General features: G+C 37.1%; 2 protein-coding genes across 2 annotated transcripts in view; both read right to left on the bottom strand.

Annotated features, from left to right (window-relative positions):
- Positions 1-5,219: 5,219 nt before the first annotated feature.
- LOC145271063 (uncharacterized) lies at positions 5,220-27,290 on the bottom strand. Its single transcript, XM_080126610.1, has 2 exons — positions 26,932-27,290; positions 5,220-8,817 (listed from the first exon to the last, which is right to left on the bottom strand). Exon 2 carries the CDS (start codon positions 8,128-8,130, stop codon positions 6,451-6,453), a length of 1,680 nt encoding a protein of 559 aa, XP_079982736.1. The 5' UTR covers positions 8,131-8,817; positions 26,932-27,290; the 3' UTR covers positions 5,220-6,450.
- Positions 27,291-60,703: 33,413 nt separating this feature from the next.
- LOC145271064 (uncharacterized) overlaps positions 60,704-72,089 on the bottom strand; it is a 19,617-nt gene continuing 8,231 nt past the window's right edge. The window contains exon 2 of the mRNA XM_080126611.1: positions 60,704-63,938. Within this exon, the coding sequence (XP_079982737.1) occupies positions 62,421-63,704 (1,284 nt within the window). The 5' untranslated portion in view covers positions 63,705-63,938 and the 3' untranslated portion in view covers positions 60,704-62,420. The remainder of the gene's footprint in view (positions 63,939-72,089) is intronic.

Consider the following 72,089-nt stretch of genomic DNA (forward strand, 5'->3'; position numbering starts at 1 on the left):
GGCTTCCGGGCCTTGATAAGTGGTGACTTCCATGTACATTATGGCACACACTAGAAACAGGTACTACACTTCCATTGTTAGTCGTTGATTGCATGTGAAACATCAGGTTTAAGTCTGGAATTGTAAGTTAAGGTCATCGTAAAGTTAACGGAATCGAATCTGATAAATCTTTTACACGAGGAACAAAATAATGATTACACCGTTTTACGATGACCATAAGTTCTTTGTTCTGAAGCAGTTGATTTTTTATACAGATAGAGAATTGCATAAGATATCTTCCGGAGCGGTAGATATTAAATAAATAAATAGGGTGCAAGCAAATTACACGGCGGTATATATGTTCTGAGATTACAGTTAGAATATCTGCTGTTGAACGGTCTTCCTTAGATATATGTTCATTTATGCCTATGATGATAGAGCATGATGTCATCAGCATATATACCCATCTCAGAGGTAATTTTGTCGGGGAGGTCATTAATAAATATTAGGAACAATAGAGATCCAAGGATAGACCCCTGAGGCACTCCTGCATTTACATCACACTGTTTAGACGTACGACCGTCGAGGACAACCTGGATTTTTCTCTTATCTAAGAAGGATTTAATTATGTTAAGTATTCTACCAGTGATACCGTATGATCTAATTTTCCTGAGGAGACCCTCATGCCATACCCTGTCAAAAGCCTTAGATATATCTAGAGCTACCGCTCTACCCCCTCCCGCTTTGTCCAGTGACTGGTATATATGTTCTGAGATTACAGTTAGAATATCTGCTGTTGAACGGTCTTCCTTAGATATATGTTCATTTATGCCTATGATGATGATGATGATGATGATAGAGCATGATGTCATCAGCATATATACCCATCTCAGAGACAATTTCATCATTTATGAATCTTAGGAAGGTCCAAGGATAGACCCCTGAAGTACTCCTGCATTTATATCATATTGTTTAGATGTAATATTAAAATGATCCAAAAATTGAAAAGGAGTTAAGCCGTTCTCATTTAAATCTAATTTAGTTGTCCATTTGACGAAGAAAGACTCACTGTAGTCAGTGAAGATCACAAATGGATTAAAAAATGGCTGGCCTATAAGCAAATGGTCAGTTCGTTACACAGAAATATTTTCATCAAACCCACACTTAACCTTGTGTAACCTCTTAGAAAGGAAGTAAATAAAAATAAGGAGTTACTTTCCAATCAGCAAGATATGAAATTGTTTAAAACCAAGCTTCTCTCTTTACATCATCAACATTCTAATCCACATTTGTCATCAATTGAAATGAATGGCTCTCGTCTTCAGGAGGCCTCAAGTTTTGACAAGCTTTCCAATCAGCAAGATATAAAATTGTTTTTAAATAGGATATGGCTGAACTATGATGATGATGATGATAGAGCATCATGTCATCAGCATATATACCCATCTCAGAGACAATTTCATCAGTGAGATAATTTATGAATATTAGGAAGGTCCTGTGCGCCAAACTTTCACAAGAAACACTCGTCTAGCTGTAAACACTATCAATAATTTCCCCCACTCTTTATCTGTGCCTAAACCTAAACGTAGATTCCATGAACAAAGCTTCTTTCTTAGAACTGCACGCCTGTGGAATTGTCTTCCGTTTTCCTGCTTTCCGGCTGACTACAATATGGTTGTTTTCAAGTCCAACATAAACAAGTTCTTGATGAGCCATTCCATATAAGTTATCAAATTTACCAAATTTTCATTACTAATGATTACTATATGGACCAATTTCTACTGTACACTCTTTAACCCTTATCCTTGAGTGGCCTCTGGGCCTTGATAATGTGGTGATACCTTTGTAAAAAAAAAAAAAAAAAAAAAAATTAAATAGTGTGGACTATGGATAGAGCAAGATAGTTCTTGATGGGGAAAAAATTTTGTTGAAAAGTGATCACCGACTGTATCTATCTATATAAAAGCCAAGTACGTCCAAGGATGGAATACTGCTGCCATATCTGGGCAGGAACTGCTAAAATAGCCTATCTTGCCTTGACAGAGTACAAAATAGACTTCGTGGCTTAGTGGGGGATGCCCTTTTCTCTACCCTGCAACCTCTCTCCCACAGAAGAGACGTTGCGAGCCTATCCTTGTTTTATTTTCTCAATAAAATCGGCATCCCAGTATCATTTATAAACTTACGACAGCATTAGTTTAGGATTTAATTCGTTTTATCTCTACATAAATAAAATGAACTCATTTTTTCTCGTCTGATTTTGACCTTAATAGGATTAAAAATCAAGATATTTCATGCAAATATAATATGCACAAACGGCAGAACAATATCTGAGGTGTGTTATAGGCTTATTATTTCTCAAATTCCTCGATAATCTTAGATTTCTATACTTTTTCTGCTGAGAAGTCACGGCCAAAATCGGTTAAGATCAATGGAAGTGGTAAAATATTTTCTCTCTTATAAATTCCTCCTCCCCCTGCCACCACTTAACACCGTTTGGGGATCGTTCACAAGGAACAGTTGAGAAGAGAACACCGGTTTGGCTTCGTAGTTCTTTCATGTGAAGTTATTTAAAATCACTAAACTAAGCTGCAGTGCTCTGTGGCGTAGTGGTTAGCGTGCTGGACAATTCACATTATATTTTCACGTTCGCGCCGAGCTACCGTAGTCGTTTTTTTTTTTCTAAACAATTGGAATGGACTTTTCTTGGTGGCCGAACTGTTAACGTTGCAGATGTTTTTTTTTTCACACTTTATTTTCCTACTTTTACTCATGACTCCGGGTTTGATCCTTCCTACTTACCTACCATAACCTTTTTTAAAACTCCCCCCCCCCCCCCGTCCCGGAAACAAACACTCGGGCAACACCGGATACCCCCGCTAGTTTATGAATAATTCAATTTTATTTGACGAAATGTTTAGATTCAAACAAGGGAGGTAATTCGGTGGTTATGCTGGCCGAGAGGTTTCCCCTATATTGACCAATAACTGATTACTACAAGAACAATGGTCGGGTTTGTATTACTGTACACATAGATTCGAAAAAGTTGTCAAAAAACAAATATATAACAAATAAATGTTATCAAAGGCAAGATAAATTACTTTTCTACCTAACTGGATATATTTTTTGTGTTTTTATTCAATGTAACATGTTTATTCAGCTCGAAAAACATACAGTGTTTACCGATGGATTGGAAAATTCAAAATGGCGCCCGACACTCTCTGTAACACAGTAAGTTCAGGAAAAGATGTTATAAATAATAAACTAGACAAAATACTGTTATAAATTCGCTCAATATATGTTACCGTGACATAACTTGACATATATTCGGTGGTTTTTTAATAGTATTTTGTCTAGTTTTTTATTTATAACACCTTTTGCCAAACTTACCGTGTTAAAGAGAGAATCAGACGCCATCTTGAATTTTCCAATACATCGGTAAACACGGTATGGCTTTCGACATTGACCAATAACTGATTACTACAAGAACAATGGTCTTTGATTCTGCCGGAACAGATACTACACTTTTAAACTTTGCTTGTGGCCAAAAGGCCAAGCTTATGTTGGCCGAGAGTTTCCAACAGAGACGAGATGGACCCATCAACCTCACCATCAACCCCCCCCCCCTCGTTTCTTTGAGCTGGCCGAGAGGTTTCTTTTTTTTTTTTTTTACATAGGCATAACCACTTATCAAGGCCCAGAGACTACTCAAGGATGAAGGTTAAAGGTGTATAGAAGTCAATTGTCAGTTGGACAATATAGAAATCGTTAGTAATGGAAATTCAGTGAGGCTGTATTGATTTGCTTCCCCACTGAGCAAATTAGGCACAAGGCCGTTTTTTAATATGGAGAGATTAAGGGAATAGGGACCAGCTCCCCAGGGGTAGGGGAGCTGGATAGTGACAATTGGTATGAAGGGTTTCCCCTATATTGATTAATAACTGATTACAAGAACAATGGTCTTATACGTGGTCTTTGATTCTGCCGGAACAGATACTACACTTTTGAACTTTGATCTTATATGCATAACGAGTCTACAACAATTAATTATCCCTACGATGATTAATACAGAGGTTTTTTTGTTTTTTTTACATAGACATAGCCACTTATCAAGGCCCAGAGACCACTCGAGGATAAGGGTTACGATTGTACAGTAGTCGATTAACGCCATTAGTTTAGGACTTAATTCGTTTTATTTATAAATAATTCAATTTTATTTAACATGAACGAAACAGATACTACACTTTGATGTATTTATTTGCTCCCCCGAGCAAATTAGGCACAAGGCCGAATTTTAATGTGAGGAGTGAAGGGGAAATGGGGACCAACTCCCCGGGGAGTAGGGGAGCTGGATAGTGACAATTGGTATGAAGGGTTGCCCCTGCATATGGTCTTTGCTGAATTCTGATGAACAATTTTTTTTTTTTTTTTACAAGGTGATCACCTCTTATCAAGGCCCGGAAGCCACTCAGGGATAAGGGTTATTGTATGTACAGTACGTTAGTGTGGGGGTTTAATAAAAATGTCTACTTAAGGGGGCGGATCATCAGGAATTTGTTTACGTTGGACTTGAAGACATCCAGGTTGTAGTCAGGTGGAAAGCAGGCAGACGGAACAGAGTTCCACAGGCGTGCGGTTCTAAGAAAGAAGCTTTGTTCATGGAATCTACGTTTTGGTTTAGGCACAGATAAAGAGTGGGGGAAATTTTTGACAGTGGTTTCAGCTAGTCGGGTGTTTTTCGTAAAGGGTTTGCGAGGGGGGACGAGAGATTGGAGCTCAGACGAGCATCTGCCATGGAAATAGCGATAAAACAAAGACAGGCTCGCAACGTCTCTTCTGTGGGAGAGAGGTTGCAGGGAAGAGAAAAGGGCCTCCCCCACTAAACCACGAAGTCTATTTTGTACTCTATCAAGGCAGGATAGGCTGTTTTTAGCAGCTCCTGCCCAGATATGCAATTTATTTAATGTCGAAGTTTTTCAGCTTGAATCCTACAATGGGTATCTATGTATATAAAAACAGTTCTGAAAATGCTATTTACATCTTATCAAGATGGTATACTCTGATTTAAGGAGAGATAATTAGCTACGGTTTTCTCTCATCATTTTCATTTCACAAGATTAAGGTTTCACTCTTTGTTTCATTTTCCTTCAGTTTATTATTTTTTTATGTCAAGGGGACACAAGTGGTAAGAGTTCATCAGTTGTTTGAAATACTTTGCTATTTTGCTAATCGAAAGCCTGTTTTTATATATGAAGAGGACACAAGTGGTAAGAGTTCATCAGTTGTTTGAAATACTTTGCTATTTTGCTAATCGAAAGCCTCTGTTTTTATATATCAAGAGGACACAAGTGGTAAGAGTTCATCAGTTGTTTGAAATACTTTGCTATTTTGCTAATCGAAAGCCTCTGTTTTTATATATCAAGAGGACACAAGTGGTAAGAGTTCATCAGTTGTTTGAAATACTTTGCTATTTTGCTGATCGGAAGCTTCTGTTTTTATATATCCAGGGGGCACAAGTGGTAAGAGTTCATCAGTTGTTTGAAATACTTTGCTTTTTTGCTAATCGGAAGCTTTTGTTTTTATATATCAAGGGGACACAAGTGGTAAGAGTTCATCAGTTGTTTGAAATACTTTGCTATTTTGCTAATCGAAAGCCTCTGTTTTTATATATCAAGGGGACACAAGTGATAAGAGTTCATCAGTTTTTTTATTTCTTTTTTTTATTATTCAATTTTCACTCCAAACAAGGCACAGTGCCACTTTGAAGCAGGGGGCTACTATCAGGGACGTAATTAGCGGGGTCATTATGAAGGGAGATGAGTAGAAAGATGTTTGTTAACATTACACTTGAACTTCTGCATATCATTGCAGTTGGGAAAGCAGAATCCCGGAAGGGAGTTCCAAAGACCCGCAGTTCTGGGAAAGAAACTATTGGAGTACAAGGCTTTCTTGCACCTAGGGATCTCTACTGTAAAGGGATGAGACTTAGTAGCTTGTCGGGGGTAGTTACATCGGGGAGGTACAAGTGTTTGCAGTTCGTCAGAGCCCTCACCATTAAAGTATTTGTAGAACAGGCAGAGGGATGCAACATCTCGTCGATGGGACAGAGGCTGAAGCCTAGATGACAGTTCAGGACCTATCAGGTTGGTGACTCTCTTTTGAACCCTGTCCAGGAGCGAGAGACAAGCAGCAGATGCACTAGCCAAGATGTGACAACAGTACTCCATACATGGGTGAATGGTTGCCTTATAGAGGTATAGGATACTGTCAGGCGTAAGTAGTTTTCTAGCATGGTAGAGGGAGCCAACCTTCCTTACAGCAGCCTTGGCAGTGCTCTCAATGTATCTATTCCACTTCATGAATTGTTTGAAATACTTTGTTATTTTACTAATCGGAAGCCTCTGTTTTTATATATCCAGGGGGCACAAGTGGTAAGAGTTCATCAGTTGTTTAAAATACTTTGCTATTTTGCTAATCAGAGGCCTCTGTTTTTACATCAACCCCATCACTTTCTCCTTCCTCCTGCTTTATAATGCCCTCATCCCTTTCATCTTCCACCTGCTTTTCGGAGGCTCCAACTGAGCACTTTTTTAAGGATTTCTGTTGTTTCTTTTTTCTTCCTCTCTTCGGCTTCATCTTCTTATCATTTTGTTCTGCGTGCAATGCGACGTGCTTGCATAAACCCGACGACGTCGAAAAAGACGAACCACACACGTCACAAGAGTATGGTTTCTCACCTGTGTGTGTTCTCATATGCGTTTTCAAATCGTATTTCCTCGAACACAAACGGCCACAGATCTGACATGAATAAGCGCTCTCTCCGCTTTCGGCATGCGTCCGCAGGTGTGCTTTTAAACAACTTTTTGTCGTAAAAGACTTTTGACAGATTCCGCAAGAAAACGGCCTTTCGCCAGTGTGCGTCCTCACATGGACTTTTAAATCGTATCGGATTTTGAATGACGTATTGCAAACGGCACAAGAATACGGTCTTTCTTCGCTATGCGAGCGCATATGTTGGTTTAGAGAGTATGTGTACGCGAACGACTTGTTGCAGATTTCGCAAGAATATGGCGTCTCCCCTGTGTGGATCCGTCTGTGTCGTATTAAATCGTATTCTCTTGTAAATGATTTATCGCAGTCTTGACATGAATAAAGAGTCTCTCCGGTGTGAACGAGTACATGCGTTTGTAAGTCGAATTTGTGTTTGTATGAACATCCACAAACTTCGCAAATATGAGGCCGTGTCGTAGTATGGGATCTCTTATGAGCATTCAAACCCGATGAAGTTGAAAAAGATGAGCCACACACTTCACAAAAATATGGTTTTTCTCCGCTGTGAGTTCGCATATGGGTGACCAGATACGAGTTCTCTGCGAAAGATCTGCCACAAACCTCACAAGCATGTGGCTTCCTACCCGTGTGAATTCGGACGTGTTTCTCGAACGTTGGTTTCCGCTTAAACGACCGCCCGCAGGTTCCGCACGTAAACGGTCTCGCCTCAGAGTGCGTCAACATATGCACTTGCAGATTATATTTATGCGGGAACGGTTTGTGACAGAGTTCGCAAGAATATGGCTTCACCGCGGCGTGGCACATCACGTGGCGTTTCAAACTCGGTTCTGTTCGGAAATTTTTGCGACAAGTTTCGCAAGAATACGGTTTCAATTTAGAGTGCGTCTGCTCGTGCAGATGTAAGCGGGTTTTAGTTTTGAATGATTTTTGACAGATTTCGCACGAATACGGATTATCACCGATGTGGATTCGCATATGTTGGTTGAAATTACGTTTTGTTGGGAAAAATTTCACACAAATTTTACAAGAATAAGCATCCCCAGTATAGGCCTCCTCCTCATTATGGGGATTCTCCTCAGTATGGGGATTCTGCCTACTATGGGTATCTTCTTCAGTATGGGCCTCCTCCCCATTATGGGGATTCTCCCTATTATGGGTATCTTCTTTGGTATGGGCCTCCTCCCCAGTATTGGCCGAGATGTATTTTATGATGTCATATTGGTTATTCTCTTCAGTATCGGTATCCTCCCCATTATGGGTGACCTCTTCAGTATGGGCCTGCTCCCCAGTATAGGTCAACATGTTTTTTAAGACATCATTTTCACTTGGTATCATTTTGTCCTCATTGTCGGTCTGCATGACAAGTTTGTAAAAGTGTTTCTTTATAGCGAAGGGGTTCACTCACTTAAATATCACTGGAATATTGTTTTATTTAATATAAGTTCCACTACATTAAATAAAAAAATTTGTTTCAGAATTCAAGAGGCTCACTAACACTTGTATTGAATTTTTTAAGAATAAAAAGTTTGTTTTTTTCAATTTGGTATTGTTTCGTCATACAGATAACGTTTCTCTTTGCTGTCGGTCTGCGTGACTAGTTTGTAAAAGTGTCTTTTTTTTTATTGCAAAGTGGTTAAAAAAAAAGATCTGCAATGCTGAAGATTGTATGTTGTCCGTTTTCATTTGGTAAAACTCTACCACAGACGTCATAAACATTTTATTGCAAAATTCACTCACTTTAGTTTTCGGAATGTATGTTGTCCAGTTAAAAAGTTTGTTCCTGCATGACTAGTTTTTAAAAGTGTTTCTTTATAGCAAAAGGGTTCACTCACTTAAAAACGTGTTTTATGACATCCTTTTCATTTGGTAAAACTCTACCGCAAACGTCATAAAGATAATCTGCATAACTATCTTTTGTAAATGGTTCGTTATTGCAAAGGGGTTCACTCACTGTATTTTTAGGAATATATGTTGCCTGCTTAATATCCGTCATTTTTATTTGATTTACCAAGAAAAATAATTCTTCAATATTTTCCCTGCTGTCACCTGTGAATAAAAAAATTTATTTTTTAATTTCAAACAATTAAAATAGAAAGCAAATATCAATTATAACCAAATGCTAATTACAAAATTAATTAAAAGCCAATAATAAGGTCTATCTGTGCAGGGTTTGTATGCGTTTCTGGCCATAATCGCTTTGCAGTTAGTTTGTCGCTCTTTTAAGAATAAATTTTTTTTGTAATTTAACCAAAAAAAATTTGTTGGCGTTTCAATTTATCTGAACATTTCAGGAAAATAAAACTTTTACTTCAATTAGTAGTATAGGCCTTCTCTTCAGTTGAAGTGTGTTTTTATGACGTCATTTTTATTTGATTTACCACAAACCTCATTAGGATAAAGTCTCCACGACTATTTTTAAAAAGGTTTAAGGTTTCTGCTCATTGTCAGTCTGCATAATTATTTTTTTTTAATGGTTCGTTATTGCAAAGGGGTTCACTCACCTTAGTTTTTGGAATGTTTGTTGTCTGTTTAAAAAAATTTGTTTCTGGAATATTGCTTTATTTAATATAAGTTCCACTAAATTAAATGAAAAAATTGTTTTGTAATTCATTTTAAAGTAAAAAGTTTGTTTTTTTCAATTTGGTATCGTTTCCTTATTTGGTAAAACTCTACCTTAGTTTTCGGAATGTATGTTGACCATTTAAAAAAGTTTGTTCCTGCATGACTAGTTTTTAAAAGTGTTTCTTTATAGCAAAAGGGTTCACTCACTTAAAAACGTGTGTTTTATGACAATAGCCTTTTCATTTGGTAAAACTCTACCGCAAACGGATAAGGTTTCTGCTCATTGTCAATCTGCATAACTATTTTTTGCAAATGGTTCGTTATTGCAAAGGGTTCACTCACTGTATTTTTAGGAATATATGTTGTATGTTTAATATTTATTTCAACAAAAGTTTGCTCCAAAAATTTGTTTTGTAATTCATTTCAAAGTGCAGTAAAAAGATTTTATGGGTTTCTGGCCACTGTCGGTCTGCAGTTAGTTTGTAGCGATCAAGAGGCTCACTAACACTTGTATTGAATTTTTTGTATTGAATTTTTTAAGAATAAATTGTCGTCTTATTTCTAAAAGAAAAAATATTTACAGACGTTTCTTTCAGTTTAAGGTTTCTGCTCACTGTCGGTCTGCATAATTATTTTTTTTTCAATGGTTCGTTATTGCAAAGGGGTTCACTCACTTTAATTTTCGGAATGTTTGTTGTCTGTTTAAAAAAATTTGTTTCTGGAATATTGCTTTATTTAATATAAGTTCCACTAAATTAAATGAAAAAATTGTTTTGTAATTCATTTTAAAGTAAAAAGTTTGTTTTTTTCAATTTGGTATCGTTTCCTTATTTGGTAAAACTCTACCACAGACGTCATAAAGATAAGGTTTCTCCTCACTATTGGATGACTATTTTGTAAAATAGTTTCTTTATAGCAAAGGCGTTCACTAACTTAAACAGGTGTGTTTTACGACATCACTTTCATTTGGTAAAACTCTACCACAGACGTCATAAAGATAAGGTTTCTCCTCACTATTGGATGACTATTTTGTAAAATGGTTTCTTTATAGCAAAGGCGTTCACTAACTTAAACAGGTGTGTTTTATGACATCACTTTCATTTGGTAAAACTCTACCACAAACATCATAAACATTTTATTGCAAAGGGATTCACTTACTTTAATTTTAGAAATGTATGTTGTCTGTTTAAAAAAATTTGTTCCTGGAATATTGTTTTATTTAATACTAGTGGGGGTACCCGGCGTTGCCCGAGTGTTTGTTTCCGGGACGGGGGGGAGTTTTAAAAAATGTTATGGTAGGTAAGTAGGAAGGATCAAACCCGGAGTCATGAGTAAAAGTAGGAAAATAAAGTGTGAAAAAAAAAACAAAAAAAAAACATCTGCAACGTTAACAGTTCGGCCACCAAGAAAAGTCCATTCCAGTTGTTTAGGAAAAAAAACAAACAAAAAAAAACGACTATGGTAGGTCGGCACGAACGTGAAAATATGTGAATTGTCCAGCACGCTAACCACTATGCCACAGAGCACTGCAGCTTAGTTTAGTGATTTTAAATAACTTCACATGAAAGAACTACGAAGCCAAACCGGTGTTCTCTTCTCAACTGTTCCTTGTGAATGATCCCCAAACGGTGTTAAGTAGTGGCAGGGGGAGGAGGAATTTATTGGAGAGAAAATATTTTACCACTTCCATTGATCCTAACCGATTTTGGCCGTGACTTCTCAGCAGAAAAAGTATAGAAATCTAAGATTATCGAGGAATTTGAGAAATAATAAGCCTATAACACACCTCAGATATTGTTCTGCCGTTTGTGCATATTATATTTGCATGAAATATCTTGATTTTTAATCCTATTAAGGTCAAAATCCGCGGGAAAAAATGAGTTCATTTTATTTATATAGAGATAAGTTCCACTAAATTAAATGAAAAAATTGTTTTTTAATTCATTTTAAAGTAAAAAGTTTTTTTTTTTTTAATTTATTTCCTGTGTGTTCATCTTCAAAATAAGATTTACAAATTATGGATCGAGGTTTTATCACATCATTTTCACAAAGATAAGGTTTCTACTCACTGTTGGTCTGCAGGACTAGATTTTGAAAATATTTTTTTATGTTACAAAAGATCTGCAACGCTGAAGAATTGTCCGTTTAATCAAGAGGCTCACTAACCCTTGTAATTAAATTTTTACTCGACAGCTCTTCTAAGAATAAAATTTGTTTTTTTATTTTAAAAAAATATTGTTGGCGTTTCTTTCAATTTATCTCAACATTTCAGAAAAAATAATTCTTCAATATTTTCCCTGCTGTCACCTGTGAATAAAAAAAAATTATTTTTAAATTTCAAACATTTAATTAAAATAGAAAGCAAATATCAATTATAACCAAATGCTAATTACAAAATTAATTAAAAGACAGTGTGTGTTAGCCAATACTGTGAATACTAAAAGGAATGCAGTGGCAAGAAAAAGTCGAGATCAATTTATATATATATATATATATATATATATATATATATATTAGAAAGTTAGAAATAAATAACAAAACAAAATTAAATATATATATATAAAATAAAATTAAAATAATAAAATAAAATGTCTTTAAAATATTATGTCTCGGCAGACGTGTGAAAAGCATATCTTATTTTTCTTTTATTAATATTATTGGAATTTTCCCCCTTTTCCTTGTACATATTTGTGAATTATTCCATGGATTTCGGCCTTTTGGATTATTTTGAACCATCTTCCAATTACGTGATTTCCTTGGATTTTACTTGTGCAAATGGAAACTCAATTAAATGTCTTGGAGTTATATTTTTGGATTTTACGAGCATTGGATTATTTGTATGTGTTTCTGGCCTCTGTCGGTCTGCAGTTAATTCGTAGTGATCAAGCGGCTCACTAACACTTGTATTAAATTTTTATCTGACAGAATACATTGTCTCTTATTTCACCCCAAAAAAAGAATTGTTGGCGTTTCTTTCAATTTATGTTGTCCGTTTAATCAAGAGGCTCACTAACACTTGTATTAAATTTTTATCTGACAGAATACATTGTCTCTTATTTCACCCTAAAAAAAAGAATTGTTGGCGTTTCTTTCAATTTATGTTGTCCGTTTAATCAAGAGGCTCACTAACACTTGTATTAAATTTTTACCCGACAGCTCTTCTAAGAATAAAATTTGTTTTTTTATTTCAAAAAATATTGTTGGCATTCCTTTCAATTTATTTTCACATTTCAGAAAAAATAATTGTTTAACATTTTCCCTGTTGTCACCTGTAAATAAATAAAAAATTTTATTTTTCAATTTCAAACATTAATCAAAATAGAAAGCAAATATCAATTATAACCAAATACTAATTACAAAATTAATTAAAAGACAGTGTGTGTTAGCCAATACTGTGACAACCCTACTCTACGCCTGCGAAACTTGGACGCCATATAAAAGACATGAAAAACAGTTGAATGGCTTCCACCTCAGATGCCTCCGTAATCTTCTCAACATCCGCTGGCAAGACAGAATTCCTGACACAGAAGTCTTGAAGCGCGCGGGGCTCCATACCATCACCACCATAATCCGCAAAACCCAGCTCCGGTGGGCAGGCCATGTCTATCGCATGCACGACAGCCGAATCCCCAAACAACTTTTCTATGCGGAACTCAGCCAGGAAAAGCGGAATGCAGGGGGCCAAAAGAAACGATATAAAGACTGTCTGGGAACGTCCCTAAAAGACTTTGACATCAGCCCCCAGTCTTGGGAGAGTCGCGCTGCTAAACGTTCGGCCTGGCGTTGCGTCATCAGCCTAGGAGCCGACAGGGCAGAGAATCAACGCATGACACACGACCAGCAGAAGCGCAAGAGGAGGAAGGAGAGAGCTGCCGGTTCACAGCCTGCCGATACCGCCTTCACGTGTCCAGAGTGTGGAAGAGTCTGCCGAGCACGGATTGGCCTCATCAGCCATCTCAGGACCCACAAACCCCTGACGCCGAACTGATTGATACCTTGGTCATCGTCGATTTCGACGGACGAGCAAGAAGAAAAAGAAGAAGAATACTAAAAGGAAGAGGAAATTCAGGATCAATTTATATATATATATATATATATATATATATATATATATATATATATATATATATTAGTATAAGTAAGTAATCTATATATAAAATTGAAATTGTGTGTTTGTGTGTATATTTCCCTACCAAAATTTTCAATGTACAGACTCGAGATTTGACAATTTGGAAATTGTTTTTAATCGGTTTTCGGCCAGAAATTTGGCTGTCAAGCGGTCAAAGTTCAACGATTTAACCTTTGAAAACTCTACCAAACTCCTCCGTTTTGGGTCTAAACACTTGAAATTTTAGATGTAGGTTACTTGAACATGGATCAAACTTAATAAAATAATAAATGTTAAGGGGTCAAAGTTAAAAACAATTCGACCTCTGCGGTTTCTACCAAATTATTCAGCCAATTTTTGGTCTAAACATTTGAAATTATACCGAAAATTTGGCTGCCAAGAGGTCAGAGGTAAAAAGATTTGTCGGTAAACTATTCAGCCAATTTTACATAGGGGTATTTTTTTTTTACATGGTGGTCACCACTTACCAAGGCCTGAAAGCCACTCAGGGATAAGGGTTATTGCAAGTACAGTACGTTAGTGTGGAGATTTGATGAAGTGTTCACTTAAGGGGGCGGTTCATTACGAATTTGTTAACGTTGGACTTGAAGACATCCAAGTTGTAGTCAGGTGGGAAGCAGGCAGACGGAACAGAATTCCACAGGCGTGCAGTTCAAAGAAAGAAGCTTTGTTCATGGAATCCGCGTTTTGATTTAGGCACAGATAAAGAGTGGGGAAAATTTTTCACAGTGGATTCAGCTAGACGGGTGTTTTTCGTAAAAGATTGTCGAGGGGGGAGCAGAGATTGGAGCTCAGACGAGCACCTGCCATGGAAATAACGATAAAACAAGGATAGGCTCGCAACGTCTCTTCTGTGGGAGAGAGGTTGCAGGGAAGAGAAAAGGGCATCCCCCACTAAGCCACAAAGTATATTTTGTACTCTTTCAAGGCAGGATAGGCTATTTTAGCAGCTCCTGCTCAGATATGGCAGCAGTATTCCATCCTTGGACGTAGTTGGCTTTTATATAGATAGAGAATTGCATCAGTAGTGAGATATCTTCTGGAGCGGTAAAAGGATCCCACAATCTTTCCAGCGACTTTGGCAACAGACTTGATGTACGTGTTCCATTTCAGATCAGGAGTAAAGGACAAACTCAGAAGCTTGTCAAAACATGGGGCTTCTCCTAGACGAGAGTCATCCATTTCAATTGATGCCAGATGGGGATCAGAGCATTGATGCTATAAAGATAGGAGTTGAGTTTTAGATGCAGTAAAGGTAACCAGCCACGTCTTCCCCCACTGAACCATGCATTCGAGATCAGATGAGAGAGAATCAGAGAGAACTTTGTCTACAACCTTTCCAGATGGGGATCAGAGCATTGATGATATAAAGATAGGAGTTGAGTTTTAGATGCAGTAAAGGTAACCAGCCACGTCTTCTCCCACTGAACCACGCATTCGAGATCAGAGGAGAGAGAATCAGAGAGAGCTTTGTCATTTACAGCCTTTGATGTGTTGCCGTAGATGGTCGTGTCATCAGCATAGATGTCAATGAATGATTTAAGTATGTGTTTAGGGAGGTCATTGATGTAGATCAGGAAGGAGCTGCTAGAAAGGACTTGTCCTGCCTTGATAGAGTTCAAAATAGACTTCATAGCCTCGTAGGAGATGTCCTTTTCTCTTCACTGCAACCTCTTTCTCACAGAAGAGATGTTGCGAGTTTGTCTCTGCTTTATCGTTATTTTCATAGAAAGTGTTCGGCTGAGCTTCAATCTATGGTCCCCCCTCGCCAAACTTTCACAAGAAACACTAGACTAGCTGAAAACACTATCAATAATTTCCCCCACTCTTTATCTGTGCCTAAACCTAAACATAGATTCCATGAACAAAGCTTCTTTCTTAGAACTGCACGCCTGTGGAATTGTCTTCCGTTTTCCTGCTTTCCAGCTGACTTCAATATGATTGTCTTCAAGTCCAATGTAAACAAGTTTCTGATGAGCCGTTCTCCTTAAGTTAACAAATTTACCGAACTTCCATTACTAACGATTACTATATTGTCCTTTTTACTACTGTACACTCTTTAACCCTGATCCTTGAGTGGACTCTCGGCCTTGATAAGTGGTGACGCCTATGTAAAAAAAACAAAAAAACAAAAATACACCCTCCCCATATTAAGAATGGCTTTCTGAATAATAACCTCATTATTTCAGCATGGTCTGTATTTGGCATAAGTAGCCAACTGTTAGGTGAAAGAACAGAATCGTTAGAAAATACCCTCCCCATGTTAAGAATGGCTTTCTAAATAATAAGCACGATCATTATTCTGCATAGGAACCATTTTATTATATTGTTGAATGGTTTTATTATTATTAATGTTATTTTTTCAGCATGGTCCTTATTCTTAATAGTAAAAAAGAAAACCCTACCCATGTTAAGAATGGCTTTCTACATAATAAGCACGATCATTATTCTGCATAGGAACCATTTTATTATATTGTTGAATCGTTTTATTATTAATGTTATTTTTTCAGCATGGTCCTTATTCTTAATAGTAAAAAAAAAAAAAACCCTACCCCATGTTAAGAATGGCTTTCTACATAATAACGTTTCAGCACGGTCTGTATTCTGCATGAGAAGCGATTTATTAAATTGTTAGGTGAAAGTACAGAATAGCTAAAACAAAAACACCCTCCCATTATTAAGAACGGCTTTCTTAATAGAAAGACAGAATAGTAAAAAAAAAAAAAAAGCAGTTTAATCAGATTTTGGGAAAAAATTTGGCTGAGTTGATCTTTGCAGACTCTACCAGGCTCCTCTTTTAGATTTAGGTGAGTCAAACATTTTAATATATACATATATATATATATATATATATATATATATATATATATATATATATATTTGAAAATTTTAAAAACTTTACGTGCCAGGAAAATGATAAAATTATTTTTATGTCCTTTTGTTGGTGTTGTAAGTCCAATATTTCGCTAAAATGGCCTCATCAGGGTAGTTAGAGGCAGTTCGTAGTTTTTTTTTTTTTTTTTTTTTTTTTTTTTTTGCTATTTTGTTGCTATAGAGGAGGTAAGTCCTGGAGGAGAAATTTAAAAGTACGGGCTGTACATTTTTGACGTGTGCGTTCGCCCCAGTTTCGAGCTGGTTATAATTGTTTCTAAAAGGGTTAAAAATGGGTCAGAATTAATAAACTCGTTAAACATAGTTAATTTTTAATTTTTAATCGGGCTATATACGTGTCACGTTTGGTATAGTGGTAAGCTCACCAGTTGCGATTCCGATTCTTGCTGATGGCACTTAAATCCTTTTTTTTTTTTAAATCCCGACAAAATAATGATTTATTTTAATTTTTTAATTCCAGTCAGTCTATCTTATTTTGTCTCCGAATTGAAATAATTATTTATCATTTCTTTTCCTTTTCAAAAATAATGTTTCTTTTAACCTTATTCCTAATTTTTTATTTAATTTTATTTATCAACTGACTGAAATTAAAAATTTACATAAAAAAGGTGTGTGTGTGTCTGTGTATATATATATATATATATATATATATATATATATATATATATATATATATGAGCAAACAGTTAATGAAATATGTTAAAAACACTTTGAAATGAGTTAAAAACATATTTAATTTGAAAAGGAAACACTCGATAAATGGATAGTCCTTAATCCGTGGAGTTTCGAAGAAATACTCTCCTTCTCATCAGAGGGTAGGAATTAGCAAAATGCAGGATCGGATTTTGCATGCAGAAGTATTTGATGAAACAACAAGTAAGCCAAAGATCTTACTTGAAAACAAAATAAGTTAAGCAGAGGGAATATGGTAAAGAAAAAAGTGATTACACATTAATGGATAGTCTGGTGGAAGATAAAAAAATCCAGTGACGGTAAAATCCAAATGTAAAACTTCAAGAAAGTTAAAAGAATTTCCATTTGTACAAGTAAAATCCAAAGACATCCCGTAATTGGAAGAAGATGGTCCATAATGATCCAAAGGCAGAAATCCATGGAATAATTAACAAACATGTGTACAAGGAAAAAAAAATAATATTAATAAAAGAAAAATAAGATGTGCTTTTCACTCTACTTCCAAGACATAAAATAAAGGTAAACAAAAGTCAAAACGACCCATACAGGAAATGTTAAAGGCGTGAAAATATATATAGGGCAAAATGATATAGGTCAACTGAAATGTACAGGTTATCACTTAAAAAAAAATGTCATCAAGAGTTAGAAATCCATGGAATAATTCACAAAAAAGTGTGTACAAGGAAAAAAATATTAATAAAAGAAAAATAAGATGTGCTTTTCACTCTACTTCCGAGACATAACTATAAATAAAAAAAAATCTGGGAAGAGGAAGGAGAAAAAAAAAAGAATGATAAAGTTAGATATAAAATATAAACTAAAGGGAAACAAAAGTCAAACTGACCCAGACAGGAAATGTTAAAGGCGCGAATATATATATAGGGCAAAAATCAAGTCCGATAGAGTTATCCCCCTTGCACTTAGTTAAACAGAATTATCTTCCTTAGACTATAATCTAACCGGCACTACATATTTCAATAAAAAAAAATATATACAAATAAGCGCTTTTACAAGTAACATAGACAGAGGATCATAACTATCATATTATAACTGAGTATTATCACCTTCTCAACACATGAATACAGATACATAAAAGGTAAAACAAAATAAAGCCAAAAACAATGCGGAGGAAGACCGGAAAAGATGAAGTAAAAAAGAAAAACAAACAGATGTAAACGAGTATGGTTATAAAAAATTATACATTGAAGAATAATAGTCAAATAAAGGTTAGACACTCCTCTACTCAACCATACTCGTCTACATCTGTTTGTTTTTCTTTTTTACTTCATCTTTTCCAGTCTTCCTCCGCATTGTTTTTGGCTTTAAAAACAAACAAAAAAAAAATATATATATATTTCTTTACCAACAATGCTTCAAGCAAACTACTACCTGATGATTGCAACGTCTTGTCAGACGAGTGCCACCCCCTCAGACATTTAAAATCCATGAGCCCACATGTCTGAGGGAGTATCTATACAAATATGATGTTACAGAGTCTTAGCTTTGTACGACAGCTAAGTCTCTCTCTCGGTTCAAAATGTTGAGATCCAGCAACAAGCAAGAGCAAGATAGCCAGCAACAAATTAAACTGCAGACCAGCTTAATGCGGGTACTGGTCTTCCGCTTTATGGTTTTTTTAAATCAGAGATTTGCTTCTCCTAGAAAGGTTGCCTTCACCATGGCTTACGGGAGCCCTCTCTACCCCAATACACATATACACACACACAAATATACATGGTGCTAGTTGGTCGTTGACCCAGAAAGAGTTCATTCGCCCTTTGGAAGGTCTTGTTTTTAATCCTTCAGGGAGACTAGCCGCCCTCCTCACCAAACAAGTCTAGTTTAGTCGCCGGTGACCCGACCATGAGGCAGGTAGTACTGGGTTACATGGTACCAGTAGCATATGACATGACCTGACATAAAACTACTACCTACTCTTATATATGCATACATATGCACATAAAGTTATGTACATAGGACCCGGGCAAAGCTGGGCTGAACTGCTAGTTATATATACACCCTACTTTAAGGCAATTGCACAAAATCCGGGAGTAATTGTACCAACTAAAAAAGTGCCCTTTATATGCCAAAAGAGCAAATTGCCACTTTGTTGTAGGGGAATACTATCAGGGACATAAGCATCAGGGGTACTGTGTAGGAAGTTGGGCAGCAAGATGTCGGTTCACGTTACACTTGAACTTCTGCATGTCAGTGCAGTCGGGAAAGCAGGGACCTGGAAGGGAATTCCAAAGTCTAGCTGCATCTAGGGATATCTACTGTGAAGGGGTGGGATTTAGCTGCTTGTTGGGTTTGTCGGGGGTATTTACGTCGAGGGGACACAAGTACTTGCAGTTCATCAGAGCATTCACTGTTAAAGTACTTGTGTTACATGATAAAGGGCTGTCCCCTTTTCATGTCAGTATAAAAATAGGGAATTGGAATTAGTTAAATGTAAAATTAAAACTTAAGGTAATTGAACCAAATACAGGAGTAATTGCGCCAACTAAAAAAAGGGCCCTTTATATGCGTGGTTGCCAAAAGAGCACGTTTAACTAGTTGGTGCAATTACCCCAAAGTACGGTATACATACACATATATATATATATATATATATATATATATCGTAATTTATAAAATATATATGGCGATTAAGCTACACTGAATATTCTGCGTTTCATCCAACTATAGGATTCGTCAGGCTTATGCACGAATTCTGTGGTTGCTTCTTGTTTTTATATATGTTGAGGATTTCTAGTTGGCCAATCAGGTTTCTAGTATCATCCGCGCCCCTTCCTATCAGCCAATGGGCATGCATTTTATCAAACAAAGGATCTGTTTTAGAGCTAGGTTAGTGGTTTTAGGTGGCCGTTCTCCTTTTTTTTTTTATACATATAAATATACCTATGTGTACACAATAATGCACATATATACATATATATGTGTATATATATATATATATATACACATATGTGTGTGATCGTTTATGTATATTCCTCAACATATATAAAAACAAGAAGCATATATATTTTATAAATTACTAACTAGCTCTACCTACGTATTGAGCACTTTTGAAGTAAATATTTAAAGTTTACGCATAAATCTATACTTTCGTATATTAAATTTATGTGAGTAAATGAAGTAGTTATATATATATATATATATATATGTATATATATATATATATATATATACAAACATACATGCATATTCAGTGTAGCTTAATCGCCATATATATTTTATAAATTACTAACTAGCTCTACCTACGTATTGAGCACTTTTGAAGTAAATACTTAAAGTTTACGCATAAATCTATACTTTCGTATATTAAATTTATGTGAGTAAATGAAGTAGTTTATATATATATATATATATATATATATATATATATATATATATATATATATATATATATACATATGTTCAGAATGGAACATAATGGGAAAAGAAAGACGTTAATAGGAAAAAGAAAGAAAGAAAACTTGATACAGAAGAAAAGGAATGAAAAAAATAAGAGAAGATAGGTCAAGAACGAAACAAGAGGAGGAAAACATATATATATATATATATATATATAAGTAGGTTGTAGTTTGCTTGAAGCATTGTTGAAGAAAATTATAAGATAAAATTAAAAGCCAAGAACAATGCGAGATTTTTTTTTTATATAGAGTAAAATTAAATGCAAACAAAAGAAATAAATTTCTTTTTTTTTGTTGTTTGTTTTTTCAAGAGTGTTCAAAATTGGAAAAGTAGCCGCAGAGTTTGCAAACTCTGCGGCTACTTTTCCAATTTTGAACACTCTTCCGCTGTCTTCTCTTGAAAATGGACTAATAAGTCTGAAATATATTGAGATTTACAACACCATTGAATACAACAGAAAAAACAAATTACTGTTGTTTAGAGTTAAAATTTGTGTGAAAAAGAAAAAACAAACAACAAAAAAAAAGAAATTTATTTCTTTTGTTTGCATTTAATTTTACTCTATATAAAAAAAAAAATCTCGCATTGTTCTTGGCTTTTAATTTTATCTTATAATATATATATATATATATATATATATTAAGAAGTAGTTATATATATATATGTTCAGAATGGTACATAATGGGAAAAAGGAAGACGTTAATAGGAAAAAGAAAGAAAGAAAAGGAATGGAAAAAATAAGAGAAGATAGGTCAAGAACGAAACAAGAGGAGGAAAAGATATATATATATATATATATATATATATATTAAGTAATGTGATTGATAATTTAAAATTTAAAAATCAAATTATAATCAAATTAAAAATCCGTTTCATTGGCAGCCTAGACTTGCCAAGTCCAGATGATGTAAAGGTTCGGCTTACCTTTTGAGAAAACACTTCTTTAAACACCTCATCCGTCACAGTCAGCCATTGTTGTTATTCATTCTTATGAAACGGATTTTTAATTTGATTATAATTTGATTTTTAAATTAAATTTATGTGAGTAACTGAAGTAGTTATATATATATATATATATATAATTCTAGAAAATATTTGATATTTCAGATAAGCTTAAGAATAAATATATATAGTTTACTTGTTGTTTCATCAAATACTTTGCATGCAAAATCCGATCCCGCATTTTGCTAATTCCTACCCTCTGATGAGAAGGAGAGTATTTCTTGGAAACTCCACGGATTAAGGACTATCCATTTATCTAGTGTTTCCTTTTCAGATTAAATATGTTTTTAACTCATTTCAAAGTGTTTTTTAACATGTTTTATTAACTGTTTGCTCCTATATATATATATATATATATATATATATATATATATATATATATATATATATATAACTACTTCATTTACTCACATAGCCATCGCTTACCTTTCCTTTAAGCGATTTTGAGAAAACACTCAGCCATTAAATGTTATTCATTCTTATGAAACGGATTTTTAATTTGATTATAATTTGATTTTTAAATTAAATTTATGTGAGTAACTGAAGTAGTTATATATATATATATATATATATATAATTCTAGAAAATATTTGATATTTCAGATAAGCTTAAGAATAAATATATATAGTTTGCTTGTTTGCTCATATATATATTTGGATTTTACTGTCACTATCCATTCATGTGTAATCACCTTTTTCTTCACCATATTCCCTCTGCTTCACTTTTTTTGTTTTCAAGTAAGATCTTTGGCTTACTAACCCTAACCCTCTTTTTTCCTACCTACTTTTAATATTTATAATATACTTTAGTGTTACCATCTTGGATCAATTTAATTGAATATAAAAAAGTTTAATTGTAATATATATATATATATATATATATATATATATGAAAAAAAAGGGATGTATTTTAATTGTGCGAATAGAAATTCGATTAACTTACTTGGACTTACATTTTTGGATTTTACCGTCACTGGATTTTTTATCTTCCACCAGACTATCCATTCATGTGTAATCACCTTTTTCTTCGCCATATTCCATCTGCTTCACTTTTTTTGTTTTCAAGTAAGATCTTTGGCTTACTTGTTGTTTCATCAAATACTTTGCATGCAAAATCCGATCCCGCATTTTGCTAATTCCTACCCTCTGATGAGAAGGAAAGTATTTCTTCGAAACTCCGCGGATTAAGGACTATCCACTTATCTAGTGTTTCATTTTCAGATTAAATATGTTTTTAACTCATTTCAAAGTGTTTTTTAACATGTTTTATTAAATGTTTGCTCATCTATATATATATATATATATATATATATATATATATATATATATATATATATATATATATATATATATGCATAACAATAAATGACAAAAGTATATATTCCAAATTTCAAGATGTTGACCATCTTACTATTTATTTCCTTAAGTATGTTGATACGCACAGTTCTTGACAGCACCTGATTCGTAGCTCAGAATCAATAATTATATAAATTCTCGTATTTATTCCACACTTAACTCATCAGAAAAAAAAAAAACTTTAAGAAAATTAGAAAACTGTTAAATGATAAAGGGTTTTTCTAGAGGTAAAGTAACGAATGAAGTTAACAAGGTTAATACAAGTGCTCAGTAGGGCAAGGTATATTTTCTATTTGTTTTTACATAAGCGGTAATATGTTGCTACACAGTCATGAGCATGTTTCTGTCAGCTAGTTACTAGTAACTAGAGACCTCTTCAGGCGATACAGCTTAAACGAAAGCAAACGCTCTGATCCCCATCTGGCATCCATTGTGATGGATGGCTCTCGTCTTGGTGAGGCCCCATTTTTTGACAAGCTTCTGGGTTTGACCTTTACTCCTGATCTGAAATGGAACACGTACATCAAGTCTGTTGCCAAGGTCGCTGGAAAGATGGTGGAATCCTTCTACCGCTCCAGAAGATATCTCACTACTGATGCAATTCTCTATCTATATAAAAGCCAACAACTACGGATGGCAGTGATGGCTGACAAGTACGTCCAAGGATGGAATACTGTTGCCATATCTGGGCAGGAGTTGCTAAAAACAGCCTATCCTGCCTTGACATAGTACAAAATAGACTTCGTGGCTTAGTGGGGGGATGCCCTTTTCTCTACCCTGCAACCTCTCTCCCACAGGAGATACGTTGTGAGCCTATCTTTGTTTTATCGTTATTTCCATGGCAGGTGCTCGTCTGAACTCCAATCTCTGGTCCCCCCTCGTCAATCTTTCACGAAAAACACCCGTCTAACTGATTCCAATGTGAAAAATTTCCCCCACTCTATATCTGTGCCTAAATCAAAACACGGATTCAATGAACAAATCTTCTTTCTTAGAACTGCATGCCTGTGGAACTCTGTTTCGTCTGGCTGCTTCCCACCTGACTACAACTTGGATGTCTTCAAGTCCAACTTTAACAAATTCCTAATGAACCGCCCTCTTAAGTAAACACTTCATCAAATCTCCACACTAACGTACTGTACTTGCAATAACCCTTATCCCTGAGTGGCTTCCGGGCCTTGATAAGTGGCGACCCCCGTGTAAAAAAAAAATAGACAAAATGCTGTTAAAAACTCGCTTAATATATGTTACCGTGACAGTATTTTGTATATATTTTTTTTTATTTTTAACTCCTTAAATAATAAACATGTTGCATTAAAGAAAAACACTAAAAACATATCTAGTTAGGTAGAAAAGTAATTTATCTTGCCTTTGGTAACATTTACTTGGTGTATATTTGTTTTTTTGACAACTTTTTCGAACCTATGTGTACAGTAATACCAACCCATATTTTCTTTTAAGATCACTGATACAAACCCATATCTTCATTTTAAATAGGCTGACATATATTCGGTGAGTTTTCAACTATTTTTTATATTTTTTTTATTTTCAACTCATTTTCACAAACTTACCGTGTTCAGCAAAGAGTCCATCAAATTCTATTTTTATTATTTCGGCGCTTCTACACTATTGGGACGAAATTTCGGAAATCGGAAAACTGAATTTCACATCGAAACAATGGTATGTACATATTCCTCGTAATTTTAAGAGTAAAACATGTTACATTGAATAAAAACACGAAAAACATATCCAGTTTGGTAGAAAAGTAACTTATCTTGCCTTTGATAACATTTATTTGTTATATATTTGTTTTATAATATGTAAGTGTTTTCTTTCTTTTATTTTGTTTCGTAATGACACAAAAAAATGTTAAAACTAGAGCATTTTTTTTTTTTATAAAAATATGGTTTCGTTTTTCGTATCTTGACTCCGGGATCAAGTTTATTTTTTTTAAGCAAGAGTTAAAAATAATTTTTAAAAATATGGGGAGGGGTGCATAGTCTCTTTTAAAAACAATATCTCCTTCAAGAACGGTAAACGCTATGTTTTTCGAGCTGAATAAACATGTTACATTGAATAAAACCACTAAAAACATATCCAGTTAGGTAGAAAAGTAACTTATCTTGCCTTTGATAACATTTATTTGTTATATATTTGTTTTTTGACAACTTTTTCGAATCTATGTGTACAGTAATACAAATTGGTTGATTTCCTGACTTTTGGTGAATTTTTAAGTAAAACCTACTTGATCAAATTAAGTAAATTTTTTTCAAAACAGGGTTTGTATTACTATACACATAGATTCGAAAAAGTTGTCAAAAAACAAATATATAACAAATAAATGTTATCAAAGGCAAGATAAGTTACTTTTCTACCTAACTGGATATGTGTTATATAGTTATTATTATTATTAGACGATACCACTTGTGCGCGTATGTTACGTGAGTTCTTATTAGTAATGATATGAGTCTTAGTGAGAGTTCTTGTCTTATTCTTATGATGTTGTATCTTAGAGAGAGAGATGTTGTTGTAATGACATTTTATAACACAGACATATAATAACAATACAATTTACCTTTTTGTAGAAATCACAAACACAAAGATGAGCTTTATCCAAAACACATGATAATTTATTTTCTTACGACCGGTCGGGATTTCCTCATTAAGAACTCAAAGTTTCACATCTTAGTTTCTGAAGTGACGTCTCGCTTCAGACGTCCGCCTGTCTCTGTCTCCCCTGACTGTCTCTCTGACTGTCTCTGACTCTCTCTACGACCAACTAAGTCCCACCTCCTATATTGAGAAATCCATGCATCCCGGCCACGTGAGCAAAATTCACGTGTTTCAACATGCGCGACTTTGCACGTTTTCGACATTGATTTCCCAATAACCTATTTTTCTTGTGTTGTTTCCACAAAGGAATTTAACCTACATATCTAATTTATTTAACTCATATTTTATTATCCACATTCTTTTAACAATTGAATAGTTTATTTATTATTTATTTCATCCGAATTAACAATTTACTGGACATTCCATTTAAACCTATTGTTCTTTAAAACTTATGTCCAGGGTTCGATTTATGCTTTCTCTTATTTTCATTTTAACTAATCTCTCTATTTTTATACTTACATGAACAGGGGACAGCCCTTATCATGTAACATATGTTTTTAGTGTTTTTATTTAATGTAACATGTTTATTTGGTTCGTAAAGCATAGTTTTTGCCGATGTATTTGAAAAAATGCAAATGGCGCCCGACTCTGTGTTGAATACGTAAGTTTGGGAGAATGAGTTAAAACTAAAAACCATATAAAATCCTGTTAAAAACCCACCGAATAAATGTCAGCCTATAACATACATAAATTGAGGGAGTTTCTAGTATTTTGTATAGTTTTTTAGTTTTAACTCATTTTCCCAAACTTACGTATTCAACACAGAGTCCGCCGCCATTTTCAATTTTCCAATACATTGGTAAACACTGTATGTTCTTCGAGCCGGATAAACATTTTTCATTAAATAAAAACACTAAAAAATTATCCAGTTAGGCAGAAAAGTAACTTATCTTGCCTTTGATAACATTCATTTGTTAAAGATTTGTTTTGGGACAACTTTTTCGAATCTATGTAAACAATATAATACAAACCTCAAATTATTTTTGGTAAATTTTCAGATTAGATCCCCGTCCACAATTCTCTTTTAAATGACGACTTTTATAAGTTTTCGACTATGCTGAATACGAAAATCGCTTTGAAATTTTGCAGAAATAATTAGTTATTGAGATATAAAAAGTTGTATTATGTATTGTATTCTTTGGCGGCCATCTTTGTTACGCGCGTAGATTTGTTTAAGACGCACGCGCGTAAAAACGATGACCGCCAAAGAATACAATGCATAATACAACTTTTTATATCTCGATAACTACTTATTTCTGAAATATTTTAAGGCGATTTTCGTATTCAGCATGGCCGAAAACTTATAAAAGTCGTCATTTAAAAGAAAATTGTGGAGGTGGACCAAATTTTAAAAAAATACCATTTTTTTTTTATAAATTAGAACTAAAAATTCAGTTGCAAAATGATTGCAATAAAAAATATTTTCAATCGACTTACTTTTATGGATTTCGTTCGTCTTGTTTTATCTGCGAAAATATGAAATCAATAAAAGAAACACGTGGTATATTAATATAGGTTTTTTTTAAAAAAACCCAAAAAAACTAGGAAATAGAAGAGTTTGAAAGGGAGATAATCCGGGATAAAGTTAACAAGGGAGATAATTCAGTACTTTTATTTTTTCTACTTCAAATCAAGGTTTTCACTTAATACCTGTATAGCCGGAACTAGAGTCGAATTCCGAATCGCAATAACATTTTTTTAAAAATCTTTTTCTTTTTAACTATTACCTAACTATTATTATTTTAATTTAAAAAAAATACCAATTTTTTAAATTAGAACTAAAAATTCAGGTTTATTCATTTATTTCTTTTTAAACTAGGAAATAGAAGAGTTTTAAAGGGAGATAATTCAGTACTTTTTTTTTTTTTTTTTGATACCGGTATAGCCGGAACTAGAGTCGCTCATACTTCCGAATCGCAATAACATATTTTTTTTTTTTATCTTTTTCTTTTTAACTATTACTGTACACATAGATTCGAAAAAGTTGTCAAAAAACAAATATATAACAAATAAATGTTATCAAAGGCAAGATAAGTTACTTTTCTACCAAACTGGATATATTTTTGCGTGTTTTTATTCAATGTAACATGTTTATTCAGCTCGAAAAACATACAGCGTTTACCGATGTATTTGAAAATTCAAAATGGCGTCTGATTCTCTCTTTAACACGGTAAGTTTGGGAAAAGGTGTTATAAATAAAAAAGTATACACAATACTATTAAAACCCCGCCGAATATATGTCAACCTATGTCACGGTAACATATATTGAGCGAGTTCTTACATTTTCGAGTTTCTATTAAAAAGTAAATAATTAATTTACTCACGAAAGTGTTATATATCACAGATTGAAGAGAAAAGGTCAATAAATAATATATTCAAATTTAAAACAAAAAGAAGTAGTTTTTTTTAGAAATTTACCTGTAAAGTTCGAAGTTTAAAACCCCCTTTTTTTTTAACCACGTTGTTGGTTTTTTCTTTTGTTTTTGTTTTTTGTTTTTAATGAAACCTTGGTCCTTGCTCCTTTAATTGAAAAAAAAAATTAGGGCTTGAATTACATTTTTCGAGTAGTTATAAGCTTGGAAAGACAGGGGGTCGAATAATTCACGCCTCCAATTTTGAAATGCCTATTAAAAAGTAAATAATTTATTTACTCACCAAAGTGTTATATATCACAAATTGAAGAGAAAGATAAATAATATATTCAAATCTAAAACAAAAAAAAGTAGCGTTTTGTAGAAATTTACCTGTAAAGTCCGAAGTTTATAACCTTTTTTTTTAAACCACGTTGTTTTTTTTTTTGTTGTTTTTCTTTTTTAATAAAACCTTGGTCCTTGCTCCTTTAATTGAAAAAAAAATTAGGGCGTGAATTACATTTTTCGAGTAGTTATAAGCTTGGAAAGATGGGGTGGAATTATTCACTATTTTTCACGAAATTTCTGACACACCTAGCGGTGCGCGCCATAAACAAATCAAAGATGGTCGCCAAAGAATAACTTTTTATATCTCGATAACTAATTATTTCTGCAAAATTTCAATGCGATTTTCGTATTAAGCATAGTCGAAAACTTTTTTTTTTTTTTTTACACAGTGATCACCACTTATCAAGGCCCGGAAGCCACTCAGGGATAAGGGTTATTGCATTTAAGTATGTGTTTAGGGAGGTCATTTGATGTGTTGCCGTAGATGGTCGTGTCATCAGCATAGATGTCAACGAATGATTTAAGTATGTGTTTAGGGAGGTCATTGATGTAGATCAGGAAGAGAGTTGGGCCCAGGATTGACCCCTGAGGGACTCCAGCATTTATATTGAAGGCCTCTGATTTTTGTCCATCTACCACTACTCTTATGAGCCTATCGGAGAGAAATGATTTAATGATTGAGAAAACATTTCCAGTTATACCGTAGCTGGAAATCTTGTGAAGTAGACCCTTATGCCATACCTTGTCAAAGACCTTTGATATGTCAAGAGCAATTGCTCTAGAAAGGAAGCCTTTGTCTAGAGATTCACTAATCCTATGTGATATAACCGTCAGCACATCTGCGGTAGATCTTGCAGAGCGGAAACCATATTGTGTGTCACTAAGAAGGTTATTCCTACTGAGGTGGTTGACTATTTCTCTATTTAATATGGATTCCAGCAACTTACTCATAACACACAGGAGACTTATTGGTCTGTACTGAGAGGGAGATGACTTATCACCTGAATTCTTAAATACAGGGCAAACTGATGAGGTCTTATGAAAGTCGTCATTTAAAAGAAAATTGTGGAGGCGGACCTAATCTAAAACTTTACCAAAATAGAAAATGAAAAAGACGTATTCATAATTGTTTATACTGGTCGAGCGTTGTTATTTATTTCACGCTTAATAGCCATAGTTTAAATTACTGATTTCTCCCTTGGATTTTTACGACAGGTGCGTGAAATAAAATGGCGTCTCCAGTTTCGGCGATAAAGTGTAGAAGTACCCTTTCGCTTAAAAATTTAATAAAAAATAAAATTTCGAAAAGCTTAAATTAAACTTGAAAGTACTATTTAAAAAAAAAAAAACACGGTAACAAAAATATTTTTTTTTCCTTTTTTTTTTAAATATTTACTGTGAGAAATTTTTTTTTTTTTACACAGTGGTCACCACTTATCAAGGCCCGGAAGCCACTCAGGGATAAGGGTTATTGCAAGTACATTACGTTAGACATCCAAGTTGTAGTCCGGTGGGAAGCAGGCAGACGGAACAGAGTTCCACAGGCGTGCAATTCTAAGAAAGAAGCTTTGTTCATGGAATCCACGTTTTGATTTAGGCACAGATAAAGAGTGGGGGAAATTTTTCACAGTGGATTCAGCTAGATGGGTGTTTTTCGTGAAAGATTGGCGAGGGGGGGACCAGAGATTGGAGTTCAGACGAGCATCTGCCATGGAAATAACAATAAAACAAGGACAGGCTCACAACGTCTCTTCTGTGGGAGAGAGGTGGCAGGGTAGAGAAAAGGGCATCCCCCACTAAGCCACGAAGTCTATTTTGTACTCTGTCAAGGCAGGATAGGCTGTTTTTAGCAGCTCCTGCCCAGATATGGCAACAGTATTCCATCCTTGGATGTACTTGGCTTTTATATAGATAGAGAATTGCATCAGTAGTGAGATATCTTCTGGAGCGGTAGAAGGATCCCACCATCTTTCCAGCGACCTTGGCAACAGCTAGATGGGTGTTTTTCGTGAAAGATTGGCGAGGGGGGGGACCAGAGATTGGAGCTCAGACGAGCACCTGCCATGGGAATAACAACAAGACAGTCCTATTTTGGGAGGGGTGGGGTGGGGGTCAGGACATAATTCAGAATCATAATTACTAATAAGCATTGGACTTGAAGACATCCAAGTTGTAGTCCGGAGGGAAGCAGGCAGACGGAACAGAGTTCCACCGGCGTGCAGTTCTAACAAAGAAGCTTTGTTCATGGAATCTGCGTTTTGATTTAGGCACAGATATAGAGTGGGGGAAATTTTTCACAGTGGATTCAGCTAGACGGGTGTTTTTCGTGAAAGATTGGCGAGGGGGGACCAGAGATTGGAGTTCAGACGAGCATCTGCCATGGAAATAACGATAAAACAAGGACAGGCTCGCAACGTCTCTTCTGTGGGAGAGAGGTTGCAGGGTAGAGAAAAGGGCATTCCCCACTAAGCCACGAAGTACAGTCAGAAACTCAAAATAACCCAACTTTCTTACACTTAGAACAAAGCCACTTCCCTAAGGTTTCTTGCTGATTAACTCCTACATAGCTGAAATGGTACCAGCTGTCACAGGAACTCTGTCTAGGCAGGATAGGCTGTTTTTAGCAGCCCCTGCCCAGATATGGCAACAGTATTCCATCCTTGGACTTGGGTTAAATAGAAACCGACTTGAAAACAGCAAATATATTCTATTAAAACAATTTTCTTCAAAATCTTTGGATTCGGCATTAAATAACCCGGAAAGGGTTGATATGCCGTAAAACAAAACCAACCAACAACTTTGTGGATCCACGTGAGTTCCCGTAGACAGTCACCAGGAAGAAAATGATGATCCGGCAATTAGAAGAATAGTTGAACAAAAAATCCACGACACACGACGTTGGGAGTCAGCGGTCTGTCGGGGTCACACACATCTATGAAATAACTGAATGCAACATGAGTAACGCAAGGGGGTTGATGTACTTCGGCATTAAATAAACTGAAAAGGGTTGATATGCCGTAAAACAAAACAAAGGAACCAAACTCTACAAATATTTGAAGACATGGACAACTATTTGTATTTTTATTACTTTTTTATTTATTATTTTATATTATTTTTATTGTTTGATTATTATTGTTGTTGCTATAATGGTTATTATTATTATTATTATTATTATTATGATTATTTTTGTTAGTATTATTTATTATAATTGTTATTATTATTATTATTTTCATTATTCTTAATATTAATTTTACTATTGCTATTATATATATTATTTTTATTATTTTCGTTGTTATTATGATTATTATTGTTATGATTTTTATGATTATGATTATTGTTAATATAATTATTATTATTGTTGTTATTATTATTGTTATAATTATTATGATTATTATTGTTATTATTATTATTGTTGTTATTATTATTGTTATAATTATTATGATTATTATTATTATTGTTATTATTATTGTTGTTATTATTATTGTTATAATTGTTGTTATTATTATTGTTATAATTATTATGATTATTATTATTATTGTTATAATTATTGTTGTTATTATTATTATTGTTGTTGTTATTATTGTTGTTATGATTTTTATGATTATGATTATTGTTAATATAATTATTATTATTGTTGTTATTATTATTGTTATAATTATTATGATTATTATTGTTATTATTATTATTGTTGTTATTATTATTGTTATAATTATTATGATTATTATTATTATTGTTATTATTATTGTTGTTATTATTATTGTTATAATTGTTGTTATTATTATTGTTATAATTATTATGATTATTATTATTATTGTTATTATTATTGTTGTTATTATTATTATTGTTGTTGTTATTATTGTTGTTATGATTTTTATGATTATGATTATTGTTAATATAATTATTATTATTGTTGTTATTATTATTGTTATAATTATTATGATTATTATTGTTATAATTATTATTGTTGTTATTATTGTTATTATTATTATTGTTGTTATTATTATTATTATTGTTGTTATTATTATTGTTATAATTGTTGTTATTATTATTGTTATAATTATTATGATTATTATTATTATTGTTGTTGTTATTATTGTTGTTATGATTTTTATGATTATGATTATTGTTAATATAATTATTATTATTGTTGTTATTATTATTGTTATAATTATTATGATTATTATTATTATTGTTATTATTATTGTTGTTATTATTATTGTTATTATTGTTGTTATTATTATTGTTATAATTATTATGATTATTATTATTGTTGTTATTATTATTGTTATAATTATTATGATTATTATTATTATTGTTATTATTATTGTTGTTATTATTATTGTTATAATTGTTGTTATTATTATTGTTATAATTATTGTTGTTATTATTATTATTGTTGTTGTTATTATTGTTGTTATGATTTTTATGATTATGATTATTGTTAATATAATTATTATTATTGTTGTTATTATTATTGTTATAATTATTATTGTTGTTATTATTATTGTTATTATTATTATTGTTGTTATTATTATTGTTATTATTATTATTGTTGTTATTATTATTGTTATAATTATTATGATTATTATTATTATTGTTATTATTATTGTTGTTATTATTATTGTTATAATTGTTGTTATTATTATTGTTATAATTATTATGATTATTATTATTATTGTTATTATTATTGTTGTTATTATTATTATTGTTGTTGTTATTATTGTTGTTATGATTTTTATGATTATGATTATTGTTAATATAATTATTATTATTGTTGTTATTATTATTGTTATAATTATTATGATTATTATTGTTATAATTATTATTGTTGTTATTATTGTTATTATTATTATTGTTGTTATTATTATTATTATTGTTGTTATTATTATTGTTATAATTGTTGTTATTATTATTGTTATAATTATTATGATTATTATTATTATTGTTATTATTATTGTTGTTATTATTATTATTATTGTTATTATTATTATTATTGTTATAACTATTATGATTATTATTGTTATAATTATTATGACTATTATTATTGTTATTATTATTATTATTATTGTTATTATTATTATTATTATTATTATTGTTATAACCAACTAATCAACTAATCAAACGGAATATCATCCTCGTTTGCTTATTAATAATAACTACAAGAAACCTTCTCTACCACCTATAGCAATGGCTAACGACTCCTTATCTGAGAGTACGTCTTTCAAGCTCCTTGGCCTAACGTTCACAGGAAACATGAGTTGGAACAATTACATCGAGGGCATTGCCAGGGCCGCTGCAAGGAAGGTGGACTCTTCTCATCAGTGCTAGAAAACTACTAACACCCGAAAGTATCCTGTACCTATATAAGGCAACAATTCGCCCATGTATTGATGTCTTCAAGTCCAATGTTAACAAATTCCTGATAAACCGCCCCCTTAAGTAAACGCTTCATCAAATCTCCACACGAACGTAATGTACTTGCAATAACCCTTATCCTTGAGTGGCTTCCGGGCCTTGATAAGTGGTGATCACTGTGTAAAAAAAACAAAAAACCCATAGTTGGGACCCTAACAGGTACTACCACTCCGGGTCAGAGTTGACCTGGGAGCAATGGTAATTAAAGGGTGGCTCCACACTCCCCAAAGCCCACAAGCTGGGGCCCCACCACTGGATATAGTTTAAGGTCATATCCAGGACACCCATTGAGGGACTTTTACCCTCTGCAGGGGGGGGGGGCAGTCGGCATATTTTAATGCCCCACCGACAGGGCCTACAGTGTAGGAGTGAACCTAAGTGACCTCAGGCCACATACTACTACCATGAAGAAAAGACATTGTTTCTTTAATCCTCTCTTTCTCTAAAAGAACTCAACTAACCAAGATACCCAAAAATCTATTCCCTTTTCTTTCCTGCTGTTGCTGCTCGCTCACACACACACACACACACACACACACACACACACACACACACACACACACGCTCTCTCTCTTTGACCGATGATTGACCTAAAAAGCACTGGACAGTCAGTCTCCAGGCTTCTACGTTGTCATACGTGTCCTGCGAAGAGAAGACACAGAATTCTCAGGGGCCTCACCACTGGATATAGTTTAAGGTCATATCCAGGACCGATACCCCGTTTGAAGGAAATTATTCGGAGTTAAAATGCTAAAGTCTTTGTCGGCTGAAACGCGCGTAAAAACGATTTCAATGACTTAAAAACATTATGACAATGATCCAAACATAATTCTCAATGAAAAACCAAGACACGGAATAATAAAATGGTGAAAAAAATACTATTAAAAAACACCGAATATATGTCAACCTATGTCACGGTAATATATATTGAGCGAATTTCTAACAAAAAAACAAAGAGCATCAAATTTCACATTGACCCTGAAAATATCGTAAAAATAGAATCAATAGAAAAATTTTGATAGATTTTTAAAGTTTAAAAATTGAAAAATATTGAGTTTGTAAAATTCATTACTGTTTAAAAAAAAAATATTGCTATTACTTTTAAAACAACTTTAATAGTTTATTTTGGAAGTATAATCCATAAAGAAAATAAACAACCCATTTTTAACAGAGAAATTACGAGTTTTTTATATTTTATTCGCAGTTTCATGTTAGGGGTGTCAAAAATTCCTACAAAAATTCTGATACTGCTTGCTCGTCCTAAGCACTTCTACACACACACACACACACACACACACACACACACACACACACACACACACTCTCTCTCTCTCTCTCTCTCTCTCTCTCTCTCTCTCTCTCTCTCTCTCTCTCTCTCTCTCTCTCTCTCTCTCTCTCTCTCTCTCGTCCCAACAATAATAACGTTATAAGCACGCACAAGAATACATTTGGACCATAAACAATTCGCCGGGTTTTACAGAGCTGTTTTTTATTTTTTTGAGAGAACGCTGAGGTCTTAACTTGTTGAAAATGAAAAACCAAGACACGGAATAATAAAATAGTGAAAAAAATACTATTAAAAAAAAACACCGAATATATGTCAACCTATGTCACGGTAATATATATTGAGCGAATTTCTAACAAAAAAACAAAAAAACCCATAGTTGGGACCCTAACAGGTACTACCACTCCAGGTCAGAGTGGACCTGGGAGCAATGGCAATTGAATGATCCAAACTTATTCACACATAAAGAAAATCTCTACCTGTCCAGACAAACCAAACACCACCACTTCTTTTCTTCTTCTTCGTTCATATGTTCGCGAGTGTGGGTAGGGTAGGGTGAAAAGGGCAATAAGTATTATAAACACAATCTTCAAGACTAATCAGAGAGTAGCCCCTCCCCATTTTCTCTGTCTTCCCTCACCAATACCTGATTGGTTCTTAACCACCAGAAACTAACGACAATAATACCCGACTCCTCTATCATCACCCCCCTCAAAACCACACCCTTTACCCAAGTGTCAGAAATTTCGTGAAAATAGTGAATAATTCCACCCCATCTTTCCAAGCTTATAACTCCTCGAAAAATGTAATTCAAGCCCTAATTTTTTTTTCAATTAAAGGAACAAGGACCAAGTTTTATTAAAAAAAAAAAAAAAAAAAAAAAAAAAAAAACGTGTTTTTTAAAAAAAAAAAAAAGGTTTTAAACTTCGGACTTTACAGGTAAATTTCTAAAAAAGGGATTTTTTTTTTGTTTTAAATTTGAATAGATTATTTATTGACCTTTTCTCTTCAATTTGTGATATATAAAACTATTAAACATAAATTAATTATTTACTTTTTAAGAGAAACTTGAAAATGTGTGACACTTACACAAATGGGGGGGGGGGCGTGAATTAAAAAAAAAACGTTTGTCTAAAATATTATATTCGGTTTATTGGAAAGAACATAAAATTTCACATTGACCCTGAAAATATCGTAAAAATAGAATCAATAGAAAAATTTTGATAGATTTTTAAAGTTTAAAAATTGAAAAATATTGAGTTCGTAAAATTCATTACTGTTTTCTAAAAAATAAAAAAAAATATTTCTATTACTTTTAAAACAACTTTAATAGTTTATTTTGGAAGTATAATCCATAAAGAAAATAAACAACCCACTTTTAACGGAGAAATTACGAGTTTTTTATATTTTATTCGCAGTTTCGTGTTAGGGGTGTCAAAAATTCCTACAAAAATTCTGATACTGCTTGCTCGTCCTAAGCACTTCTACACACACACACACACACTCTCTCTCTCTCTCTCTCTCTCTCTCTCTCTCTCTCTCTCTCTCTCTCTCTCTCGTCCCAACAATAACAACGTTATAAGCACGCACAAGAATACATTTGGACCATAAACAATTCGCCGGGTTTTACAGAGCTGTTTTTTATTTTTTTGAGAGAACGCTGAGGTCTTAACTTGTTGAAAATGAAAAACCAAGACACGGAATAATAAAATAGTGAAAAAAATACTATTAAAAAAAAACACCGAATATATGTCAACCTATGTCACGGTAATATATATTGAGCGAATTTCTAACAAAAAAAACAAAAAACCCATAGTTGGGACCCTAACAGGTACTACCACTCCAGGTCAGAGTGGACCTGGGAGCAATGACAATTGAAGGGTGGCTCCACACTCCCCAAAGCCCGCAAGCAGAGGCCTCACCACTGGATATAGTTTAAGGTCATATCCAGGACCGATATCCCGTTTGAAGGAAATTATTCGGAGTTAAAATACTAAAGTCTTTGTCGACAGAAGAAATATGTGATTTCTCACGCAATATTTCTAACGCAAATACAGTGCAACTGCAGCATCTTTCCAGCCTCCAAAAATCCTTTAAAATGACAACTATCACAGAGATGGTAGCACATCTAAGACAGTAAACGACCAAGTTCTCTCCAATTCTCTCTCCTCTGATCTTGAGCATGTAGTACAATGGGGAAAGGAGTGGCTGGTTACTTTTAATGCATCTAAAACCAAGCTTCTCTTTTTACATCATCAACATTCTGATCCACATCTGGCATCAATTGAAATGAATGGCTCTCGTCTTCAGGAGGCCTCAAGTTTTGACAAGCTTCTGGCTTGACCTTTACTCCTGATCTTAAATGGAACACGTACATCAAATCTGTTGCCAAGGCCGCTGGAAAAATGGTGGGATCTTTCTATCGATCCAGTAGATATCTCACTGCTGATGCAATTCTTTATCTATATAAGAGCCAGGTACGTCCAAGGATGGAATACTGTTGCCACATCTGGGCAGGAGCTGCTAGAAAGGACTTGTCCTGCCTTGATAGAGTTCAAAATAGACTTCGTAGCCTCGTAGGAGATGTCCTTTTCTCCTCCTTGCAACCTCTATCTCACAGAAGAGATGTTGCGAGTTTGTCTCTGATGTATCGTTATTTTCATGGAAAGTGTTCGACTGAGCTTCAGTCTATGGTCCCCCCTCGCCTAACTTTCACAAGAAACACTCGTCTAGCTGTAAACACTATCAATAATTGCCCCCACTCTTTATCTGTGCCTAAACCTAAACGTAGATTCCATGAACAAAGCTTCTTTCTTAGAACTGCACGCCTGTGGAATTGTCTTCCGTTTTCCTGCTTTCCGGCTGACTACAATATGGTTGTGTTCAAGTCTAACGTAAATAAGTTCTTGATGAGCCGTTCTATATAAGTTATCAAATTTACCAAATTTTCATTACTAATGATTACTATATTGTCCAATGTCTACTGTACACTCATAAACCCTTATCCTTGAGTGGCCTCTTGGCCTTGATAAGTGGTGATGCCTATGTAAAAAAAAAAAGAAAAAAAAAAAGGTTTTCGTGCGTGCTAAAATGAAAATAACGCTTACAATTCCAAGAAGCAGGTAGTTTCCAAGTTATGAATAAATTATAGTTTCAAAAAAGTTGGGGATCAATTTTCTGTATTAATTAAACGAGAAATGAGCACCCACTTTATGCCCACCAATTGGGGGGGGGGCAAGTTCTGGTAATTTCTTTTGGGGGGCGGGTATTTGGTAATTGTGGCTTAGTAAACCAACACAAAACCTACCGAAAAAAAAAGACTTGGGTACTTATGCACTTTTGTTACCGTGCTGAAATAATAACGTTAATTTTTAGAAAGCCATTCTTAGCTTGGGGAGGGGAGGGTGTTTTCTAACTGTTATATACTTTCGATTAACAATTGAATAATAAAAAAAGATATCGTAAAACTTGAATTTAACTTGAAAATACTAGTTAAAAAAAAAAAAATACCGTGGTAACAAAAATGCATGAGCAACCCTTTTTTAATATTTACGTTTTTAACGCAAAAAGGGTAAAAGGGTGCAGCATCTTTCCACCCTCAAAGCATCCTCCAAAAATACCATTTTACGTTTTCAAGGATGCTGAAAACCAAAATAACGTTTAAAATTCCAGGAAACAAGTAGTTCCCAAGATATGAAGAAATTATAGTTTTAAAAATTGGTGGATCACTTTTCTATATTAATTTAACGTAAAATGAGCACCCACTTTATGGCCACAATTTTTTTTGGGGGGGAGGGGTGTATTTGGTAGTTGTAGCCTAGTAGACCAACACAAAACTTATGCATTATTGTTACCGTGCTGAAATAACGGTTAGAAAGCCATTCTTAACATGGGGAGGGTGTTTTCTAACTGTTCTCTACTTTCACTTAAGAATTTAATAAAAAAAAAAACGATTTCGAAAAGCTTGAATTTAACTTGAAAATATGCGGTAACAAAAGTGCATAAGCACCTTTTTCTTTCTTTTCTTTCTTTTTTTTTTTTAATATTTACCTTTTTAATGTAAATACAGTGCAGCATCATACATCAAGTCTGTTGCCAAGGTCGCTGGGAGAGGCCCCGTGTTTTGACAAGCTTCTGGGTTTGACCTTTACTCCTGATCTGAAATGGAACACATACATCAAGTCTGTTGCCAAGGTCGCTGGAAAGATGGTGGGATCCTTCTACCGCTCCAGAAGATATCTCACTACTGATGCAATTCTCTATCTATATAAAAGCCAAGTACATCCAAGGATGGAATACTGTTGCCACATCTGGGCAGGAGATGCTAAAATCAGCCTATCCTGCCTTGACAGAGTACAAAATAGACTTCGTGGCTTAGTGGGGGATGCCCTTTTCTCAACCCTGCAACGTTGTGAGCCTATCTTTGTTTTATCGTTATTTCCATGGCAGGTGCTCGTCTGAACTCCAATCTCTGGTCCCCCCTCGCCAATCTTTCACGAAAAACACCCGTCTAGCTGAATCCACTGTCAAAAATTTCCCCCACTCTATATCTGTGCCTAAATCAAAACGCGGATTCAATGAACAAAGCTTCTTTCTTAGAACTGCACGCCTGTGGAACTCTGTTTTGTCTGGCTGCTTCCCACCTGACTACAACTTGGATGTCTTCAAGTCCAACATTAACAAATTCCTAATGAACCGCCCTCTTAAGTAAACACTTCATCAAATCTCCACACTAACGTACTGTACTTGCAATAACCCTTATCCATGAGTGGCTTCCGGGCCTTGATAAGTGGTGACCCCTGTGTAAAAAAAAACTAGACAAAATGCTGTTAAAAACTCGCTCAATATATGTTACCGTGACAGTATTTTGTATATATTTTTTTTATATTTTACTAGTAACTAGAGACCTCTTTAGGCGATACAGCTTAAACGAAACAAACGCTCTGATGCCCATCTGGCATCGATTGTGATGGATGGCTCTCGTCTGGGTAAGGCCCCATGTTTTGACAAGCTTCTGGGTTTGACCTTTACTCCTGATCTGAAATGGAACACGTACATCAAGTCTGTTGCCAAGGTCGCTGGAAAGATGGTGGGATTCTTCTACCGCTCCAGAAGATATCTCACTACTGATACAATTCTCTACCTATATAAAAGCCAAGTACGTCCAAGGATGGAATACTGCTGCCACATCTGGGCAGGAGCTGCCAAAAACAGCCTATCCTGCCTTGACAGAGTGTAGCGAGCTGCTACTACTACGAGACTAGGCTGTATTCTCACCTTAGTTCTCTCTTTCTCCCTGCTCTTTTCTCTTTTCCTTCCTTTCTTCTTATACGTCATCAGAGGTTCCAGCCAATGAAAAGCGAGAACGGTTTACGTGGGACATTCGAGTGAAGAAAACGTCCTTACTTCCACGGCGACTAGAGACAGAACACACGCCTCACTCCTCAGCTCCCGTTAGGTAGCCAAGAGGAGCATTGAACATTAATACAGACTTTACAAAATGCACTGTTTTTCTTTGTAACCCGAGTTTCGGGAAAACACACACATATATATTGGATATATAAAACCTCATGAATTCATAACAAAGTCGCGTTACACGTCCTCATTTTTATAAGAAGACAATGTCTTCTTTTACCAGTATTTCTTTCTATTTCAGCGCTCCAGTTCTCCCTGTTATCGGAGGCGCCCCGAAGTGGGAGCCTACCGAAATAGTGACCTCTAATTAGTACCTCTGTTAATGTATGGTAATAATACCATAATATCCAGGACCCCATTGAGGGACTTTTACCCTCTGCAGGGGGGCAGTCGGCGTATTCTAATGCTCCACCGACATTCTGGTATTTTGGTGAAAGAGTCTAGTTGTTACACACCTCCTTTTTTGATATAATGGAAAAATCCTTTCGGATTCAATTTTGGTTTCACTTGAGAAAAGGAAAGAAAAATAAATTAAATAAAAAATAAATGAACAAAGAAAAATAAACCAATAAAATAATTGTTTTTTTTTTCTCCTGGTTTTGGGGGAATTTGTCTTTATTCTCATCGATCAAAAAGAATTAATATATTGGTATAATGTGTGCAAAAAGAAGCCATTTTTTTTTTTTTTTTGGATACATATAAAAATAAACACTTTTCAAATATATATAAACATACAAATAGAATATTTTTCAAATACATATAAACATATGCACAAAAATTCACAAATATACATTTTTGTTTTGTTTTAACAAATGTTTGCCAAAAAAAAAAAAGAGATACAAAAAGAACTATTTGACAAAAAGGAAGTTTACAAAACGGTTTTAACAAGTGGCTTTTTTTCCCTGGAAAATCTCATCAGTATGCCCTGTATTTAAGAATTCAGGTGATCGCTCATCCCCCTCTCAGTACAGGCGACTAGAGACAGAACACACGCCTGTTATCGGAGGCGCCCCGAAGTGGGAGCCTATCGAAATGGTAACCTCTAATTAGTACCCATGTTAATGTATGGTAATAATACCATAAGAGTACAAAATAGACTTCGTGGCTTAGTGGGGGATGCCCTTTTCTCTACCCTGCAACCTCTCTCTCACAGAAGAGACGTTGCAAGCCTATCCTTGTTTTATCGTTATTTCCATGGCAGATGCTCGTCTGAACTCCAATCTCTGATCCCCCCTCGCCAATCTTTCACGAAAAACCCCCCATCTAGCTGAATCCACTGTGAAAAATTTCCCCCACTCTTTATCTGTGCCTAAATCAAAACATGGATTCCATGAACAAAGCTTCTTTCTTAGAACTGCACGCCTGTGGAACTGTTCCATCTGCCTGTTTCCCACCTGACTACAACTTGGATGTCTTCAAGTCCGACGTTAACAAATTCCTAATGAACACGGTGACTGCAACAACTACCGCGGTATCTCACTGTTGAGTTTCGTTGGCAAGCTATTCGCACATATAGTATTACTGCGACTACACGTTCTTGCCGACCGAATCTACCCAGAATCTCAATGCGGCTTTCGTTCAGAGAGATCAACAATCGATATGATCTTCTCCCTACGCCAACTGCAAGAGAAGTGCAGAGAGCAAAACCAGCCTCTGTATGTTGCCTTCATAGACCTGACCAAGGCATTCGATCTCGTGAGCAGAGATGGACTATTCAAAATTCTCCCACTGATCGGATGCCCACCAAAACTCCTCAGCATCATAAGATCCTTTCATGATGGCATGAGGAGCACTGTGCAATTTAACGGTGGCATGTCTGCTGAGTTCGAGGTGAGGAGTGGTGTCAAACAGGGTTGTGTGTTGGCTCCAGCACTCTTCGGCATCTTATTCTCCCTACTCCTGAAGCATGCTTTCAAGAACACAACGGATGGTATCTGCTTGCACTCCAGGTCAGATGGTGGTCTCTTCAATATCGCCAGACTCCTCTCCAGGACAAAGACCAGGACAGTTCGGATAAGAGACATGCTGTTTGCCAATGATGCAGCTATAGCATCGCATCAGGAAGATGGTCTTCAAAGACTGATGGACAGGTTTGCTAATGCTTGCAGCCTGGTCGGTCTCACCATCAGCCAGAAGAAAACCCAAGTCATGGGACAAGCAACCGCCTCCCCACCCAGCATCACAATCAAGGCACACCACTAAAGGTCGTACGCCAGTTTCAATATCTAGGCTCCACTGCTTCAGACACCCTCTCATTGGACGTGGAGCTAAACAAAAGGATTGGAAAGGCATCCACAACCTTCTCTAAACTAACTAAAAAAGTCTGGAAAAACAGGCACCTTACCTCTTCCACCAAGATGACCGTCTACAGAGTGTGCATCCTCAGTGTTCTACTGTATGGGAGTGAATCCTGGACTACATACTCAACACAAGAGAGGAAACTCCAGGTCTTCCATATGAGGTGTATACGTAGGATACTTGGTATCACATGGCAGGACAGAGGGAGTAATACTGATGTTCTGCAGAGAGCGGGCATCCCATCCATTTACTCCCTACTGCGTGAGTGACGTCTTCGCTGGCTGGGCCATGTGCGCAGGATGGATGATGGGCGCATCCCTAAAGACCTTCTCTATGGCGAGCTTGCCTCAGGCTCAAGAAAGAGGGGGCGACCCCATCTTCGCTACAGGGATGTCTGCAAGCGTGACATGAAGGGTTTTTCAGTGGACAGGAATACATGGGAAGCCTCTGCAGCTGACAGAACTGCCTGGAGGAAACTGATACGCCAGGGGATTATCATCAGCGAGAGGACCCTCCATGTTGAAAACGCTGCAAAGAGAGCTAGGAGAAGAGCGAGTGTACAGGCGGAACAGCCGGACGAAGCGGCAAATTGCATAACAACCTTCGTATGTAAAGGCTGTGGCAGACTATGCAAATCAAGAATTGGTCACTACAGTCACATAAAAGGATGCAAACAGGCAACATCTTAATACGGCGCTGATCCATAGTCGTTTTGACTGACAGATGCCACACAATATAGTATGATAATTGAAAAATACACAATTAAGAGATCACCTTATTTGCATATGACATTAAGAAAAATCGATTTTACTAAATAGCGTTATCTTAGTTAATGTTTTTAGCGAGATAATTATTTCAAGTATTCTATTTAAAATCGTTTTTTTTTAATAAATTTCAAACAATTATATTGATAATATATTTAATTTAATTTATTTTGGAATGAATATTTCCAACACCGACCTTTCTTTTAAAACACACACACACATTTTTATAGTATGTAGTCTAGTTTTCAAGGTTGGGGGTGTTTATTCTGAAAACTGTTTGGCGGGTGGGTTAGGTGGTAAAAAAATAGCAACTGCAGAATACCGGTTAAAATTATAATGTACTGAAACAATTATAAAAATATTTGTTTTTATTTTGGATGATGCAGGGCATCCGAAGAGAGATTTTTCTAGGAAAAGGCCACTACATATGTTATAAATTCCAAATTTCCACAACCTGGCAAATACTGGTACACGCTAGCAAATTTAGATTTGCAATTACAGAATATGATTCTAATTTTTTTTTTCTTTGCTCTTTATTCTAACACTACACTAAGTTTACTGTGTTATTTCGCTACAGTTGATATTGTGTAGAACAATAAGAAAATCATAGTGAACAATGCATTCAACAAAATTTCACACACATTTCTAGATACCTATATCTAATAAGTTCAAAAGAAAGGACACACTTAGGGAGGTATTTTGGTGGTCAAGTCACTAATAAGAGATTAGCTGGTTTCCCGGCATAGCCCAGGATGTAATAAAGATTGACTGAAATACATGTTCTAGCTGGTTTCTAGGCGTTGCCAGGGATGTAATATAGACACATTATGTTGTATATTACCTGTTCTCTTCTCCCTAAGGTAAAACAATTTCATATACATGCTGTAAATTACCTATGCTAGGGATAAAACATGAACAATACCAGTCCTAGGGTAGATAAAACAAATAATACATAGAGATGAAAGATTCCTCTCCCCTAAGAATAAAACATATGTTCAATATCTGCTTTTGTTTTTTCATTGTTTATACGGTCCCGAGCAACGCCGGGTAGCCCTGCTAGTCCAAAATAAAAACAAATATTTTTATAATTGTTTCAGTACATTGCTACACAATGTGACATTTGTTGGCGTTTGTAAAAAAAAATCATGAATGTGCTTATATTCCAAAAAAGAAAATATCAGTGCACAGTATTGAAAGTGTTTGAGATTCAAAAGTCTGTAACATTTCTACTAACTTCATAAGATGTCATGTGAGAAACTGAATTGAATATCAAGACATTATCTGAAGCGTTTTTATTTTGGTGTAACGTATGTGTTTACAGTGAACCTTAACTTTTAATAAACAGAGTGAGTTTCGTTCAGGTCCACCAACTTGTTTTCTAGGGGGGTTAAGGTTAGGGTTAGGGGTGTTTGGAATGTGCTGAAAACAAATATCGCAATTTTTTTTTTTTTCAAACAAGGTACAGTGCCACTTTGAAGTAGGGGGCTACTATCGGGGACATAAGTTGCAGGGATATTATGAAGGGAGTTGAGCAGCAAGATATCTGTTCACATTACACTGGAACTTCTGCATGTCAGTACAGTTGGGGAAGCAGGAACCTGGAAGGGAATTCCAAGGTCTAGCAGTTCTGAAGAAGAAACTACTGGAGTAGAAGGCTCTCTTACATCTAGGGATCTCTACTGTGAAGGGGTGGGATTTAGCTGCTTGTCGGGTTTATCGAGGGTAATCATGTCAAAGGGGGTACAAGTGTCTGTAGTTCGTCGGAGCATTCACCATTAAAATCAAAACATATAAATCCTTGTTTTATCATTATTTCCATGGCAGGTGCTCGTCTGAACTCCAATCTCTGGTCCCCCCTCGCCAATCTTTCACGAAAAACTCCCATCTAGCTGAATCCACTGTGAAAAATTTCCCCCACTCTTTATCTGTGCCTAAATCAAAACGCGGATTCCATGAACAAAGCTTCTTTCTTAGAACTGCACCCTGTAATGTGCATCCAGGAGACAAGCGCCCGCGTGTTTGTGTGTTGTGTGGGTGCGTAAGAGAGACGAATGAAAAGGAAAGACTTACCTCGGGGCCGGCTCAACGTTGCCTACCGAAAATAGAGAAAGAAAGATCAAGATGGCGGTCGCCGTCTTTTGTAAAGGATGATATCTCGCAAAGTCACATGAATTCTCGCAATATGCAAATTTAGCCGGCCTGCAACGGCCATAAAAGCGAGTGATTGAAAGACGTTGGGAGAGCGATGATTGACTTGGTCGGAAATCGTGTTGCTGTTGCTTCTCGTGCCGTGTGGGTGTGAGCATATCTTACCGTTGTTGGGTCCGTTCTGTGTAACCGTTCATGTCCGTCAAGGTACCTTGCTAGTTGGATACCGTGCAGAACCGGTGTTTACTGGTTATTGAATTGCTTTACGTTGCTGCAACATTATACATCTACAGAGGGCGCAGTACTTTTAAAGGATTTTCCTTATACATCTACAGAGGGCGCAGTAATTTTAAAGGACTTTCCTTACACATTTTCTACAAGCTATTTCGGCTATTTGCCCTCTAGGACTATAAACGAGTCGAAATTCGACTTAAAGCTCATACCCGAGTTTGACGGGTCCACATCCATTGTCGACTGGGTTGAAAGGGTCGAGCTGACGTGCGACCTTTGTGAGGAAAAAAGGGTACACACTGTGATTCCCCTGAGATTGGGTGGGGGTGCCTTGAGTGTGTATCAGCAACTCAGTGCTGCCGAAAAGGGAGATGTCACCGCAATTAAAGCTGTGCTGTACAAGGCATTCGCCATGGATCCTTGTACGGCCTATGAAAAATTTGCTTCCCGAAAACTTCTACCGGAGGAAAGCGTGGACGTTTTCTTCGCGGAGTTAAAGAAACTCGCAGTCCTATTCGGTGGGGGGGTGTTGGAGCAGACGCTCACGTACGCGTTTGTGGCGGGCCTTCCCACTCGGGTGAAGCAGCTACTGAGAGCCTCAACCAGCGTTTCAACAACGCCCATGGAACACTTGATGGAATATGCTCAAGCCATCATCAAAGATGAGGAGGACCTGGGGGAACCAGTTGTGATGGCGACACAGACAGGCCAGATTGGCGCTCGGGAGATTCCGAATCAGAACCCTGCAAGCAATGGGAAATGTTTTCGCTGCAGCCAACACGGACATTTTGCAAGGAATTGCACCAACAGGGGGCGTGTGCGCTGTTTTAATTGTGGCGGTTTGGGGCATCTAGCCAAAAAACAGTGCGGGAAACGTATCAGGGGAGAGGACGTCAGCGCCACCCTGCTCCCCGAGCAAAATTTGAACAAGGCGCAACCAGTGATGACCGTCTACGTAAACAGGATACCCTGCTCAGCACTTCTCGACTCAGGCTGTTCGCATACTATAGTGAGCGCCAGACTGTGTCCAAGTTGGACTAAGAGAAAGATCAAAGTCACCACAATAGGAGGCGAGACCCAGACATGCTGTGGAGCTGGAACTGTCGAGGTCTACACGGACACCGGTGCAGCCACTAAGATCAATGTGCTCGTGACCCAAGGAAATCTCCTGGGGTTTGACCTGTTGCTCGGATACGATGCCATCAAGGCACTGGAGGGAGTCGCAATTCATCGGGATGGAAAAGTGTGATTCTTGGAGGCCCCAGTGCGTGCAGCGCTCCACATCGATCGGCCGGATTTTACAGTGGATTACGACTCTCGCAAGAGGGCCTGGATTGCATCTTGGAAGTGGACCAAGGGAAGGGCACCGACTAAACTCAAGAATGGGGTTGCAGAGTACCCTATACCCAGTGAGGCCCGAGCAGAATACGAAAGGGAACTAAAGGCGTGGATCCAAGATGGCTGGTTAATCCCCTACCCTGAGGACAAACTTGGGCCACCCAAGGGTCTAATACCCTTGATGGCAGTAGTCCAGCATAACAAGTCGAAAGTACGGCCGGTGCTGGACTATAGGGAGCTTAACAAGCATATTGAAGCCTACACTGCCGATGCTGACGTATGCGCCAGCAAGTTGAGGGAATGGCGTCAGAAAGGCACTAATGTCTCGATATTGGATTTGCGAAAAAGCCTATTTACAGGTGCGAGTTGATGAGACGTGGCCGTTTCAGACAGTTTGGTTCCAGGGGCAGAGGTACTGCCTTACACGCCTCGGCTTTGGCCTAAATGTGGCACCACAGATCATGAAGACTATTTTCAACACAGTATTGTCCCAAGAAAAGCCCATGAGGGACTCAACGTCAGCTTACATTGATGACGTATACGTCAATGAAGATGTACAGTCTGCGTCGTGTGTCAAAGAAAAGTTGGCTCAGTTTGGTCTGGAATGCAAGAATCCTGAACATTTGAGGGAAGGAGCACGTGGATTGGGATTGGATGTTTATGAAGAAGATGGCACCCTACAATGGAGGCGTGGCAGTGAAATTCCAAACATCCCCAACCTCGTTACAAGGCGGACCGTTTTTTCTTGGTGTGGAAAACTTGTTGGTCACTTACCGGTCTGTGGCTGGCTCCACGCAGCTGTTGGTGTAATTAAACGCAGAGCAAATTTAACAACCATGGGTTGGGATGACATATCCGATGATGTCCTACTAACTCTGATGATTAAAGAGACACTGGAGAGAGTGAACAAGAAGGACCCTGCCTGTGGGCGGTGGTGTGTTAACGGAGACAACGTAGGTGTGTGGTTTGATGCCAGTTCTTTGGCGTTGGGAGTATCATTGGAGCAAGGAGGAAACATGTTCGAAGATGCATGTTGGCTGTGGCCCGTAACAGATTCTCAGCATATCAACCTGGCAGAGCTGGATGCCGTTGTAAAGGGGATAAATCTGGCCCTGCAGTGGCAGTCTAAGAAGTTGACCTTGTACACAGATTCTCTCTGTGTCTACCACTGGGTGTCTGACACTTTCAGGACGGACATGAATCTGTACCAAGGCAGCAAGCGAAATGTTAATACGGAGAAGGCTAGACACGCTAAAAAACCTGGTATCTGAGTATGGGCTATCACTGAGCGTCACTCTGGTGCCATCACATTGTAATCGTGCTGACCAACTGACCCGTGTACCTCACAAATGGTATGAAGCCGCGAAGATGGGAATGGAGATTACTGCTCGATCTTGTGCAGTTGCAATTGACCCATGTCAAATACAAAAAATTCATGCACAGAGCGGACATCCGGGTATCAAGAGGATCCTTTATTTTGTGAGGCGCGTATACCCAGCAGTGACCAAGATGGATGTCCGACAGATCATCAGAAATTGTGAGGCTTGCCAGTCTATTGATCCGGCACCAGAGCGATGGCAGAAGGGTCGATTGGAAGTTGAGGGTGTGTGGCAGCAGCTGGCCATGGATATTACCCATTACAGTGGCAAGCCCTTTCTAACTCTCATTGATTGCGGGCCTACAAGATTTGCGGTGTGGCGGAAGATGACCAGACAGGATTCGGCAAATGTTGTTCGCCACCTATCATCCATTTTTTCTGAGCGAGGTGCGCCGGAAGAGCTCCTGACTGACAATGATGCAGCGTTTTGTAGCCAGCAAGTCCGGTAGTTGTTAGATGAGTGGGGCGTCCGACTACGGTTGCGATGTGCGCATGTGCCGTCAGGAAATGGCATTGCTAAAAGAAGCCATCGCAGCATAAAGAGAATTGCTGCCAGGAAGCGATGTACTATTACGGAAGCCACATATTGGTACAATATTACGCCAAAGGACGGGACGTCTCCTTCAACCGCACCTGCGAATGCTATTTACACGTACCGAGTCAGAGTGAAGGGAATCAACACTACGCAGCCAACCGAAGAGGGAACAGATATAAAGTGGGAGATCCAGTGTGGGTGCAGCCCCCAGGAAATCGGTGAACCGACAAGTTTAAGCGAGGACAAATATCCGGAGTGATTAGCCAGCAGTCTGTTTTGATCGATGGAACCCCACGACATGCGCGAGATCTTCGCTCAGCTACCGAGGCGCATCACACAACTACAGAAGAAAGCAGTGAAGCGTCCAGTGATGAGCTGCCGATACACGGATTCAGTGAGCCCCTCCAGAGACTGATAGCGATACTTCGTCTGATGAGGCGGAACCAGATCCAGAGCCCGAATCTGAAACAGTGAATGTACCTCTTCGCATAAGCACACGCACTAAAAGGCCACCCCCACAATGCTCCCTATGTGATCATCAGATCAGGGGGGAGTGTAATGTGCATCCAGGAGACAAGCACCCGCGTGTTTGTGTGGGTGCGTAAGAGAGACGGACGAAAAGGAAAGACTTACCTCGGGGCCAGCTCAGCGTCGCCGACCGAAAATAGAGAAAGAAAGATCAAGATGGCGGTCGCCGTCTTTTGTAAAGGATGATATCTCGCAAAGTCACATGAATTCTCGCAATATGCAAATTTAGCCGGCCTGCAACGGCCATAAAAGAGGGTGATTGAAAGATGTTGGGAGAGCGATGATTGACTTGGTCGGGAATCGTGTTGCTGTTGCTTCTCGTGCCGTGTGGGTGTGAGCATATCTTACCGTTGTTGGGACCGTTCTGAGTAACCGTTCGCGTCCGTCTAGGTACCTTGCTAGTTGGATTCCGTGCAGAACCGGTGTTTACTGGTTATTGAATTGCTTTACGTTGCTGCAACATTATACATCTACAGAGGGCGCAGTACTTTTAAAGGACTTTCCTTACACATTTTCTACATGTGGAACTCTGTTCCGTCTGCCTGCTTCCCACCTGACTACAACTTGGATGTGTTCAAGTCCAACGTTAACAACTTCCTAATGAACCGTCCCCTTAAGTAAACACTTCATCAAATCTCCACACTAACGTAATGTACTTGCAATAACCCTTATCCCTGAGTGGCTTCCGGGCCTTGATAAGTGGTGACCACTGTGTAAAAAAAAAACATAAAAAAGCAATATGATATAAATGCAGGAGTATTTCAGGGGTCTATCCTTGGACCTTCCTAATATTCATAAATTATCTCACTGATGAAATTGTCTCTGAGATGGGTATATATGCTGATGACATGATGCTCTATCATCATCATCATCATAAGCATAAATGAACACATATCTAAGGAAATGGCCGAAACAAGGATGACCTCCAATCTGTAGTGGAATGGGGACAAAAATAGATGGTCACATTCAATGCTACTAAGACTAAGCTTGTTTCCTTCAATAATTACAAGAAACCTCAGCCACCAATAGCAACGGCTAAAGATACATTACCGAAAAGTATTTATTTCAGCCTCTTCGGCTTAACGTTCCCAAAAAACACGAGTTGGAACAGCTACATTAAGAGTATTGCCAGGGTCGCTGCGAGGAAGGTGGGCTCTCTCTACCATGCTAGAAAGTAGGAGATGTCTCTTCGCTGCACGCTGCAATCTCTATCTCACAGAAGAGATGTTGCGAGTTTGTCTTATCGTTATTTTAATGGAAATTGTCTTTCGCTTTCCTGCTTTCCAGCTGACTACAATATGGTTGTCTTCAAGTCCAACGTAAACAAGTTCTTGATGAGCCATTCCACATAAGTTAACAAATTAAACCGAATTTCAATTACTAATGATCACTATTGTTATCCCCAACAAACAGCTAAATCCCACCCCTTCACAGTGATATATTATAAACCCTTTTTAAGAATTCAAAACACAACAACCATTGGTGTAAGCAACAGTCAGTTTTTTATTTCTCCTGTTGTTCTTGCTTATGGTAGATAGAGAGAGAGAGAGATAGAGAGAGAGAGAGAGAGAGAGAGTGGGAGAGCGACAGAGAGAATTATCGTGGCGTCCACTCGGTTGACAAACAAATCTCCAACTGCCATCTTTTTCCTTCTGTCACTTTTTCCTGTCAATCTTTTCAAAACATCCACATAACCAGATTTCTTTCTGTTACATTTTTCATAACAATAACAAGGTTTCTTTATATTTGTGAGAAATATTGAAACAATTCCCATTTATCTTGTCAATTTCTGACATTTCATCCGCAGACGCGTGCCGCATTTTAATTCATGAACATACATATATGTATATACACCTATACACATATATATATACTAGCATGTCAACCCGGCTTAGACCGGGTCATTCGTGTAACACTATATTGTCCAATTGACTACTGTACACTTTTTAATCCTTATCCTCGAGTGGTCTCTGGGCCTTGATAAGTGGTTATGCCTATGTAAAAATAAAAATTACGCCTGAAAGTATCCTGTACCTCTATAAGGCCACCATTCGCGCATGTATGGAGTATTGTTGTCACATTTGAGCTGGTGCATCTGCTGCTAGTCTCTCGCTCCTGGACAGGGTTCAAAAGAGAGTTGCCTGATAGGTCCTGAACTGTCATCCAAGCTTCAACCACTGTCCCATCAACAAATTGTTGCATTTCTCTGCCTGTTTGACAAGTATTTTAATGGTGAATGCTCCGACAGCCTACAAGTCCTTGATGTAAATACCCCAGCCAAATCTGACAGGCAGCAAAATCCCACCCCTTCACAGTAGAAATCCCTTCTACTCTAATAGTTTCTTCCCTAGAACTGCTAGCTCTGTTCCTGCTTCCCATACTCTACTGACATGCAGAAGTTCAAGTGTAATGTGAACAGACATCTTGCTGCTCGACTCCCTACATAGTATTCCTACAACTACTGCCCCCAATGCAGTGGCACTGTGCCTGGTTTGGAATGAAAATGGAATAAATACAAAAAAAAAACCTATAGCTTTATTAAATTAAATTTATTGTCATTGCCGAGCTATTTTTTCTGCAATTTCCCAAAAAAAATAATTGCTCAACTATTTTTTCTGCAAACCCTTCCCCCCAAAATCGCAAAACTTTTTTTTTGCAATTCAAAAAAAATTTTTTTTAAAATAAAAGTGCGAAACTATTTTTTATTAAATTAAATTTATTGTCATTGCCGAACTATTTTTTCTGCAATTTCAAAAACACAAAAAAAAATAATTGCCAAACTATTATTTTTGCAATTTCCGAAAAAGAAAAGTAAATAAATAAATGAAAAAAAGAGACGTTGCGAGCCTATCCTTGTTTTATCGTTATTTCCATGGCAGGTGCTCGTCTGAACTCCAATCCCTGGTCCACCCTCGCCAATCTTTCACGAAAAACACTCGTCTAGCTGAATCCACTGTGAAAAATTTCCCCCACTCTATATCTGTGCCTAAATCAAAACACGGATTCCATGAACAAAGCTTCTTTCTTAGAACTGCACGCCTGTGGAACTCTGTTCCGTCTGCCTGCTTCCCTCCGGACTACAACTTGGGTGTCTTCAAGTCTAATGTTAACAAATTCCTAATGAACCGCCCCCTTAAGTAAACACTCCATCAAATCTCCACACTAACGTAATGTACTTGCAATAACCCTTATCCCTGAGTGGCTTCCGGGCCTTGATAAGTGGTGATCACTGTGTAAAAAAAAAAAAAAAAAAAAAAAAAAAAAAGCCAAACTGCTTTTTCGGCAATTTCAAAAAAAAAAAAAAAAAAAAAAAAGCAAAAATGTTTTTTCTGCAATTTCAAAAAAAAAAAAAAGAAAAAGAAAAAAGTTAATAAAAAAATAACGCACATGAATATAATAATGAATATATATTACATTTTTTAATTTATTTTTAAAGGAATTGTCATGAGCCAGTTTTACTAAATAAATTGTCAGTTTTTATCAGTTTGTATATTTTGTGCAATAAAAACTCAAATCAGCTTTTATTTATAGCGAATCATTCAACTTATATACGTGTTCGCAAGACAATACACGGCAGGGGTCAAATACGAGATAACACATGAACATACAATTCAACGTGTTTTTTTGAGATCTCAGTTCAAGTTAGACGTCATCGTACGTACCAAGCACACAAAACTACATCCCAATAGTGTAGAAGCGCCGAAATAAAAAAATAGAATTTGATGCTTTAAAACATCTAAAAAAAAAAAATGCGACTTTATCGAGTTTTCCGTAAGAATTACTTTTAACAATAAAAAACTTTCGATTCAATGAGGTCCTGGATATGACAGTGGCTAAGTATGAGTTTACTTGTAGCAGATGGTCTTGGATGGGACCTTAAACTGCATCCGATGGTGAGGCTCCAACTTGCAGGCTTTGGGGAGTGTGGAGCCACCCTTTAATTGCCATTGCTCCCAGGTCCACTCTGACCTGGAGTAGTAGTACCTGTTAGGGTCCCAACTATGGGTTAAATAGAAACTGACTTGAAAAAAAAAAAAAAAACAAATACTCTATTAAAAGACTTTTTCTTCAAAATCAGTGGATTCGGCATTAAATAACCTGAAAAGGGTTGATATGCCGTAAAACAAAAACGACCAACCAACTTGTAGCAGGCAATGGCTAAGTAAATGCCAAGGTACAAGAATGCTCGTAGTTGGCAGCAAATGTGTTAATTGGATTCAGGGATCTTTTTTCTTTCTCCTTCTCTGGGTATTTCTTTTCTTTCTTGCAATCTGTGTTTCTCGTTCATCATAGACCCTAACAGTATTCTCTAATATGGCAACCTCTGCGAGTACCTGTGACAGTTGGGCCATAGACACCGCCTACTTATTAGGCTGTGATCATAGTGCAGTTTCTGTATATTTCTTTTGTTGCAGTCTTCTCTAGTATGACACCTGACCTCTGTAATATATTGGACAGGATTATCTCCCTTGCACTTCAATGAACTACGGATTATCTCCCTTATGACACTTTTAATTAAGTGTCAAAAGGTTGACTGGCAAAGTTAATTAAACAATAATTAATTAAATTATAATATTAATTGTTTTATTGAACAGTATAAAATTTGTTAAGGTAGCCAACATTTTTTAAGAACCAAGTGTAATAAACTGTCATTGAGTGCAAAGAGATGGCGACCTTAGCAAAGAACAGGATTTGACCTATAAATCTGTCAATAAAACAAAAACCATCTGTAGGTGTATTGACCTTTCAAAATTATAAACAAATTATACAAGTAAAATTAATTCGGTTTGAAAGTCCGACATTTTAAGTGCAAAGAAATTGGGAATGACAGATAAAACAAAAACAAAGTGCAGACGTTTGCACCTGCTGAAAAATCATAATTTATCAAATTATAAACAATAAATATATTTTTAAGTTGGCAATCATTTTTGGGTCGGCCCAACTTGGAATTGAGTACAAGCTTGGCACAAGGACTGGGCGGCTATACATTATTCATCAACTAATCACAGAATTGCTCCGTATAGCCCCTCCCAATGATTGCAACTAATTGGCCGATTATCTAAAACCAATCAAAGGCTAACCCGAGTGATTGTTACGACGATAGCTATTAGTCGGCAATCCCCATTGGCTGGCCAATCAGACACTGATTGTTCAAGCATTCGGGCCAATAAATAGAGGATACCCAAAGCGAAAAATCGAGTTGGTTCATTTTTTTGCCGCCGCTTAAAGAACCAAATCCGTTGCCATTCTTCATCAACGCTGCTTAATTGCAGTCAAGAGTTTCTAAGAAAACTTTATTCCGCCAGTCAACCACAATCACTCCCATTGCGTGGTGTTTGAAGATTGTGTTAATAAACGTTGTTATTGTTTACAACAAACGCTTTCAGACATTTTTCTTTGATTGCTTGGCAACTTTTCTTCCCTCCAGCAACAAATTCAACCTTCGTCGACTGGGCCATACTCATCTCTTCTTTCTACGGATCTTAAAGCAACGTGGGCGTGGAAGGAAACAGAGAAAGACCAGTCAAGGTATGTGGTAATCACCAAACCATCGGCCAACTCGGGTTCGTGAAGATATCGTACCACACCCTTGCACTTCAATGAACTACCACTAGAGGGCATGACAGTCTTGAAATCTTTTTTCTTTAGTAAATAAAAGGACCGGGAGACGATCTTTCCCTGCGAGACGTACCGTCTGCCGATCTATCTATAATGTTATTTTGTCTGGTGCATTTTTATTCATTATGCATTGTTAATGTTGATATACTTTTTGTATATTTCTTTTGTTGCAGTCTTCTTAGAAATCAAGGGCCCACGACCTGGGGCTAACACTTGACCTCTATATGAGATACATAAATATTCGAATGTTCTTTTAAAGTGCTCTATATCTCCAACACAGAGTGAATAAAAAACTGAGAACATAATTTTCCTTTCCCCAATTAACCATTATCCCTGAGTGGCTTCCGGGCCTTGATAAGTGATAAGTGGTGACCACCGTGTCAAAAAAAAAATAATGATTCTTTAGTGCATTTGCACCGGAGTTGCATTTTTTTGTTGCTGGTTCAAACTACATATTTTTGAAAATTAGGAATTACACATCTCTATATAAATAAAATGAACTCATTTTTTCCCGTCTGATTTTGACATTAATAGGATTAAAAATCAAGATATTTCATGCAAATATAATATGCACAAACGGCAGAACAATATCTGAGGTGTGTTATAGGCTTATTATTTCTCAAATTCCTCGATAATCTTAGATTTCTATACTTTTTCTGCTGAGAAGTCACGGCAAAAATCGGTTAAGATCAATGGAAGTGGTAAAATATTTTCTCTCTAATAAATTCCTCCTCCCCCTGCCACCACTTAACACCATTTGGGGATCGTTCACAAGGAACAGTTGAGAAGAGAACACCGGTTTGGCTTCGTAGTTCTTTCATGTGAAGTTATTTAAAATCACTAAACTAAGCTGCAGTGCTCTGTGGCGTAGTGGCTAGCGTGCTGGACAATTCACATTATATTTTCACGTTCACGCCGACCTACCGTAGTCGGTTTTTTTTTTTCCTAAACAACTGGAATGGACTTTTCTTGGTGGCCGAACTGTTAACGTTGCAGATGTTTTTTTTTTGTTTTTTTTCACACTTTATTTTCCTACTTTTACTCATGACTCCGGGTTTGATCCTTCCTACTTACCTACCATAACATTTTTTAAAACTCCCCCCCCCCGTCCCGGAAACAAACACTCAGGCAATGCCGGGTACCCCCGCTAGTCAGAAATATTGTTTCGCATATGTCTTACGTGTGACGACTTATCGGAAAAATAATTCACAAGAATATGGCTTTTTTTTTTCTCTCTTTTTTTTTATTTTACAAAGTTCTCAGAAATCAAGGGGGTCCACTACCTGGGGCTAACATTTGAACTCTATATGAGATACACAAATATTCAAACTACATATTTTTGAAAATGAAGAATTACACATCGGAAATATAGTTTCGCATATGCCTTACGTGTGACGACTTATCGGAAAAACGTACTTGGCTTTTATATAGATAGAGAATTGCATCAGTAGTGAGATATCTTCTGGAGAGGTAGAAGGATCCCACCATCTTTCCAGCGACCTTGGCAACAGACTTGATGTACGTGTTCCATTTCAGATCAGGAGTAAAGGTCAAACCCAGAAGCTTGTCAAAATATGGAGCCTCCCCAAGACGAGAGCCATCCATTTCAATTGATGCCAGATGTGGATCAGAGCGTTGATGATGTAAAGATAGAAGCTTGGTTTTGGATGCAGTAAAAGTAACCAGCCACCTCTTCCTTCATTGAACCACGTGCTCAAGATCAGAGGAGAGAGAATCAGAGAGAACTTTGTCATTTACGACCTTTGATGTGTTGCTGTAGATGATCGTGTTATCAGCATAGATGTCAACGAATGATTTAAAACTAGAGAATTAAATCCTTCTTAGATAAGAGAAAAATCCAGGTAGTCCTCGACGGTCGCACATCTAAACAATATGATATAAATGCGGGAGTGCCTCAGGGTTCTATCCTTGGACCTCTATTGTTCTTGATATTCATAAATGACCTCCCCGACAACATTGCCTCTGAGATGGGTATATATGCTGATGACACTACAGTCTATGGCAGACACGACAGGAAGACGAATGAACACATTTCTAAAGAAATGGCAGAAACACTAGAGGAAGACCTCCAATCTGTAGTGGAATGGGGACAAAAGTGGTTGGTCGCGTTCAACGCTGCCAAGACTAAACTAGTTTCATTCAATAATTACAAGAAACCTTCTCTACCACCCATAGCAATGGCCAACGACTCTTTATCTGAGAGTCCATCTTTCAAACTCCTTGGCCTAACGTTCACAGGAAACATGAGTTGGAACAATTACATTGAAGGCATTGCCAGGGCCGCTGCAAGAAAGGTAGGCTCTCTACCGTGCTAGAAAACTACTAACACCCGAAAGTATCCTGTACCTCTATAAGGCCACCATTCGCCTATGTATGAAGTATTGCTGCCACATCTGGGCTGGTGCATCTACTACTAGTCTCTTGCTCCTTGACAAGGTTCAAAAGAGAGTCGCAAACCTGATAGGCCCTGAACTGGCATCTAAGCTTCAGCCTCTGTCCCATCGACGAAATGTTGCATCCCTCTGCCTTTTCTACAAGTATTTTAGTGGTGAATGCTCTGACGAACTGCAATCACTTGTGCCCCCACGACGCGAGCACCCTCGACAAACCCGACAGGCTACTAAATCCCACCCCCACACTGTAGAGATCCCTAGATGTAAAAGATCTTTTTACTCCAATAGTTTCTTCCCCAGAACCGCAAGACTCTGGAATTCCATTCCAGGTCCCTGCTTCCCCAACAGTACTGACATGCAGAAGTTCAAGTGTAACGTGAACCGACACCTTGCTGCCCAAATCCCTACATAGTACCCCAGTAGTTGTTGCCCCTGATAGTAGCCCCCTACACAAAGTGGCAATTTGCCCTGTTTGGGGTGAAAATGTAAAAAAAAAAAAAAAAAGAATAGATGTCAACGAATGATTTAAAAGTAGAGAATTGTCGGAAACATATCTGAGATAAGCGGAGAGCACATACCACACATGGAAATAAATGCAAGTGAGAAGAGAGCCATAGTTAGCTTGTAGTACTCACATCCCCTGGACAGAGCAGCAAGAAAGAGGATTAATGGTTTCAGACACTCTGTCACGTGATTGTGGTTGGACAAGCCAGGATGAAATAGATTTCAAATCTCGAAGTCGTGAGAAGTTGCTCCTGCCTGTGGTTGTAGCGGGTGTCAGCTGTTATAGATTTTTGTGGGTGGCATCTTAGGGATTATTGCTAAAAATCTATCACGAGCCAGCAACACTACTTGCAAGAAAGCAAAAGAAATAGGAGTTAAGTGATAAGTGGTGACCACCGTGTAAAAAAAAAAAAAATGATTCTTTAGTGCATTTGGGAAAAGATGACCAACACAATTCACAAGGATATGGTTTTTCTCTTTATATTTTTAGTTTTCTTCCTCTGAAGATTGTAAACCAGCTGCCAACATTCCCTGCTTTTTATTGAAACCAACCGAGAGCTCTTTTTAATCTCCTTGTTGTTCCCTTAAGTGCAATTGTCTGAATCTCTTTTGCACTTGGTTCACCAGAAATATTAGTTAGGTAGGACTTCAGGTTCTTCTTCATAAGCCCTGTGGCATGTGTGTATGTGTGGGAGTCTGTATGCTTGTGTGTGTGCGCGTGGGTTTTTGTGGGTGTGTGAGTGTCTGTACATGTCTGTGTGTATTTGTGTGTGTGTGTGTGTGCGTATGTGCATGCATCCATGTGTCTGTTTTTTTTAATTTTTTTTTTATTTTTCTTCCTTTGAAGATTGTAATGCTGGGTATGGGACAGCCAAACCAGCTGCCAACATTGCCCCGCTTTTTTATTGAAATGAACCGAGAGCTCTTTTTAGTATTCTCGTTGTTCCCTTAAGTGCAATTGTCTGAATCTCTTTTGCACTTGGTTCACCAGGAATATTAGTTAGGTAGGACTTCAGGTTCTTCTTCATAAGTCCTGTGGCACCTATGATAACTGGTATGATCGATATCCCCTTTAGGTTCCAGTTTCTTTTCATATCATACATGAGACCGTGGTATTTGGTCTGTTTCTCTCTTTCAGCTCTGTTAAGACCACCATCATTAGGGACACTCACTTCAATCAAGGTTGCAACTCTCTCTGACGTATTTCATATAACTATGTCAGGTTTCACAGCAGCATTTTCAAGTTAGGTGGCTGTAGGGATTACATGTTTGTAATGTATGGTATATAAGTCATTTCCAACTGGTCTTCCAGGTTGATGTTCCCAGGATTTGCTGCTACATTGGATGTTTAATTTTTTCTCGTTTTTTTATTTTATTTATTTTTTTTTTACACAGTGGTCACCACTTATCAAAGCCCAGAAGCCACTCAGGGATAAGGGTTATTGCAAGTACATTACGTTAGTGTGAAGATTTGATGAAGTGTTTAATTAAGGGGGCGGTTCATTAGGAATTTGTTAACATTGGACTTGAAGACATCCAAGTTGTAGTCCGGAGGGAAGCAGGCAGACGGAACAGAGTTCCACAGGCGTGCAGCTCTAAGAAAGAAGCTTTGTTCATGGAATCCACGTTTTGATTTAGGCACAGATAAAGAGTGGGGGAAATTTTTCACAGTGGATTCAACTAGACGGGTGTTTTTTGTGAAAGATTGGCGAGGAGGGACCAGAGATTGGAGTTCAGACGAGCACCTGCCATGGAAATAACGATAAAACAAGGATAGGCTTGCAACGTCTCTTCTGTGGGAGAGAGGTTGCAGAGTAGAGAAAAGGGCATCCCCCACTAAGCCACGAAGTCTATTTTGTACTCTGTCAAGGCAGGATAGGCTGTTTTTAGCAGCTCCTGCCCAGATATGGCAGCAGTATTCCATCCTTGTTATTTAACTTCAGTTGAAATTCTCAGAAATCAAGGGGCCCAAGACCTGGGGCTAACACTTGACCTCTATATGAGATACATAAATATTCGAATGTTCTATTAAAGTGCTTTATATCTCCAACACAGAGTGAATAAAAAACTGAGAACATAATTTTCCTCTCCCCAATTTACCATTATCCTTGAGTGGCTTCCGGGCCTTGATAAGTGGCGACCACCGTGTAAAAAAAAAAAAAAAAAAAAAAAAATACAAAAACATTTTAATATGTTGTAGTATATCTTTTTTTCTGGTTTATTAGTCTTACTTGATTCCAGGACAAAAATTTATCTAGTCTGGTGGAGTATCCAGCTTCGTGCTATTACTTGAAGTAACATCACTTAGAGAAGCTGCACCATTCCTGGGCAACGAATACGAAATGTAATTTTGAATATTTGAGTCCAACCAAGAGATCTTTTCAGGATTCTAGCCTTAGACACTCAAGATTAATGTCTAGTAGGCATTCAAGTTCTCTCTTTTTTTTTTTTTTCATTTTTCTTAAACTTTTTCTTCTAGGGGGTGGGACATCCAACCAGATGTCTGACATTTACCCCTATTTTAGTGAGTCCAACCAAGAGATCTTTTCAGGATTCTAGCCTTAGACACTCAAGATTAATGTCTAGTAGGCATTCAAGTTCTCTCTTTTTATTTTTTCATTTTTCTTAAACTTTTTCTTCTAGGGGATGGGACATCCAACCAGATGTCTGACATTTACCCCTATTTTAGTGAGTCCAACCAAGAGATCTTTTCAGGATTCTAGCCTTAGACACTCAAGATTAATGTCTAGTAGGCATTCAAGTTCTCTCTTTTTTTTTTTTCATTTTTCTTAAACTTTTTCTTCTAGGGGATGGGACATCCAACCAGATGTCTGACATTTACCCCTATTTTAGTGAGTCCAACCAAGAGATCTTTTCAGGATTGTAGCCGTCCCTTTCAGTGCAATCGTTTGTATTTCACTTGCACTTTGTTCACCGGGTATGCTTGCTATGTACTTTTTAAAATTCTTTTTCATAAGCCCCGTTGCTCCTATGATGACTGATATAATTGAAACGTCTTTTAATTTCCAATTTCGTTTCATATCATACATAAGTCCTTGATACTTTGTTATCTTTTCCCTCTCAGCTCTGTTAAGCCCTGTATCATTGGGTACACTGACCTCTATTACGGTCGATTTTTTGTGTGCTCTGTCCCAAATCACTATATCTGGTTTAACAGCTGCGTTTTCAAGATATGTAGCAGTAGGGATTATGTAGTCATAGTGAATAGTGTAGTTGTCATTCCCAACTGTTCGTTCGGGTATATGTTCCCAGGATTTTTTACTACACTGAATGTTGAGTTTCTTACATATCTTCCAGTGAAGGTATTTGCAAACTCCGTTATGGCAATCTGTATAATAACCATCTCCAAGTAGGACTTTGCAACCAGAAATCAGGTGGCCCACACTCTCAACCTCAGTGCTACAGAACCTGCATTTATTATTGTTGCTTAGACCACTCATCTTTTTGAAGGCGTTCGTCATGAGGCCCTGGTCTTGTGCAGCCAATATCAACCTCTCTTGGTCGTAATGGAGGGATCCTCTTTTGAGCCAGTCCAGGGAATCTCAGTATGTGTTTGTCTATGGACAACTAAATTCGATTTGGCCGTGAAAGAATACCCACAAATATGGCATAATATTCTCATTGTGTTATAGTTTTTTTTTATTTTTTTATTCAATTTTCACCCCAAACAAGGCACAGTGCCACTTTGAAGCAGGAGGCTACTATCAGGGACTTAATTAGCGGGGTCATTATGAAGGGAGAAGAGTAGAAAGATGTTTGTTAACATTACACTTGAACTTCTGCATATCGTTGCAGTTGGGAAAGCAGAATCCCGGAAGGGAGTTCCAAAGACCCGCAGTTCTGGGGAAGAAACTATTGGAGTAAAAGGCTTTCTTGCACCTAGGGATCTCTACTGTAAAGGGATGAGACTTAGTAGCTTGTCGGGTTTGTCGGGGGTAGTTACGCCAAGGAGGTACAAGTGTTTGCAGTTCGTCAGAGCATTCACCATTGAAGTATTTGTAGAACAAGCAGAGGGATGCAACATCTCGTCGATGGGACAGAGGTTGAAGCCTAGATGACAGTTCAGGACCTATCAGGTTGGCGACTCTTTTTTGAACCCTGTCCAGGAGCGAGAGACAAGCAGCAGATGCACCAGCCCAGATGTGACAACAGTACTCCATACATGGGCGAATGGTTGCCTTATAGAGGTACAGGATACTTTCGGGTGTTAGAAGTTTTCTAGCACGGTAGAGAGAGCCCACTGGCAGGATACTGGCAGTTATAGTTAGTGGATTTGCACTTATGTTGCATATTTTCGTTGCTGTTTCAAACTACATATTTTTGAAAATCAGGAATTACACATCGGGAATATTGACAGTGTGTTTGTTTCGCATATGCCTTACGTGTGATGACTTATCGGAAAAAGATGAACCACATAATTCACAAGGATATGGTTTTTCTCCAGTGTGTGTTCGTCTATGGACAACTAAATTCGATTTGGCCGTGAAAGAATACCCACAAATATCACACGCGAACGGCTTCACACCAGAGTGCAGCCGCCGATGCACCGTTAAATTCGACTTTACTGCGAATGATGTGTCGCACACCTCACATGTAAACGGTTTCTCTCCAGAATGTGATCGTAGATGTCGTGTCAGCTGCGATTTGTCTGTAAATGTTGACGTGCAGAGCGGACACTCGTGTACATTATCGCCCGAATGTTTCCGCAGGTGGCTCACCAGGTACGCCTTGCGTTGGAACACCAGCCCGCACACTTGGCACGAATGTGGTTTGTCTTCAGCGTGGACCTGCATGTGACGGACCAATGTCGACTTCCACGAATATGAAGATTTGCAGATGTCACAGGAATACGGTTTCACTCGCACGTGTGTTTGTAAATGTCGGAGCAAACTGGAATCATCGTCAAACGATAGATTACACGTTCCGCAAGTATAACGTTTTTCATTATTGTGCAGTTCGATATGACTTAACAAGTCCGATTCCTCACTGAAATTGAAGGTACATATCTCGCAGGTATAAATTTGCTCACCCGTGTGTGTCAGTCCGTGACTCGCTAACGCAGCATCGGTTGCAAATAATAAACCGCAGACGTTACACTTACATGATGGCTTCTCGTGGTCCGTTTGCATGTGCTTGTTCAGACTAGACTTCCATGAAAACGAAACTCCGCAAACCTTGCAAGTAAACATCTTTTCCCCCGCATCGACAGTGTGTGTCTGTCCATGAACTGTTAACGCCGACTCTGTCGAGAATGGCAAGCTGCAAATCGTGCACCTATACAACTGTCGCACCTGGTGCGTCTTTGCGTGTTGATTCAAACCCGACCGCCATGAAAACGCAGCGTGGCACACTTCACAATGAAACGTCTTCTCTCCCGAGTGCGCGCGCATATGTCTTACCAAGCTCGAGCGCACGGTAAAAGCAGAGCCACACACTTCGCAAACATAAGGTTTCACACGCACATGTGTCCGCAGATGCTCTCTCAACGAGGACTCCTCTGCAAATGACGAACCACACCAATCACAGATAAAACATTTATCACCTGCGTTATCATTTTGTTCCAGCTGGAGATGGGGCATCCTACTGGATGCCAGACATTCACCCGTTGCCTCATACATTCCAACCTTTTTAAAAATCTAACTGTTCATTTAAATGCAATTGTTTGTATCTCTCTTGCACCTGGTCCACCGGGTATATTTGCCAGGTACTTTCAGAAAAATATTTTTCTTCTCTATGAATCCAGTTGCTCCTAGTATTTATTCATCTATTTATATTTTTCTGGATTCCAGGACAAGAATTTATCTAGTCTGGTTGAGTATCTTTGCATATTTCTTCTGCATCTTTTTCATCTCCTGAAAAGAAAAATACAATTAAAATATGGTCAGACAACTTGCAAAATACAATTAAAATATGGTCAGGCAACTTGCTAAATGCAATTAAAACTGACATAACTCCAGTTCAAACAGGCAGAAGTATATAGAAGCCAGAAGTAACTGTAAGAAAGAAATAGCGACAACTAAGAGAGAATTTACTGAAACCACAAAAAAACGCATCAAAGCACAGAAATTAGGAACCCGCGACTTCTGGAAAATCTACAACAGTGTAGTAAATAATGGTCAATCAACAATTCCCCCACTATCCAACAATCATGAGGTTGTTTACTCTGCAACTGAGAAGGCTAGCATGCTCGCCAGTCGGTTTGCCTCTAACTCCACACTGGACCCTGCCAACCACCCCCTCCCTGACTTTCCTTTGCAGACAGATGCCAGACTAGATGATCTGAAAACCACCCCTTCTCATATGCATGCTATCATAAGAAATCTTGACACTACAAAAGCATGTGGACCTGATCTCATCCCGGCTGTGCTATTAAAAAAGAGCTCAGCCGAAGTAGCCCCAGTTCTCTCCAAACTTTACAACAAATGCCTTAATGAATCTTGCTTTCCTGCCTGCTGGAAAACTGCTTTTGTAGTACCAGTTTTCAAAAATTGTGGCGAAAGAACTGACCCAGTAAATTATCGCCTCATTAGCCTCCTCCCACTTTTCACCAAAATATTTGAGACAATAATTAACCAAGCTCTAGTCCATCACCTTACAGATGCTAAACTTCTGACTGACCAACAATATGGATTTAGGCAACACCGTTCAACAGCAGATATTCTAACTGTAATCTTAGAACATATATACCAGTCTACCGCTCTAGATATATCTAAGGCTTTTGACAGGGTATGGCATGAAGGTCTTCTCAGGAAAATCAGACCATATGGTATCACTGGAAGAATACATGACATAATTAAATCCTTTTTAGATAAGAGAAAAATGCAGGTTGTCCCCAACGGTCATACATCTAAACAATATGATATAACAAATGAACACATATCTAAAGAAATGGCAGAAGCACTAGAGGATGACCTCTGATCTGTAGTGGACTGGGGACATAAATGGATGGTCACACTCCATACTGCCAAGACTAAACTCGTATCCTTCAATAATTACAAGAAACCTTCTCTACCACCAATAGCAATGGCCAATGACTCTTTATCTGAAAGTACATCCTTTAAACTCCTCGGACTAATGCTTTCAGGAAACATGAGTTGGAACAATTACATCGAGAGTATCACCAGGACCGCTGTGAAGAAGGTAGGTTCTCTCTACTGTGCTAGAAAGCTACTAACGCCCAAAAGTATCTTATACCTCTATAAGGCTACCATTTACCCATGTATGGAGTATTGTTGTCATATTTGGGCTGGTGCATCTGCCACTAGTCTCTCGTTCCTAGACAAGGTTCAAAAAAGAGTCGCCAATCTGATAGGTCCTGAACAGTCATCTAAACTTCAGCCGCTGTCCCATCGACGAAATGTTGCATCCCTCTGCCTTTTCTACAAGTATTTAATGGTGAATGCTCTGACAAAATGCAAGCACTTGAGCCCCCCTCGGCGTAAATACCCCCACAAACCCAACAAGCAGCTAAATCCCACCCCTTTAAAGTAGAGATCCCTAGATGTAAGAGAGCCTTCTACTCCAGCGGTTTCTTCCCCAGGACAGCTAGACTTTGGAATTCCCTGCCGGGTCACTGCTTCCCCAACTGTACTGACATGCAGAAGTTCAAGTGCAATATGAACCGACATCTTGCTGCCCAACTCCCTACACAGTACCCCTGAAGCCTATATCCCTAAAGTGGCAATATGCCTTGTTTGGGGTGAAAATATAATTAAAAACATATATATATATATATGGTCAGACAACTTGTAAAATATAATTAAATTATGGTCAGACAACTTGACAAAATACAATTAAAATATGGTTAGACAACTTGCTAAATAAAATTAAAATATGGTCAGACAACTTGCTAAATACAATTAAAATATGGTCAGACAACTTGCTAAATACAATTAAAATATGGTCAGACAACTTGCTAAATACAATTAAAATATGGTCAGACAACTTGCTAAATACAATTAAAATATGGTCAGACAACTTGCTAAATACAATTAAAATATGGTCAGACAACTTGCTAAATACAATTAAAATATGGTCAGACAACTTGCTAAATACAATTAAAATATGGTCAGACAACTTGCTAAATACAATATAGATATGGTCAGACAACTTGCTAAATACAATATAGATATGGTCAGACAACTTGCAAAGTACCATTAAAATATGGTTAGACAACTTGCAAAATACCATTAAAATATGGTTAGACAACTTGCAAAATACCATTAAAATATGGTTAGACAACTTGCAAAATACCATTAAAATATGGTTAGACAACTTGCAAAATACCATTAAAATATGGTTAGACAACTTGCAAAATACAATTAAAATATGGTTAGACAACTTGCAAAATACCATTAAAATATGGTTAGACAACTTGCAAAATACAATTAAAATATGGTTAGACAACTTTCTAAATACAATTAGGATATGGTTAGACAACTTGCTAAATACAATTAAAATATGCTCACACAACTTTCTAAATATATGGTCAGACAACTTGCGATATACAATTAAAATATGGTCAGACAACTTCCAAAATACAATTAAAATATGGTCAGACAACTTGCTAAATACAATTAAAATATGGTTAGACAACTTGCAAAATACAATTAAAATATGGTTAGGCAACTTGCAAAATACAATTAAAATATGGTCACACAACTTGCAAAATTCAATTAAAACATGGTTAGACAACTTGCAAAATACAATTAAAATACTCCAGTAGTTTCTTCCCCAGAACTGCTAGACTTTGGAATTCCCTTCCGGGTCCCTGCTTCCCATTACTGTACTGACATGCAGAAGTTCAAGTGTAACGTGAACCGACATCTTGCTGCCCAACTCCCTACATAGTATCCCTGATGCTTATGTCCCTGATAGTAGCCCCCTACATCAAAGTGGCAATGTGCCTTGTTTGGGGTGAAAATGTAATAAAAAAAAAAAAAATTATTGCAGTGAAACCAAAACTACTACTACTACCACCATTACAGTATAATCTCGCCACTTCTCTTTCTCTCTATCCTTCCTTTTTCCTTCTCCCCTTCTTTTCTCTCTATGTGAACAGAGGTTTTAACCAATCAGAACAGGAAGGAAGGAAGGAAAGACATAAAATACTCAAGCTGGAAGACGGCCGAGAGACAAGTTGGAGAGACAAGTTGTTTTGGAGTTATTTGAATATCCCGAACTTTCTATGACCCGATACAGCTTACAATCTTACTGTAACCTTTATTTTATTTTTAATTCAATTTTCACCCCGAACAAGGCACAGTGCCACTTTGAAGCAGGGGGCTACTATCAGGGACTTAATTAGCGGGGTCATTATGAAGGGAGATGAGTAGAAAGATGTTTGTTAACATTACACTTGAACTTCTGCATATCAGTGCAGTTGGGAAAGCAGAATCCCGGAAGGGAGTTCCAAAGACCCGCAGTTCTGGGGAAGAAACTATTGGAGTAAAAGGCTTTCTTGCACCGAGGGATCTCCACTGTAAAGGGATGAGACTTAGTAGCTTGTCGGGTTTGTCGGGGGTAGTTACGTCGGGGAGGTACAAGTGTTTGCAGTTCGTCAGAGCATTCACCATTAAAGTATTTGTAGAACAGGCAGAGGGATGCAACATCTCATCGATGGGACAGAGGCTGAAGCCTAGATGACAGTTCAGGACCTATCAGGTTGGCGACTCTCTTTTGAACCCTGTCCAGGAGCGAGAGACAAGAAGCAGATGCACCAGCCCAAATGTGACAACAGTACTCCATTCATGGGCGAATGGTTTCCTTATAGAGGTATAGGATACTGTCAGGCGTAAGTAGTTTTCTAGCACGGTAGAGGGAGCCAACCTTCCTTGCAGCAGCCTTGGCAATGCTCTCAATGTATCTATTCCAGTTCATATTCCCTGTAAACGTTAGGCCGAGGAGTTTAAAAGATGCTGAAACGTATATAAAAACCGTTTCGTTTTTTAAATGTCTTGTTTTGTTGTTATTATTGTCCCCAGGTCTGTTTCTAGACTGTTCCAACACTCCCATCTTCTGATTAATTTTGACGGCTCTCCAAGAGGGGGACCCGCCAAAATGGTGACCTGCCCAACAAAAGTTAAACTATGATAACCACCATACTATAAACTGGAGATTAGATGAACACTTGCCATGAAAATAACGATAGAGCAGAGAAAGTTTTAAATATTTTGGTTGACATGGGGTATGCATAGGTTATTTTGCTTTTCAGTATCTCTCTCTTTTTTTTTTTTTTTTTTTACACAGTGATCACCACTTATCAAGGCCCGGAAGCCACTCGGGGATAAAGGGTTATTGCAAGTACATTACGTTAGTGTGGATATTTGATGAAGTGTTTACTTAAGGGGGCGGTTCATTAGGAATTTGTTAACATTGGACTTAAACACATCCAAGTTGTAGTCCGGAGGGAAGCAGGCAGACGGAACAGAGTTCCACAGGCGTGCAGTTCTAAGAAAGAAGCTTTGTTCATGGAATCCACGTTTTGATTTAGGCACAGATATAGAGTGGGGGAAATTTTTCACAGTGGATTCGGCTAGACGGGTGTTTTTCGTGAAAGATTGGCGAGGGAGGACCAGAGATTGGAGTTCAGATGAGCACTTGCCATGGAAATAACGATAAAACAAGGATAGGCTCGCAACGTCTCTTCTGTGGGAGAGAGGTTGCAGGGTAGAGAAAAGGGCATCCCCCACTAAGCCACAAAGTCTATTTTGTACTCTGTCAAGGCAGGATAGGCTGTTTTTAGCAGCTCCTACCCAGATATGGCAACAGTGTTCCATCCTTCGACGTACTGAAGTTATTTGAAAATTCCCGAACTTTCTATGATCCGATACAACTTACAGGCTTTAACCTCGGATGCTGAAACGTATATAAAAACCGTTTTGTTTTTTAAATGCCTTGTTTCTTTGTAATCATTAATCTTTTTGAGAAGCGGTATACGTTATTTACTGTTTTACATCGTTCACCATCCTGCCCTCAACAATATTCGAGTTTGGGTCTTTCTTTGATCTCCTTTGTTTTACTGATTTTGGATATTTTGCCATTTTATTTGTATTAACACTTTAACCTACTAATGCGTGATGCCTATGTAAAAAAAAAAAAAGACTCAAAATTCAATATTGTTGAGGGCAGGATGGTGAATCTAGAAGTGTGAGCCATTTTGAGTTTCAGATGGTTCGCTGTTACACACAAGTCCTGGGAGGTGACTTGTTTGTAGTAGACAGTTTTAAATATTTTGATTGCATTTGCGACTTTGAAAAATCAAAGTGGTGACTAGAAATAATGAATTTAGAGAAAGTTTTAAATATTTTGGTTGACTTGGGCATAGGTTATTTTCCTTTTCAGTATCTCTAGATGACTTGCGATAATCACAAAAATTGATCCTCCATTCCAAAAAATTGTCCATTAGACTTGAACACAACCATATTGTAGTCAACCGGAAAGCAGGAAAAACGGAAGACAATTCCACAGGCGTGCAGTTCTAAGAAAGAAGCTTTCTTCATGGAATCTACGTTTAGGTTTAGGCACAGATAAAGAGTGGGGGGAATTATTGATAGTGTTTACAGCTAGACGAGTGTTTCTTGTGAAAGTTTGGCGAGGGGGGACCATAGATTGAAGCTCAGTCGAACACTTTCCCTGAAAATAACGATACATCAGAGACAAACTCGCAACATCTCTTCTGTGAGATAGAGGTTGCAAGGAAGAGAAAAGGACATCTCCTACGAGGCTACGAAGTCTATTTTGAACTCTATCAAGGCAGGACAAGTCCTTTCTAGCAGCTCCTGCCCAGATGTGGCAACAATATTCCATCCTTGGACATACCTGGCTCTTATATAGATAGAGAATAGCATCAGCAGTGAGATATCTACTGGATCGATAGAAAGATCCCACCATTTTTCCAGCGTCTTTTTTTCCAGAGTCTTTCTTTGATCTAGTTAGTAGATATGAAACTGAAACTAACACTGTTTTACTGATTTTGGATATTTTGCCAAACGGCTTATAATTTCAGAATAGAATTAGACATAATCATAAGTTTCCATCTAAGAGCACTTAGAATATGTAGCCCCAAAACTTTTGCACAATGAAATACATTGAAGATACTTCTTAAAACCTAAAATATATTCATTTTTTTATCTATAACTCTGGAAGAAAGGCATAGAAAAAAAGTAAATAGTAAATAATTTAACGGTGTGAAGCCTTGTTTCGTTATTATTGTCCCCAGGTTTGTTTCTAAACCATGCAAACACTCCAGTCTTCTGATTAATTTTGACGACTCTCCAAGAATTATCGTCGAGAACTCTTGGCCTGAAGGCCTAATCCCCCAACGCGGGTGATTACAGAAACATGTATGCACATATGTAGCCATAAATGTTTGTATAAATAAATTTCACATACCTGCTCTGTTTACTCATTGAGCACTCTTTGATTGACACATGTTGTTTCATTGGATGTACTTCTAGGAAACTAAACTCTACTGGCTATATATATATATATATATATATATATATATCCTTTAGACGAGGACTGTACAAAATTGAAACAACTCTAAATTAACTTAATAACATTGGGTTTATATTAAAACTGAAGATTGGGAGAACCAGTAGAGAAATTCCAAATGATCAATACGAATGTTAAAAAAATATTTCAAAAATAAAAAAAAAAACGTTTAAAACAAACCGACAATTAAAAAATATATAAATAAAAAAACATACATATTTTCCTTTTCAGTATCTCTAGATGACTTGCGATAATCACGATGCGAAAATTGATCCTCCATTCCAAAAAATTGTCCAGTTAACAGGGCTCTACATTGCATTTGCGACTTTGAAAAATCAAAGTGCTGACTAGAAATAATGAATTTAGAGATTGTATTTCTTGCACTGACCAACTTCCAAAGTCCACTACTGAGTGAAAAATATCTTTTCAACTTTTATTTTCCATTTCGATTTAAAAGCCAAGTACGTCCAAGGATGGAATACTGTTGCCATATCTGAGCAGGAGCTGCTAAAAACAGCCCATCCTGCCTTGACAGAGTACAAAATAGACTTTGTGGCTTAGTGGGGGATGCCCTTTTCTCTACCCTGCAACCTCTCTCCCACAGAAGAGACGTTGCGAGCCTATCCTTGTTTTATCGTTATTTCCATGGCAAGTGCTCGTCTGAACTCCAATCTCTGGTCCCCCCTCGCCAATCTTTCACGAAAAACACCCGTCTAGCCGAATCCACTGTGAAAAATTTCCCCCACTCTTTATCTGTGCCTAAATCAAAACGCGGATTCCATGAACAAAGCTTCTTTCTTAGACTACAACTTGGATGTCTTCAAGTCCAACGTTAACAAATTCCTAATGAACCGCCCCCTTAAGTAAACACTTCATCAAATCTCCACACTAACGTAATGTACTTGCAATAACCCTTATCCCTGAATGGCTTCCGGGCCTTGATAAGTGGTGATCACCGCGTAAAAAAAACGAAAAAAAAAACAAGATGCCGGTAATTTTTCATCTGCTAACATGATTAAAGTCGTTTTGTTAATAATTCAGTAATATTCAGGTAATTTTGACTGCATCATTTGGAAGCCTATAGTGTAGAAGCACCAATATCTTTATCAATGGCAGGGTTCTACAACTAGAAACAATGAATTTAGAGATTGTATTTCTTTCACTGACCATCTTCCAAAGCCCACTACTATACGTTAGTTTTTCTTCAATAACTCGATAATTCATAATGGATTTACTTAGAATACATACACACACACACACATACATATATATTGACATCACAATGGGTCCCCGATACTGTGTTGATTACTGAGTTGGTAGGTTTGTACTTACTAAAGGAGATGAACAGAAAAATACCTTGTTTAAATGGGAGAGGGGCTATATAGGGATGACGCACTGGTTATAATTAATTCCAGCGATCGAATTACTGAAAAAAACTAGGAAAATATCAGAAATGTTTTTAATGAAATGGGATTAGAAATAGCAATAGACAGCAATTACAAAGAAGT

The sequence above is a fragment of the Euprymna scolopes genome, chromosome 46 (assembly GCF_053919585.1).
Source record: "Euprymna scolopes isolate OS-2025 chromosome 46, ASM5391958v1, whole genome shotgun sequence".
NCBI classification, from domain to species: Eukaryota; Metazoa; Mollusca; class Cephalopoda; order Sepiida; family Sepiolidae; genus Euprymna; species Euprymna scolopes.

Excerpts from the sequence above, each read along its gene's own strand:
- LOC145271063 (XM_080126610.1), bottom strand. The coding sequence starts at position 8,130 with ATGCAGACCGACAATGAGGACAAAATGATACCAAGTGAAAATGATGTC.